A 72,089-nucleotide genomic window follows, 5' to 3' on the forward strand; every position below is an offset into this window, starting at 1 on the left:
AAAACTGTTGTGGCACATCTTACTAAATTAAATGATATAGCCACCCTGTTCACTAATGATGAGAGAACTCGTTACTTTTATATCCTTAAAATATTTCCGTTCTCATTAAAGGGTGATGCTAAGATATGGTTTAATTCTCTTGATCCTGGTTGTGTGCGTAGTCCCCAGGATATGATTTATTACTTCTCTGCTAAATATTTCCCTGCTCATAAGAAACAAGCTACTTTAAGGGATATATATAATTTTGTGCGAATTGAAGAAGAGAGTCTCCCACAAGCTTGGGGGAGGCTTCTCAAGTTATGTAATGCTTTGCCTGATCATCCTCTTAAGAAAAATGAAATACTTGATATCTTTTATAATGGACTAGCCGATGCTTCCAGAGATTACCTGGATAGTTGTGCTGGTTTTGTTTTCAGGGAAAGAACACAGGATGAAGCTGAAATTCTATTGAATAATATGTTGACAAATGAAAATAATTGGACACTTCCTGAGCCTATTCCTAAACCAACTCCGAAGAAGAGGGGTATTCTATTTCTCAGTCCTGAAGATATGCGAGAGGCAAAGAAATCTATGAAAGAAAAAGGTATTAAAGCTGAAGATGTTAAGAATTTACCTCCTATTGAAGAAATACATGGTCTTAATTTACCGCCTGTATGATCTTAATCCTTCACCTATTGAAGAAATACATGGTCTTGATAACCCGACACAGGTAGTAAAGGTAAATTCTCTCTATAGATATGATAAAGCTGAAATCCCATTTACTAAGTTTGCTAGCCCATGCTTAGATGAGTTTGATAAATTTATGGTTAAGCAAGAAGACTTCAATGTTTATTTTGGTAGACAATTGAAATACAATTCAAATATGCTTGAACACTTGGGTGATTATATGGCTAATGTCAAAGGTGAACTTAAAATTATTAGTAAACATGCTTCTATGGTTACCACTCAAGTAGAACAAGTACTTAAGGCTCAAAATGATTTGCTCAATGAATTGAATAGTAAGAATAATGATTATGTTGTTGGAGTGGCTACTAGAACTGGTACAATGACTCAGGAACCTCTGTATCCTGAAGGCCACCCTAAGAGAATTGAGCAAGATTCTCAGAGAAATAATATAGATGCACCTAGTCCTTCTAAAAGGAAGAAAAAGAAAAATGATAGGACTTTGCATGCTTCTAGTGAACCTATTGTTGATACACCTGAGAATCCAAATGATATTTCTATTTCTGATGCTGAAACACAATCTGGTAATGAACCTGAAACTAGTGATAATGTTAATGATAATGCTCATGTTGATGCTCAACCTAGCAATGCTAATGATATAGAAATTGAACCTGTTGTTGATCTTGATAACCCACAATCAAAGAATCAACGTTATGATAAGAAAGACTTTGTTGCTAGGAAACATGGTAAGGAAAGAGAGCCTTGGGTTCAGAAACCCATGCCTTGTCCTCCCAAACCATCCAAGAAAAAGGATGATGAGGATTTTGAGCGCTTTGCTGAAATGATTAGACCTATCTTTTTGCGTATGCGATTAACTGGTATGCTTAAAATGAATCCTTATGCTAAGTACATGAAAGAAATTGTTACTAATAAAAGAAAGATATCAGAAGCTGAAATTTCCACCATACTTTTAAGGGTGGAATACCAAAGAAACTTGGAGATCCAGGAGTACCCACTATACCATGCTCCATTAAAAGAAACTATGTTAAAACTGCTCCATGTGATCTTGGAGCCGGTGTTAGTGTTACGCCTCTCTCTTTATATCGTAGACTTGATTTGAATAAGTTGACACCTACTGAAATATCTTTGCAAATGTCTGATAAATCAACTGCTATACCTGTCGGTACTTGTGAGGATGTGCCTGTTGTAGTTGCAAAAGTTACTATTTTAACAGACTTTGTTATTCTTGATATTCCCGAGGACGATAGTATGTCTATTATTCTTGGAAGACCCTTTTTGAATACTGCAGGGGCTGTTATTGATTGCACTAAAGGCAATGTCACTTTTCATGTTAATGGTAACAAGCATACGGTACACTTTCCGAGGAAACAACCTCAAGTTCATAGTATCAACTCTATTGGAAAAATTTCATCGATTATATTTGGAGGTTTTGAATTTCCTCTTCCTACTGTCAAGAAGAAATATGATATTCTTATTATTGGGGATGTGCATATCCCCGTTGAGGTAACATAGTGTTATTCGAAATTTCTCCGGTTCCATATTATTCGGAATGAGTTCGTTAACAAGACTTGATCAACCTTGTTAGTGGATTCCTCTTGATGATCATGAGATGGATGAAACTAGAAGGCACAACCTTCTATACCCTCCTTTTACTTTCTGTTATTTATATTAAATAAAATAAAAATAGTATTTTTCTGTCTGTTATCTGATTATCCGTGCAATATAAAAATACCCCGAAAATAAAAGTTCTCCAAATGCCCTGAAATTTAAATATGATTTTTTCTAGAATATTTGGGAATATTTGGCACTGAGAACACAGCACGGGGGTCATCCACCTGGCCACGAGGGTGGAGGGCGCGCCCTACCCCCCTGGGCGCGCCCCCTGCCTCGTGGGCCCATGGTGGCCCTCCTCCACTTATTCATGCACCCACACACTTCTTCTTCCTCCCACAAACACGAATATCCAGTTCATACCCGAGTCCAAGCTCATTTTGCTGCCATTTTTTATCTCCTTGCTCAAAGCACCTCTCACAAAACTGCTTGGGGAGATTGTTCCTTGGTATGTGACTCCTCCATTGGTCCAATTAATTTTTGTTCTAGTGCTTTATTCATTGTAAATTTATGCTGCCTAGGTGACCATGTTCTTGAGCTTGCATGTCAAATTTATATGGTCAAAAGTAGTTTTGATGCATGATATAGGCTCTAGGCACTTGTAGGAGTAGTTGCTATCAATATTATTGAGCTTTGTTCACTTTTATTTTGAAGTTACTAAAAATTTCAGAATTTTTCAGAAAACAATGAAGAGATTTTTGAGGGGCTCATCGAGCCGAAGCTCGAAGGAAAAGGCACAGAAGCCCAAATATAATCTGCCTCGTACCGCAGAGGTTCGGTCGTGTGCATGGCCTTCCGATGATTTCTTGAGAGCAGCTGGGATTTATGAAGATTTTTATGAATTGGCTGAGAATGCAGGCCTCACCGTTTTCCTCCACGACCAACGCGACCAGTATCTCTTACTCACAAATATCTTTGTGCAAAACTTTCATTTCCATTCTAGGAGCTCACCACCTACGGTGGAGTTTTATTTATATGATGAGCATAAGGAGATGTCACTTTATGATTTTTGTCGGGTTTGTTTGGTACCTTTCGAGGGCACGACAGAGGAACCACATCGCAGCGATGTGGATGGGTTTATTGATACCATCACTGTATGGGAAACGAGGAAGGTTTCCGATGCACGAATCACTAGCATACATTTTTCCTGTTTTACGCTATTTTGCAATATTTGCTAGTCATTGCTTAATTGGTCACGGAAACTGTGGAAACCTTAGTGTTCCTGATATTATTATTTTGTTCCACGGTTTATTTAGTGATAACTTTGTTAGTATGGGCGGTATTATTGCTAAACGGTTAAGTCTGAACCATACCAAGGGGCCCATCTTTGGAGGCATCTATGCTTCACGCCTAGCTGCACATTTTAACATACCTATTAGGCATTATGAGAAGGAAGAAAAATTGCTGCCTCGTGTTTACTTAGATTATAAGAGTATGGTAGCGCATGATTTTATTGTTAAGAACAGGGAAGGGGAGCTTAAATACAATTTGTTCTTTGATAAACATCATCCTGAGACTATTACCCTGCCTGCTCCTTCCTTATTTGATTTATCTGCAGGCCAGTACCTTATTCCGTTAGAGGCTATTCACGCCTATCGGAACCCTACATCAGCCATAGAGCTAGAGTCGGAACCACAAGTTGATCCTCCACGACAGTCTAATTACCATTGGGATCCGGAAATGATTGCCAACCAGTGGCAGTCAGAGTCCTCTTCATCTTAGTACGACCCCAACTATTATTATGGATATCCACTAGGCCAACCGTGGCCGTAGACCAACTTAGGCCAAAAGCCTAAGCTTGGGGGAGTACGTATTTCTCACCGACATTATATTCATGCTCACACACTTATTGCTAGATGTCGGTGCTCATACTTTTTCATTGTATCATCCATGCTAGTTTATTTTCTTTTTATGCTTTCTTCTTGTGTGTTTAATAAACCTTAAGAAAAACCAAAAAAAAATAGTTGTAGCTTTTAATTAGTTTACTTTCCATGCTTGTAGTAGTAATTAAAAAGAAACCCCAAAAAGAATTCATGTTCTTCTTTTGCTTGTTGGGAACTTTCCCGTGTAAATAGTTTTATTTCTTTTCTTTTCTTTGGGGGTCGATAGGAGAAGACCATAATTAAATTGTTGAAGTAGCTCTTATATGCATTATTGTTGATCTGACAAAAGAGCCCATATTGCCTTGTCTTCTCCTGTTTATTGAATGCTCGCAGATTCCAGCTTAGTCCAATGCACATGCACTATTATTATTATCCACATCGTTCGGTTGTGCAAGTGAAAGGCAATTATGACGATATATGATGGACTGACTGAGATGAGAAAAGCTGGTATGAACTCGACCTCTCTTGTTTTTGTAAATATGATTAGTTCATCGTTCCTGATTCAGCCTATTATGAAAAAACATGTTTGCAATGACAACTAGAGATCATAGTTTCTTGTGCCATGCTTGATTAGCTAGGAGCTTATAATGGTTTACCTTGCGTGCCAACATGCTATTAAAATGGTTGTGATGTGGTATGATAGGGTGGTATCCTCCTCTGAATGATTAAGTGACTTGACTTGGCGCATGTTCACGCATGTAGTTGAAACAAAATCAACATAGCCTTCACGAGATTTATGTTCATGGTGGATTATATCCTACTCATGCTTGCATTCGGTGTTGATTAATTTTAATGCATGTTCATGGCTGTTGTCGCTCTCTAGCTGGTTGCTTCCCAGTCTTTTGCTAGCCTTCACCTGTACTAAGCGGGAATACTGCTTGTGCATCCAACTCCATAAACCCCAAAGTTATTCCATATGAGTCCACCATACCTGCCTATATACGGTATCTACCTGTCGTTCCAAGTAAATTTGTATGTGCCAAACTCTAAACCTTCAAATAAATATCCTATTTTGTATGCTCGAATAGCTCATGTATCAACTAGGGTTGTCCGTATCTTCCATATTAGGCGGGTTATTCTCAAGAGGAGTGGACTCCGCTCCTCACTCACGAGAAAAGTGGCTGGTCACCGGGATGCCCAGTCCCATGCTTTATGCAAACTAAATGAAAATAATTGCAAACAAAACTCCCCCTGGGGCTCTTGTTAGTTGGAGGCACTCGTTGTTTCGAGCAAGCCATGGATTGATGCTTGTTGGTGGAAGGGGGGGTATAAACTTTACCATTCTGTTTGGGAACCGCCTATAATGTGTGTAGCATGGAAGATATTGCCATCTCTTGGTTGTTATGTTGACAATCAAAGTATACCGCTCAAAATATTATTCATCTCTATTTCAAAACCGAGCTCTGGCACCTCTACAAATCCCTGCTTCCCTCTACGAAGGGCCTATCTATTTACTTTCATGTTGAGTCATCATCTTCTTATTAAAAAGCACCAGTTGGAGAGCACCGCTGTCATTTGCATTCATTACTGTTAGTTTACATTGAGTATGACTTGACTGGATCTCTTTTACCATGAATTACAATGTCTAATCAGTCCTTGATCTTTAAAGGTGCTCTGCATTTATGTTTTGCGGTCTCAGAAAGGGCTAGCGAGATACCATCTTGTTATATCATATTATGATTGTTTTGAGGAAGTGTTGTCATCCGAGATTTATTATTATTGCTCGCTAGTTGATCATGCCATTGATATGAGTAAATTTTTGAGACCTATGCGTTATTGTGAATATGGTTACTTCATAATCTTTGCTGAAAACTTGAATGTTGGCTTTACATATTTACAACAACAAGAGCAAACAGAGTTTGTAAAAGTTTTTCTTTTTCACTTTCAGTTTATCAACTGAATTGCTTGAGGACAAGCAAAGGTTTAAGCTTGGGGGAGTTGATACGTCTCCGTCGTATCTACTTTTCCAAACACTTTTGCCCTTGTTTTGGACTCTAACTTGCATGATTTGAATGAAACTAACCCGGACTCACACTGTTTTCAGCAGAATTGCTATGGTGTTATTTATGTGCAGAAACAAAAGTTCTCGGAATGACCTGAAACTTCACGGAACAACTTTTCAGAAATAATAAAAAATCCTTGCAAAAGATGAAGGCCAGGGGCCCACCACCTGTCCACAAGGGTGGGGGGCACGCCTGCCCCCCTAGGGCGCGCCCCCTACCTCGTGGGCCCCCTGGAGCTCCTCCGACCTCAACTCCAACTCTATATATTTGGTTTCGGGGAGAAAAAATAAGAGAGAAGGATTCATCGCGTTTTACGATACGGAGCCGCCGCCAAGCCCTAAAACCTCTCGGGAGGGCTGATCTGGAGTCCGTTTGGGGCTCCGGAGAGGGGAATCCGTCGCCATCGTCATCATCAACCTTCCTCCATCACCAATTTCATGATGCTCACCGCCGTGCGTGAGTAATTCCATCGTAGGCTTGCTGGACGGTAATGGGTTGGATGAGATTTATCATGTAATCGAGTTAGTTTTGTTAGGTTTGATCCCTAGTATCCACTATGTTCTGAGATTGATGTTGCTATGAGTTTGCTATGCTTAATGCTTGTCACTAGGGCCCGACTGCCATGATTTCAGATCTGAACCTATTATGTTTTCATCAATATATGAGAGTTCTTGATCCTATCTTGCAAGTCTATAGTCACCTATTATGTGTTATGATCCGTTAACCCCGAAGTGACAATAATCGGGATACTTACCGGTGATGATCGTAGTTTGAGGAGTTCATGTATTCACTATGTGTTAATGCTTTGGTCCGGCACTCTATTAAAAGGAGGCCTTAATATCCCTTAGTTTCCGCTAGGACCCTGCTGCCACGGGAGGGTAGGACAAAAGATGTCATGCAAGTTCTTTTCCATAAGCACGTATGACTATATTCGGAATACATGACTACATTACATTGATGAATTGGAGCTAGTTCTGTGTCACCCTAGGTTATGACTGTTACATGATGAACCGCATCCGGCATAATTCTCTATCACCGATCCATTGCCTACGAGCTTTCCATATATTGTTCTTCGCTTATTTACTATTCCGTTGCTATTGCTATCATCACTACAAAATACCAAAAACTTTACTTTTGCTATCATTACCTTTTGCTACCGTTACCACTACTATCATATTACTTTGCTACTAAACACTTTGCTGCAGATATTAAGTATCCAGGTGTGGTTGAATTGACAACTCAAATGCTAATACTTGAGAATATTCTTTGGCTCCCCTTGTGTCGAAACAATAAATTTGGGTTGAATACTCTACCCTCGAAAACTGTTGCGATCCCCTATACTTGTGGGTTATCAAGCCCAGATTCCGCAAAATGGCTTGAGGCCATGAAATCTGAGATGGGATCCATGTATGAGAACAAAGTGTGGAGTTTGGTTGACTTGCCCGATGATCGGCAGGCCATTGAAAATAAATGGATCTTCAAGAAGAAGACTGACGCTGACGGTAATGTTACTGTCTATAAAGCTCGACTTGTTGCAAAAGGTTTTTTGACAACTTCAAGGGCTTGACTACGATGAGATTTTCTCACCCGTAGCGATGCTTAAGTCTGTCCAAATCATGTTAGCAATTGTTGCATTTTATGATTATGAAATTTGGCAAATGGATGTCAAAACTGCAGTCCTGAATGGATTTCCGGAAGAAGAGTTATATATGATGCAGCCGGAAGGTTTTGTCGATCCAAAGGGAGCTACCAAAGTGTCCAAGCTCCAGCGATCCATTTATGGACTGGTGCAAGCCTCTCGGACTTGGAATAAACATTTTGATAGTGTGATCAAAGCATATGGTTTTATACATACTTTTGGAGAAGCCTGTATTTACAAGAAAGTGAGTGGGAGCTCTATAGCATTTCTGATATTATATGTGGATGACATATTACTGATTGGAAATGATATAGAATTTCTGGATAGCATAAAGGGATACTTGAATAAGAGTTTTTCAATGAAGGACCTCGGTGAAGCTGCTTATATATTGGACATCAAGATCTATAGAGATAGATCAATACGCTTAATTGGACTTTCACAAAGCACATACCTTGACAAAGTTTTGAAGAAGTTCAAAATGGATCAAGCAAAGAAAGGGTTCATGCCTGTGTTACAAGGTGTGAAGTTGAGTAAGACTCAATGCCCGACCACTTCAGAAGATAGAGAGAAGATGAAAGATGTTCCCTATGCTTCAGCCATAGGCTATATCATGTATGCAATGCTGTGTACCAGACCTGATGTGTGCCTTGCTATAAGTTTAGCAGGAAGGTAACAAAGTAATCCAGGAGTGGATCACTGGACAACGGTCAAGAACATCCTGAAATACCTGAAAAGGACTAAGGATATGTTTCTCGTTTATGGAGGTGACAAAGAGCTAGTCGTAAATGGTTACGTCGATGCAAGCTTTGACACTGATCCGGACGATTCTAAATCGCAAACCGGATACGTGTTTACATTGAACGGTGGAGTTGTCAGTTGGTGCAGTTCTAAACAAAGCGTTGTGGCGGGATCTACGTGTGAAGCGGAGTGCATAGCTGCTTCGGAAGCAGCAAATGAAGGAGTCTAGATGAAGGAGTTCATATCCGATCTAGGTGTCATACCTAGTGCATCGGGTCCAATGAAAATCTTTTGTGACAATACTGGTGCAATTGCCTTGGCAAAGGAATCCAGATTTCACAAGAGAACCAATCACATCAAGAGACGCTTCAACTCCATCCGGGATCAAGTCCAGGTGGGAGACATAGAGACTTGCAAGATACATACGGATCTGAATGTTGCAGACCCGTTGACTAAGCCTCTTCCACGAGCAAAACATGATCAGCACCAAGGCTCCACGGGTGTTAGAATCATTACTGTGTAATCTAGATTATTGACTCTAGTGCAAGTGGGAGACTGAAGGAAATATGCCCTAGAGGCAATAATAAAGTTATTATTTATTTTCTTATATCATGATAAATGTTTATTATTCATGCTAGAATTGTATTAATCGGAAACATGATACATGTGTGAATACATAAACAAACAGAGTGTCACTAGTATGCCTCTACTTGACTAGCTCGTTGATCAAAGATGGTTATGTTTCCTAGCCATAGACAAAGAGTTGTCATTTGATTAACGAGATCACATCATTAGGAGAATGATGTGATTGACTTGACCCATTCCATTAGCTTAGCACTTTATCGTTTAGTTTGTTGCTATTGCTTTCTTCATGACTTATACATGTTTCTATGACTATGAGATTATGCCACTCCCGTTTACCGGAGGAACACTTTGTGTGCTACCAAACGTCACAACGTAACTGGGTGATTATAAAGGTGTTGTATAGGTGTCTCCGAAGGTACTTGTTGGGTTGGCGTATTTCGAGATTAGGATTTGTCACTCCGATTGTCGCAGAGGTATCTCTGGGCCCACTCGGTAATATACATCACTTAAGCCTTGCAAGCATTGTAACTAATGAGTTAGTTGCGGGATGATGTGTTATGGAACGAGTAAAGATACTTGCTGGTAACGAGATTGAACTAGGTATTGAGATACCGACGATCGAATCTCGGGCAAGTAACATACCGATGACAAAAGGAACAACGTATGTTGTTATGTGGTTTGACCGATAAAGATCGTAGAATATGTAGGAGCCAATATGAGCATCTAGGTTCCGCTATTGGTTATTGACCGGAGACGTGTCTCGGTCATGTCTACATAGTTCTCGAACCCGTAGGGTCCGCACGCTTAAAGTTCGATGACGGTTATATTATGAGTTTATGTGTTTTGATGTACCGAAGGAATTTCAGAGTCCCGGATGTGATCACGGACACGACGAGGAGTCTCGAAATGGTCGAGACATAAAGATTGATATATTGGAAGCCTATATTTGGATATCGGAAATGTTCCGGGTGAAATCAGGATTTTACCGGAGTATCGGGGGTTACCGGAACCCCCCCCCCCCCGGGGGGGGGGGTTTAATGGGCCAAGATGGGCCTTAGTGGAGAAGAGGAGGGGCGGCCAGGGCAGGCCGCGCACCCCCTCTCCCTCTAGTCCGAATTGGACAAGGAGGGGGGCGCCCCCCTTTCCTTCCTCTCTCCCTCCTCCTTCCCCCTTCTCCTACTCCAACTAGGAAAGGAGGGAGTCCTACTCCCGGTGGGAGTAGGACACCTCCCTGGCGCGCCTCCTCCTGGCCGTCCGCCTCTCCCCCCTTGCTGCTTTATATACGGGGGCAGGGGGCACCTCTAGACACAACAATTGATCTCTTGGATCTCTTAGCCGTGTGCGGTGCCCCCCTCCACCATAGTCCACCTCGATAATATCATAGCGGTGCTTAGGCGAAGCCGTGCATCGGTAGAACATCATCATCGTCACCACGCCGTCGTGCTGATGGAACTCTCCCTCAAAGCTCGGCTGGATCGGAGTTTGAGGGACGTCATCGAGCTGAACGTGTGCTGAACTCGGAGGTGCCGTATGTTTGGTACTTGATCGGTCGGACCGTGAAGACGTATGACTACATCAACCGCGTTGTGCAAACGCTTCCGCTTTCGGTCTACGAGGGTACGTGGACAACACTCTCCCCTCTTGTTGCTATACATCACCATGATCCTGTGTGTGCGTAGGATTTTTTTTGAAATTACTACACTCCCCAACAGTTTATTATTCATGCTAGAATTGTATTAACCGGAAACATAATACATGTATGAATACATAGACAAACATAGTGTCACTAGTATGCCTCTACTTGACTAGCTCGTTGATCAAAGATGGTTATGTTTCCTAACCATATGCATGAGTTGTCACTTGATAAACAGGATCACATCATTAGAAGAATGATGTGATTGACTTGACCCATTCCGTTAGCTTAACACTTGATCGTTTTAGTTTACTGCTATTGCTTTCGTCATGACTTATACATGTTCCTATGACTATGAGATTATGAAACTCCCGATTACCGAAGGAACACTTTGTGTGCTACCAAACGTCACAACATAACTGGGTGATTATAAAGGTGCTCTACAGGTGTCTCCGATGGTACTTGTTGAGTTGGCATAGATCAAGATTAGGATTTGTCACTCCGATTGTCGGAGAGGTATCTCTGGGCCCTCTCAGTAATGCACATCACTATAAGCCTTGCAAGCAATGTGACTAATGAGTTAGTTGCGGGATGTTGCATTACGAAACAAGTAAAGAGACTTGCCGGTAACGAGATTGAACTAGGTATTGAGATACCGACGATCGAATCTCGGGCAAGTAACATACCGATGACAAAGGGAACAACGTATGTTGTTATGCGGTTTGACCGATAAACATCTTCGTAGAATATGTAGGAACCAATATGAGCATCCAGGTTCCGCTATTGGTTATTGACCGGAGACATGTCTCGGTCATGTCTACATAGTTCTCGAACCCGTATGGTCCGCACGCTTAAAGTTCTGTGACGATCGGTATTATGAGTTTTTGTGTTTTGATGCTCCGAAGGTAGTTCAGAGTCCCAGATATGATCACGGACATGACGAGGAGTCTCTAAATGGTCGAGACGTAAAGATCTATATATTGGATGACTATGTTCAGACACCGGAAGTGTTTCGGGAGGTTTCGGACATTTACCGGAGTACCGGGGGGTTACCGGAACCCCCTGGGGAGTATATTGGGCCTAATGGGCCTTGGTGGGAGAAGAGGAGGGGCGACCAAGGGCAGCCGCGCGCCCCTCCCCCTCTAGTCCAAATTGGACAAGGAGGGGGGGCGGCGCCCCCCTTTCCTTCTCTTCATCTCTCCCTTCCTTCTCCTCTCCTACTCCAACTAGGAAAAGAGGGAGTCCTACTCCCGGTGGGAGTAGGACTCCCCCCTTGGCGCGCCCTCCTCCTTGGCCGGCCGCCTCCCCCTAGCTCCTTTATATACAGGGGCAGGGCACCCCATAGACACAACAATTGTTATGTTGATCTCTTAGCCGTGTGCGGTGCCCCCCTCCACCATAATCCACCTCGGTTATATCGTAGCGGTGCTTAGGCGAAGCCCTGCGTCGGTAGCTTCATCAACATCGTCACCACGCCGTCGTGCTGACGAAACTCTTCCCCGAGCTCTACTGGATTGTGAGTTCGTGGGACGTCATCGAGCTGAACGTGTGCTGAACGCGGAGGTGTCATACGTTTGGTGCTGGTCGATCGTGAAGACGTACGACTACATCAACCGTGTTGTTATAACGCTTCCGCTTAACGGTCTATGAGGGTACGTGGACGACACTCTCCCCTCTCGTTGCTATGCATCACCATGATCTGCGTAGGATTTTTTTTGAAACTACTACGTTCCCCAACAATAATGAACTCTCATCTCCCTTCATTGCTTCAAGAATATATCACCAAAGACTCTTTCATGACCATATCAAATTCCACTATGAATGTCATCTTGGTCACCACATGCTCTTCTAAAACTCCATCGTAATGTCTTGAGAGGCATAATGAATTCTTCACTCTAGTTGCTTGCTTCAAGACTTGATCAACAGAAAAACCAACACATGAGCTTAACATGAACTTGTGTTGAAACCATAACTTGAATTCTTCTATTTGATTATTATCTCAAGCCCATCCTTACAAGCCCACAAATGTCAACCTTTGAGATCCTCTAACAAACTCCATCTTGAACATATAATGAGGACTTCTTCGAATGTTTTGATGGCATTCTTCCGACATAAATCCAACATGCTTCATGCATCACTATGGAACATTTCTTCATATAGGATTCAATGCACTTGATGCTCCATAGGAATTGTCCATGAATACCAAAGCTTAGAGCAAATATATCTTCATATATATGGGCTTCATCCTTGATTCCTTCTAATATCCTTGATGCACCTTCTATGGACAATACCTTCAAATATATCTCAATGAAAACATTAGTCCATAGAGATTGTCATTAATTACCAAAACCACACTTAGGGGTTACATGCCCTTTCAGTAAGCCTTGGAAAATGATCATAGATCACAAATACATGACTAGGAGGATAAATATCTTTGCTCCTAACTTGTCCCCCAAGGCCTCTGGATTCTGGAAAGGGATCAAATCCATTATCCAAACTCTGAAATTTGGTTACAGATGGAAGATTAAGTCGGGGAATACCGTAAGATTCTGGGAAGATACCTGGTTTGGCACTTCTCCTCTGGTTGTGCAATTCTGGCCTATTTACTCCATTTGTAATGAGCAAACCAAAAGTGTCAATGAGGTTTGGGATGGGCATCAGCTGAAACTTTCTTTTAGAAGAAACTTTGATGATAAGCTTATGGAGCAACGGTATCAATTAGTGGAGATGGCTAACAGTGTCGTTTTCATTGATGATATTAATGCTCTGGTTTGGCAACTAGAAAACAAAGGGACTTATTCTGCTAGCTCTCTTTATCATGTGATTAACTTTAGAGGGGTGCAACTAGTCTTCATTCTTTGTGTCTGGAAACTTAGGGTTCCCCCGAAAATTCATGTTTTTCTCTGGCTCTTTGCTAATAATAAGCTGACGACCGAAGACAACCTTAGAAAAAGGCAGATTATTAAACCTATGGATTGTGTTTTCTGCTCTGATGTTGAATCTAGTGCTCATTTATTCTTTGACTATGTAGTTGCTAAGCAGATTTGGCCCCTGGTGAAAGGGCATTTTGGGATCAAAATTGGGGCTGGTTTCAAATCAGTAGCCAAAATTTGGGTCTCAAATAAAAAAACTCTACTCTCAATACTGTCAGCTCTGTTGTGCTTTGGTGTCTTTGAAAATATAGGAACTCTATCATTTTCAATAACACCTTATGGATCTCCATCAAAGAGGTGTTGAGTCTGATCCTAAGAACTATCAAAAACTGGATTGTGCTATCCCCACACAAGTGTGTGGAGAGATTGGAGGCCTTCTCAACACATCTTGCAGACTTCGTTCGGCAACCTTTGACGATCAGTGGCTGACAAGGGGGGTGTCACATGAAACCCCCCCGGTGGACCCTTGGAACAAGCTGAGGATCTTTAACGATAGCGCCATCTTCACCTCTCCTTCCAAGAAGCGGGAGACCAGAGCAGCAACATTCTCCAGCCCAACACTGACCTTGACAACATGTTGGTCACCCCAGGCTACGGAGGCGCCCTCGTTGAAGACTCGCAAGGCCTTCCAGAACCTGATATGTGCCTAGAGTAGATAGTCGTTAGCCTCTTGGCTGGCGTCTTATGTATCATGTCTCCTGTTCTGCAGTATTTGCCTTGTGTAGGCAGTTTATTTCCTGTCCATTTGAACCGCGCCTCTTAGTGAGCTGATGTATGAACGACTTTGAGGTTTCATTCGAGCAATGGAACCAAGGAGGAGCCTCTCCGTTCTTTTAAAAAAATGATTTTGTTGTACTGGTCCGGCCTGCACATCTTCGGCCGCCTTTCCGAGAGCCTGGCTCGAAAGGCCCAGTCAACCTAACAGGGCCCATTTGGCATTCCGGTTTTCGTTTCTCTCCGCCGTAAACTCGTCCCTCCTCCCCCTGGCTCCTGACCTATCTCGTGCTCGGTCGGTCTTGACCTACCCGAAGCTCCAACCCGACCCAATAAAATCTCTCCTACACCCTGCCGCCGCCGTAGCTTAGCGCGCGTCGCCGCCCCCCGCCTCACGCCTCTCGCCTCTCGAACGCGTCGCGGCCGCCGCCGTCGCCGCTCCCGTTCTGCCCCGCCGCGCGCCGCTGCCCTGCCCCAGCCGTTTCCACCCCGTCCGCTACCTTGGACAGCGGTTTCCAAGGTACGAGCTCCTTAGCCATCCAGTGATTGGTTACCTCAACCCTAACCAATCAAACCCTTGCAAGTTTTGGCCTTGAGCCCCGGCACACTGCCATCTAGATCTGCAGCCAAGGCTGTTCGAGAGATTGGGCCGAAGCTAGTTGGGTCACTTTTTCAAAGTTCGTTTTTTCCCTCTGTCAAATCAACTGCCTGCCGTCTGCGGAGACGACCGATTCATAGAGGTACCCGACCTCGTGGATTTTAGGTAGCATCCCGTTGGGAAACATTTAGGGCAACTTACTGGCTGTAGTGAAAAGCCTGGTCAGCGCATGGGACGAGCCATTGTTTCGATTTGTTATCTCTTTTATGTTTATATCTTGTGCAAATTGGAGTGATGCAATCGCACACAAAGCCAGGCCTTGCCGGGATGTTTTATCAATAGCTCTAATTGGACCTAGTACGTCCATTATCTAGCTGACTAAAGTGCTCAGAAGAACATAAGCAGAAGCACCACCCCATGTGCGTGAACAAAGGCATGTGGAATATTGACCAAAATGTCGTCTATCCCGGTTGATTGGTTCCAATGTTCAAGATATTGGTAACTGGTACCATATCAGTCGGTTGCTGAGTGAGGATAAGTAGGCGAATTTTCCAGTTAATTGGCCGATAAATCAGTCAACCGGTCATTCGGTGACCCACCGAGTAGCAATTAACTGACCGAGATGCCGAATAATTGGCCGATATTTGGAACAATGATTGGTTATACTCATCAATAGCTTTTCATAGGCAAATTTTATATGGCATATCTGATTTCACAGTGGTCAAACCAAAAGTGGAATAGGGGTATGATGGAATGCATGAAACATACCAGAATATGTTGTAATAGTAAGTAATTGAATTGCTGTCTTTTAGTAGCCTGGGCACAAACATAACATGTTAACAGTCCTTAGTTACTAGTCTCTTAAACATGCATGCTTTGGTGTGTTTGAAATTTTGGATTTTATCAAACTTTTTGCAAGACTGATTTTTTTTTTTGCGAATTTCCTTTATGATGTAAATAGGTGAATAAGGAGCTTTGAAGTCTGTGTATGAACTAGACACAACCGATATCATGGGTGATAGTTCAAATTCAAATGTGCAGAAGGCTGAGGAACTCAAACTTAGGGCAAACGATGCCTTCAAGGGTAAGGATATATGTTATCTTCCTGTCGTATGTCTAGATTGTACACCACCATTTTATCGTCTCATTGTTGTCAATGGGGCCTTACAACTGTACTACCTCTGGTCCTTTTTACTCTGCGTATAAGTGTTCCCGTTTTTTGGACTAATTTGCAATGTTCAAAAAAGCGGAAAGTGTAAGCAAAGGATGGCACAACTTAGAGCAATGGCCGCAGCCAAAGTGCGTGTTTTTGTGAAATTGGCCGCAGCTAAAGTTCCCGAACAGACCCTAATAACAAGATAAATGGTATATTGCCATTATTGCGCAAGCAGCCAAGCATAAGTAGTTCAAAACAGCCAATTTAAAAAACGCTTAATCTACCACTAAGGGCAAAGCGAAACGTTTTGCGATCAAGCGCTGAGCGTCGCTTAGAAACACTTTCTTGAACACTGCTAATTTGCCCTTCGTTAGAGTAAGCTGCATGGATCGTGAGAGCAGGGTCATTATAAATGGAGATAAATGTGCATGCTGTGATTGGTTAGTCCTCTGTGATTGCCTATTTGGTCTCTTGGTTTCTCCCCCCACTAGCACAACATAAGGCGAATAGGAAGGAGAGCAGTTAATGCATGCATGCATGCATTCGGGTGCATGGGAGGCAGATGATGTGTGGTGGAATAGGAATGCGCTCAGAGAAAAAGGGATTGCGCAGAGTAATACGGAAAAATGGAAAAAACTTAGGCGAGGACTAAGAACCCCAACACTTAATTTAAGGACCCAACTTGTTGGGTTGCTTGTTGTATTTAATTTAATTTAATAGCTAGACCTGACACTAATTAATTAGTAAATGAAGTTGAGGCATATCCAGTTTTAGATGTGCTTTTGTGGCAATAAACTGAACTTGAATGACTATCTTTCACGGCATTATGCTAATATCCAAATGAGGCATACGGGGTCCCTTAGCGTTAGGATTTCCTTGATGATTGTTGTTGCCTAACTATTGCTATGTTTTCCCTCCAGCAAACAAGTTTTCTCAGGCTGTAGAGCTTTATGACCAGGCTATTGATCTGAATGGATCAAATGCGGTTTATTGGGCAAATCGTGCATTTGCACACACAAAGCTTGAGGAATATGGAAGTGCTGTCCAGGATGCTACAAAGGCTATTGAGATTGATCCTAAATATTCGAAAGTGAGTATCTATGAGACTATGACCTGGGCCTGCTGCTGGAAAAAAATTGTAGGTTCTCACCTTTTGCACAACTTGTGTCTGTAGGGTTATTATAGACGAGGTGCAGCATATCTTGCTATGGGAAAATTCAAGGAAGCCCTGAAAGATTTTCAACAGGTATATGTCATATTGTTTAATAAATCCACTTAATTATATGACTACTGGATATTGGTGTTCATTTGTGTATAGTCTGCTCCGATTACATTTACTTTTTAGACAATGAGATTCCATATTGGGATTTACTTTCCCTGCAACTAAATAATATATGCAATTGTATTTTCCTATTAGGTGAAAAGAATCTGTCCTAATGATCCAGATGCTACAAGAAAGTTGAAAGAGTGTGAGAAAGCTGTCCAAAAAATTCGTTTCGAAGAAGCAATTTCTGTAGGGGATACAGAAAGGCGCTCTATAGCAGATTCTCTTGATTATCATATAATAGGTACCTGTCTTTGAATTTCCATATTTTTTGGCACATCACTTCCTGCTCTATGTTAATGTGGCTACAAATGGGACACTAGCATTCTTTCCTTGTGCTATTAGTATGTTCTTTCATGATAAATCTATTTGCTTGTATTCATGAGCTCTTATATTGGTTTTAGAGTGCCTTCCATATTCAGCTCTTGGTTGCTTCTATTGTTTTATACTTTCATAGTCTTTTAATGCTTCGGCATATTATGCACACAATCTAAGTGAAGCAACAGATGCTGAGAGTAACAGTTCTTAGTGTGAAATGTAGTGTGCTGTGTTGGTATATTGCTAACATTACATGTTCTATTAGTGAAATTGAGCTTTCGTTATTAAAATAGCTGATAGGTATTTTTATCTCAGTTATAGTTGAGTTAAACAAACATTGTTGATATTACAGAAGTTGAACCACAATATACTGGAGCAAGAATTGATGGGGATACAATAACATTAGATTTCGTCAAGCAGATGCTGGAGGATTTCAAGACACAAAAATGTATACATAAAAGGTACAGTTTGTAATTGTCATGGCAATCATGATCCATTTTGTTTTCCTTCTACAAGTTTTCTTGGATATTTTTGATGAGCTATAAGTTGGCAACCTGGTATAGGTATGCACTACAGATTGTGTTACAAGCACGGGACTTGCTGCGAGCAGTGCCTTCCCTTGTCGATGTGAATGTTCCGAATGGTTGTCACTTTACGGTCTGCGGTGATGTTCACGGCCAGGTATTTGCCTTAACAAGTGAAGTGTTTCTCTGGACATAGCTGTCAATAACCATTTGGCGTATGCATTTTGAAATGCTTTAATCCTGTGAAGTGGTAACATAACCCTTTATATTCACACATATAGTTAGAATGAGGTCAAAATCACTAGCCTTAATGACATTCTAATTTTGATTGTGATTTCTTTTGTTGTTACCTATTGGGGAGCTTAACGCCCTGCTGTTCTATTTCTATTTACAGTACTTTGATCTGCTAAATATATTTGAGCTCAATGGGCTTCCCTCTGAAGACAACCCTTACCTCTTCAATGGAGACTTTGTGGACAGAGGATCGTTTTCACTTGAAGTCATACTTACTCTCTTTGCATTCAAGTGTCTCTATCCAACTGGTAATAATCTTCAATTATTATATTGTTCATGGTCATAAATTGAACTAGTCGGTTTGCTGTAGTATGTATTCTGCTACATCCTCCTGCCAGTTCAGCTTTAATTAAGTGGAACTATGAGTTAAGCGTGGCTAGAATGTTCTATAATCAGGTATGTATCTAGCAAGAGGAAACCATGAAAGCAAGAGCATGAACAAAATATACGGTTTTGAGGGAGAAGTGAAGTCCAAGTTGAGTGATACGTTTGTCGAGCTGTTTGCTGAAGTATTTTGTTGCTTACCTCTGGCTCATGTAATCAACAAGAAGGTCTTTGTAGTTCATGGGGGTCTGTTTAGTGTTGATGGAGTAAAGTTATCGGACATTAAGGCCATTGATCGTTTCTGTGAGCCTCCTGAAGAAGGTATTTCTCACTTCACTATTTACAGTTGTCCATTCTTGAGTGGATATATGATTTTTCCTTCATTCCTTTTTAATGAACTGCTTTTATAAACACCTGAGTTATGCAATGATTGCATTTTTCCTTGCTTCTCGCCTGAAGCTGGAAACATATCGACTCATCGTTGACATCAAAGATGTCAAAGTACCTTTTCATTATTCTGTTTTTTAGAAACTGAAAAAGAAGTCACCATTGCAACCTTGATTTTGTTCATTTTGTGCAAGATATGTCCATGGGATTACAACCATTGCATTTCTGATGGCTATGTGCTATCATTGTAGATTCTGTTGTGAATTCGTTCTGCAAAAACATTTACTTGTTAACAAAACTTGCTATGGAAGTAATATATATTGCATTTATGTGTGTGTATGTATATGCGTGCTTCAGCTATTTGGCAAACTAAACTCTTGCTTTGTTGTTGACAGGTTTGATGTGTGAAATTCTATGGAGTGACCCTCAGCCTCAGCCTGGGAGAGGTCCAAGCAAACGAGGTGTAGGGCTTTCCTTTGGTGGAGATGTGACAAAGAGGTTTTTAGAAGATAACAACCTTGGTAGGCCCCATAACAAATTGTCGTTCTTGTTGTTTTAACGTACCAGATACATTTAGTTTAAACTTGCTGGAGTATCTTTCTCGTTTCTATATAGCATTCTTTTCTTGCATGTTTTCTTCTAATATGGTTGATTGCCTGCTAGACCTTGTTGTCCGATCCCACGAAGTTAAGGATGAAGGGTATGAAACCATGCATGACGGAAAGCTTATTACTGTCTTCTCAGCTCCTAACTATTGCGACCAGGTATGCTAAATCACGGGAAAAAACTACACTGCTTGCATTCCTTGCAATTCTCTCTTGATATATAGTCCTGGGAAGCCATCTGTTTTCCATTTCATGTCTGTTCCTCATCATAGTATTGATGCTGACTGCATGATGCTGTTCTAAATTTCCGATGCAGATGGGCAACAAAGGTGCATTTATTCGGTTCAGTGCTCCAGATTTAAAGCCAGATATTGTTAGTTTCTCAGCAGTGGTATGTCCTCGTTGGCCTTTTGCATCTAAGCTTCTTGCAAAGTGCGTTAATTCTTGTTGAACTTGACTGGCACAGCATATAGTTTGAAAGTTGCAGATATCTATTTCAAGCACCTCCTAACTGCTTATGCCCTAGTCATTTATTTGATCAATCATGCTGAACTTTTCTCAACCCACATTTGGTTGATCACACTTCTATTATTGCAGTCACACCCTGATGTCAAGCCGATGGCCTACGCAAACAATTTCCTCCGGATGTTCCAATAGCACCAGGCGGGACCTGTCTGGCCAATTTTGATATGCAAAACTTTTCTGTGCCCAGCTCACTGCGTACCAAGTTCTCATCCAAGTCCTGCGTTGAGCAGCAAATATTTTGCTACAACAACTTTAGATGCTGCTGTTACCCCTCCTGCCCTTTGTTAAATTATTATTGGTTCTAGCACAGTGATTTAGGTGTCTGTAGTTGTACATTTGCTTTATCTTCCTGCCCTTGTCCCTGTGATTCCCTTCATATCTCTAGTACATCAGTCTCTGCTCAGCTTTCACCGTGCTGACACCCCAGGATTGATGCCTTTTCGCTCTCTATTACTTGTGTGGATTGTTGTACTACATTTCATACACAAAATGATTCCCTATGATTATTTTGTACTGAGGGCGAGCACAGGATTGTGCAATATAGTGTTGTGTCAACGCCACAATGCGGCCTTGTAACACTATTGTTTAGTTTGCCTGCCACTTCTATGTTACTTTTTCCCCTGGTGTGCATTTAGTGTCTGCATTGATTTTCAGCTCGTCAGTGAGGGATGATTGCGCAAACACTTCCTTTTTCCAAAAAGATGGAGATGTTTTCAAGCTGGTAATTTCCTATTTAGGAATTTTGAACGTTTGGCTGGACTTTTAAGAGTAATCTCACCATCTGCGTTCAAGTCTTTACAATTCGAAATAGGTTCTTAGTTATGATAACAAGGCATGGAAAAGTTTGTCCAGATTGATTGTATTGTTGATGCCAAATACTAATTTCATGGGCAAATGTGAAAGAAAGGAATATGAGTCTGGTTTATCAGGAAACCACCCATGAGCGCACGTACATTTTTCACCTCTGTAACATACTATAAACTCCGTTTGGAAATACTTGACGTGGTTTTAGTTAAAGTTACTTCAAATTTGAACTATAACCATGTGGAGTATTTACGTGGTTTTAGTTCAAGTTACTTCAAATTTGAACTATAACCATGTCGAGTATTTCGGAACGAAGGAAGTACATCCTCCTAATCATTTCTAACTGCCTTTCCAGGGAGCCGGATGAGGTTGTAGGTCCAGGCTCCCGCCACCGTCCCGCACACCGGGCCGACGATGTACACCCACACGCTGCCGAACTGGCAGGCGACGATCGCCGGCCCTAGGCTCCTCGCAGGGTTCATTGACGCCCCCGTAATCGGCCTGCGCATCCGCTCCGAAGAAGCAAGAAGCAGAATGCAACATCCACAGATCAGGTCAGGGGTAAGAAGATCAAGAATCTACAATTTCAGTTTATTTGCCATATATGATGCTTTGGATCGGCCTGTACCCGGCAAAGAGCACGTTCAGCACGACGGTGGCACCGACTGCGAGACCAGCCAGTTCACCAACCTGCAAGAGAAAGCGTCACTCAGTTCTTCATACTCCCTCTCAGACATTCCAGAGCTATCGCATATCAGCAAAAGTTCATCGTTTCCGATCGATCTCCAAGTGCTGGGCGGCGCGAAGCGGTGGTCTTACCGCTCTGTCGTCCGTGGCCACGCCTGAGACGACGAACATGAGGTAGAAGGAGATGATGAGCTCGAGCGCCACCGCCTGCGTGCTCGAACCGGACGGCGTCGTCCCGAGGAAGTGCCCGTGTGCGCCGCCGAACGTCAGCCGCAGCGTCAGGCTCGCCAGCGTGGATCCCAGCACCTGAGCCAGCACATAGGACGGTACCTGCAACACATCCACATTTTCAGTTTGTCAATACACTGAAAAAGTGGCATTTTCGGATAATCTACAGTGTTTCTGATCACATCATGTTTTTTCATCCCAACGAACATCCCTGTGTTGAAAGTACCTGCTTCCACGGGAAGCGCCGGCAGGTGGCGAAGGCGATGGTGACGGCGGGGTTGAAGTGCGCGCCGGAGACGTGGCCGACGGAGTAGACCATGACCATGACGACGAGCCCCCACACGACGCAGATCCCCGGGAACGTCACCGCGCCGCCCGTGCTCTGGTTCACCACCACGGAGCCGCACCCCGCCAAGATCATGAAGTAGGTTCCCAGAATTTCTGCAAGGATCTGTTCAAATCTGCGTAAAACGAGCACGACTCTTCCAGCAAAATTCGTTCTACGCAGTACAGAACTGCATACTGCAAGCACACATATAGGAGTATATACCTTCTGCATGAATTGGACGGAGATCATGTCACCGCCGTCGCATCTGCTGTTGTTATTAGTGCTGCCCCAATCCTCTGAGTTCTTAGACGTGGCCTCCTTTACGTCTTGCCCTTCTTCCATGGCTCCGGTGGCGCCTCCGTCGTCTCTCCTATGTTAGTGACACGCTGTGCTCTCCGTCGAGCACAGTGGCACCCTGCTTCTCCTTCCTGATCTCTACTTGATAGCGCCGAGATCGTTTGAGTGTAAGTATATCTCTTAAGGAATTAGGAATCATATCATCATATTCTTCTTGGACTGGTTACCTACTCTGCATGACTGGAGGTGGCTTGATGGAACTATCTGAATTAGGCGTGTGCAAAAACGTAACCAACTCAACTACGAAGGGCTAAACGTGATTTATGTAGTCTTCTTACAAATTTTTCACGCCTAACTGAATCCATCTTCAGTAAAAGAAAAAAAATATGTGGAGCCTATAGGCTATAGCGAACCACACAAAGCTAAAAATGTATAAAGATAAAAGCTTGCAACAATTGGTTGGTTCATGAATGAATCTTTGTGCATGTGCCATCCTAAAAATGTGTTTGCGACTATTGGTTTATTCGAACGGAAGACGAGCTATTTTCTAACGAAGATGCATCAAGAATTAAAATCCTTATCATTTTTTTTCAAGAAAAAAGAGGTTCATAAGAAGTATAAAGCACCACAAACATAATAAAAGTTACACGGAGGACCATGCACAGCCGAATGACCACACCGCCACTATAACAAGTTGTCAATGCTCTATTGTCGCCGTTATTCTACCAAAGCAGGCTTGACCTTGACGATGACAGTGGATAAGTCTTCATGCACAACATCCTAGAGCCACAAACATCGTCATTAAACCCTTGAAGCGCCTGGCATCAAATCTCGATGCCACACACACGGCGAGAAATCCTAACCTCGCCATCCCAAGGATACGACAGGAATCTATGCCAGAACACCACCGACTCCGTGCCGATGAGCGAACTCGAGGAGGATCACATCCCAAAAGATCAACTCAAAGTTGAAGCATCGTCATGCGTCCGAACGTCGTCCCCCCGCGAGAGAAAAACCATAACCTTAACTATTGGCTGAAATTGAGGCAGGGATCCCCCTCCCGCCACCGGCCACTTGAGTGGTCGGTAGAGGGGAGGTGGATTCACGGATTTGCCGGCGAAGCATAGAAGGGATGAGTGCCCTAGCCGCCGCAATCGCAAGAGGGAAAGTGAAACCCAAGAAATTAGTACTAAATCAAGCATCCTGACCATTGTTTGCCGGGTATTTATTTTGGATATCGAAAATACAACCGATTATTTTTTGTGGACTAGCAGTCTTGCACGTGTTATCCACGTTTGCACATTGTCACACATCGTGTGTCAATCAAATGGATAATGACCCAGCTTTAGCTGTTTTTTTAGCTCTATAAGAGCAACTCTAACGGCTTCTGTAAATCTCAAATAATTGAAGTTGGGGCAGAAAAAAAGCTCTTCAACAGCTCTTGTAAACCCATAAACTTTTTACGGATCCCCTAAAAACACCCCTTCATCCCACAAGTATACGGGAAGATTTGTCCTCTTTGTAAATTTTTGGCGGTTAAAAAACCGCCTAACACTTCATTGCTTCATCCCGTGCCGCCGCCGCCCTCGCACCGCCGCTCCGTGCCGCTACTATCGTGTCGTCGCATCGCCATACTGCCGGCCTCACGCCGCTGCCCTACGCCGTCGTGCCATCGGGCTACTGGATCATCGTGCCGCCATGCCACCACCTCCATGCCGAGCCACCGCCTCGCCGCGCTGCCACCACGCCAGGCCACTGCTACACCGCCGCCCCGCACCGCACCTCGCCGGTCACCGTCACACATGCCAATGACATACGGGCCCAGGCATTAGTTAGGTTTGTTTGACTAAAAAAAAGAAAAACATATTTTACGGAAAGAGGTTTACAAGATCTGAGAAAAGTTGTTGTCTAACAACTTCCCGTAAATTATATATTCATCCAGTAAAACCACTTTTATGGGAAGATTTTTACGGGAGCTATTGGAGTTGCTCTAACAAGAAAATTGATACAACATGTAGCTTAGAACACAAAATTCTAGTTGTTTGGCAGTCATATAAATGTGGGTTAGCAATTTAGAAAGAATTTTCTGTAAATAAAACTTATAAACAACTTCAATATCTATGTGCAGAGAACCACAAGTTCACAATATAAGTTTTGAAGTATTTTCCTCCTCATTCCCTCCGGTGAAAACCCTAGGAGCTACGGCGGCAGCGCTGATCTACCTCCTCCCTGGCGAGATCATGGGCCCTTTCTCCCTTCGTCCGCTACTTTTGGCGACATGAGTGAGCGGAAATCCTGTTACTTCGTACCAGTAGTGGTAGGGTGAGGTTTTTCGTTTAGATTTTGGTTCCTAGTCATCAGTGGTAAGGTGATGGTGCCACCTTCGGCATGGAATAAGTCCTTTCCTGCCTCGTTCTCATTCTGATGGTGGTTCTTGGCATCGTTGGTAGGCATGTGGAGGGTGGTGTGTCCCTTGATATGGTTCTCCGGGTTGTTTTTTTCTTCTGCGAGTTTGTTTCGGTGTGCTGTCCTGTGGAGCGGATGGCGTGGTTGTGCGTCTTGGTTCTCCGGATCTAGTTTCAACTAATGAAGGTTGGCCAGTTAGGGCTTCGTTGGGGAACGTGTGTGAATTGTGCTTTCCGGCCCGTCTAGACGACCATGTGGCGTTATTCGAGTCCTCTATGAAGTTTTCTTCCCTGGGGCGATGATTTGCTATGCAAATTGCGCACAACGGCATTTTCTGGTCTACATCAACGTTTTGCGGGCCAGTCTAGGTCTCCAATGCAATCGCTTTATTTACAGTTGCCTCGGAGAAAATTTGAGCTCGTGAATCGTACCAAGCATCGGTCTCAACTTGAAGCACCAATCCTAGCCACGAACTCCGCTAGCAAAACGACCAGGGATATTACCGTAGCACCCGTTGTTGGCACCCGCATTGGAGATGGCCTTAGAGGCCACATTATCACCTCATACCACACAAGACCCTAGCCGTCAGATCACATCAAATGGACGGTCCATAATCATGTGGTGCACCTTAAGTTTTCTCTTTTCTAAGTGTTGGCTACTCAAGGTCTCTATGGACCAAATTTTGTGGACTATCTATGACATTTTGTAGAACTTCAATCTATGGAGCCCCTTTGGATCAAAGCAAGAGGTTAGATCTCAAGAAAGTTTGACTTTCTATGCCTTATTAGGGTTGCTTTGTCTATGTACACATGGTATGGTTTTTATACGACTTTGTATTTGGTCTATGCTACATTCAATGGAGTACCACCTTTTGTTCATGGCGGTGTGTACACGGTTAAAACAGATGGCCAGGGAGGTTTTTACCCAACATGGATAGCGGTATAGGCTAAAAGCCCTAAAATCGAAAATGGCATAGAGTTTGAGCCTGGAGCCAAATCCCCAACCCCTCCATTTTAGGTTTCTGAAAGTAATATCAGCTGGATAAGCCTCTGACGGCTCCATATTGTTTTTTCTCCGGTTTCCTTTTAGAAATAGACTTTAATGTTGTCAGTCTATATTTTCACATTGTGTGTCTGTTCATGTTGGTTGTGTGCAACATAGTTACGCATAGACGAGGTGTACACTGCTACATTACGAGTTTATATACAAGCACCCTCTTTATCGGGGGAAAATAGGACGTCGTGTCTTGCAAGAACTTTAGCTTTCTCTCGACATATCGGAGTTTGCAAATACCTCTGTTTTGATTCCTTACTATAGTAGAATTCGGCAAGTCATAACATGCTGATCTCATCTTCTTCTTTTGCTTATTCCTACGTTTCAGAGGAGCCCTTGACTCGTACTCAATCTTTCGTAAATTGGCGCAAATTTAGGCTAACCAAAGCGCTTCCACACGATACATCCTAAAGCACGGTTCGCTGAAATACTCCGGCAAGTAGCGCTGCTCCCAGCAGCAGCAGGCGACTCTGCAGTCTGCGGTACAGATACGACAAGGCGCCGCGTGGTGTGGTGTGGTGTAGACTACGCGCTACGTACGGAGTAGATATTTTTCTTCTCCGCTGGTAAAGGTGAAGATCCTTCCGCATTGTCCGGCTTCTGGAGGGCAGGATTTGCGGACGGCACGCCCGCGTTTTTCTTTGACTTGGCGCAGCACGGCACGCTCAGTTAAACCGGAGAAAGCGACGGCAGTGCTGGCCAGCAGGCCTATTTGGTCAAGGCACAATCACGCCCGCCGGCCCCGGACAAGACACGGCCGCGACGCCGTCCGCCCCTCGACCAGAAACACCGTGTTGACCCCCGGCAGCGCGGACTTCGCAGCCACCGGCGTGCCGACTCCGTCCACCATGGCATACGAGAAAAGGGGGGCGGTCGAGCCGGGAAGAATGGGTAATTTTCGTGATTTCTGACATCAATGTACATTTGTCACAACAACAGCACAACGAGCTTACATTGCGGCCAAATCGAGGTCACCAGCTGCGGAGGCTACATATCAGCTGGTTCTGGCCGCCGAACCCTCCCTAGCTCTTGTAATCCGCACAAATAAATAACACAATTATCATCACCACAGCAAGTGAAAGCTATCTGAAGGAACCACACGCTTGGTCTCTCTTTCAGAAACTAATGGAACACCAAGAAGAAGAGGAAGAAATAAGCTACAACAAGAAAGAATCCCGCCCGAGTTAGGTTTCTGTTAGCATCAGCTCCTCGTCCTGGAGCTCCCGAGAGTGAGCTCCAGCTCGTCCGATCCGGAGTCCTCGTGGATCCTCTCGCCCTCCCACGCCCTCACCAGTCCGGCGGTGGCCTGCTGAGCGCCGCCGTTGGTGCTGCTTCCAAACGCGAACTCGTCGGAGACCACGTCCATCATGTGAACGTCCGGGTGCCGCGCCATGCCAGGGATCACCGGCGAGCACGTGCCGCTCTGCCCCGGCGTGCACATCCTTGATGAACCGCCGCCAGGGATGGCTTCTTTGAAGACGCTGAATGGGTTGGAGGACATGAGACTGAATGTGGGCGATGAAGGGCTCGTTGACGAGATCTGGATGCCGGCCAGCCATGCCGGGTCAGGAACCATTTGACGCCCGGGGCTTGGCGGGGTGGAGTTCACCACGCAAGGGCTGTTTGAACCATGCCACGGAGGCTGGATCACCGACTCGTCCCAGTCTGTCTTCATGCGAGGGGTGCGAGCAGTCGGTGAGCTCAGTGGAGGAGTCACCGGGGCGCTAATGGAGCCCCCGTGAATCAGCAGCGGCGGAAGATGCGGCCGCTTATTCGATGCCGTCGAATTGGAGAACGTTTGCAGCCAAGGTAGGATGGGGGTTGCATCAACGCCATTAACCATGTTGTTAGAATGCGGGAGGAAGGGCGAAGACGCGCCGCTGGGGAATGAAGAGGAGGTAGGGCTCGCATTGTATGATGCCCGCGGACTTGGCTGATATGAGGAACATGGGCTTGGTGACACGGAGCACCCAATCCCATCCATGCGTTCTGCAGGTCTGCATCCCTGTGAACAAATAACAAACACATTGTTAGTTTCTGCAGCAAAATTGCTACCTACTGAACAACATTTTAACGTACAAAAAACGAGCACATTGTTAGCATCAGAGGACTCTCTCCGACTGGCTGAAAGTAAACCAGATGCGGTATTTCTGCAGAATTGATACCTACTCAACAACATTTTATCACGGAGCAGGACACTATTTCACACCATGGCACGGGGAGAGCACTACATTGCAAGTAGTAATATGTATATATAGAGAAGTAATGTACGTATGATAGATAGATAACCATGGCACAAGTAATGTATGATAGCTCATGGTGCAAATATTAATGCGCTATCCTGACAAACACGGAGAGGCAGCAAGCCTCGTGGCTATTTGCCACAGTTCGACTCGCGTGTAGCAACGATCAGGCAAGCACAAGATGGTCAAACATCATGATGCCGACAGTGAATTGCACCATGCTAGACTGTGGGATTGCTTGGAAGACATGATGCAAAGGCATGAACACGCAGCAGGCAATAATTCAGGAGCATATAGAGTTGCTTCAGCGTGTTTCTCGCCCACAGATCTTACGAGCCGAACAGGAATCCTGATCCACGAAATGCTAGCATCGCGATAGGATTTGCAGGGGAGCAGCACGGCACCGATACAAGATGCTCAATTCGTCGCCGCGCTAGGAGAATCTAGCTTTTCTTTTTCCCCAGCGGCAGCAGTTCCCCGATGCCCCGAAATTCCACGAACGCGCCTGCCAGACCAGCCACCCACCCACCCCGCACTCCCGTCCGGCACACCCGTGCACGGACCAGACTGGCGTCTCCCACCACACCACCCTTTGCCCGTCGCCACCCACGTGCGACCCACCCCCAAAGAAATGGAGGAAAATTAAAATAGGAAAGGTACGACTGGACGCCACACGGTTCACACCGCGCCGCAGGCCGCCCAGGCACCAGCTGACCCTCGCCGTACCACGCCGAGATCCACCGCGCGCGCCGCCTCCGCCGCAAACCTGCTGCGCTCGACGAGCTTAGCTCGCTCGCTGGACTACGGCGCCGCTGGCCGGCCTCCCGTGGAGGAGCGAGGCAGAGGGATCGATCGACCGGTTGTGGTGGCGGAGATCCATCCGGCCTTGCGGTCGGGGGAGAGAGAGCGGGGAAGGCGTGGTGGTACGGACCTTGCGGTAGGTGGTGCCGTCGGGCTCGACGACCCAGCCGGCCTCGTTGCAGAGGGCCTTGAGGACCTCGTTGTTGTCGCAGTGCTTGGGCAGCTTGTACCCGCCGTGCGCCCGCAGGCCGGAGAATATCTTGGCGGCGATCGCGCGCCGCCGCCGCTCCCTCCGCTTGTTGTTCTCCCTCTCCCTCCACGTCGGCATCCTGCCGCCCGCTCCCCCCGCCGCCCCGAAGTCCGCCGCTCCTCCTCCTCCGCCTCCCCCCGTCGCCATGCCCTCCGCACCACGCAGCTCGACTCCGCTGCCGGCTGAGCTCGAGGAAAGGGGCCTTGCCGAGCTCGAAGGAAGAGGTCGCCCTCTCGAGTGGGCGAAGGAGCGAGAGCAGATCACACGGAAGGAGAGAGAGAGAGAGGGAGAGGGACAGAGAGGGGGAGAGGGTGGGTGGGGGAGCAGTGGCGTGAGCTTTGAAAAGCCCCGGCTCGCGACGCGGCCGCGACCACCCCTCGATTTCCCCCTATTTACGCGCCTGCCACCGGCGGGAAAGCGCGGTCGACGCGGCGGCGCGCGGAGGGGCAGGACGGTAACTGCGCGCCGCACCGCGGGGGGCAGGCAGAGGGGCAACCCACGAAGCGTGTTGCTCCGCGGCGGGGCCGGTCCACGTCAACGAGCGCTGCACGTGGGCGCCCACGGGCCGTGGGGCCCGCGGCCCGGGCCGTCGTGCGGACGGGCGGCCCGTGGGGGAGGAGGTGGGGCACGTGACGAGCCTGCTTTTCGGGGCCACGCGCTCGTTTCCTTTCTTTTCTTTCCCTTCGCTCGCACCGCCCGTTCCGGGGCTAAAATTGATTGAGATGTGGTTTATTTTGCGGCGTGTCTGTGCGTATTTTTGGACCCCGCCTCGGCGTGCGGGGGGAGGAAAGGAAAGTAGACGGACTCGGAGCGCGAGCGCGGCGCGGGTGTCTGCGATTGCGCGCGAACGGGGGGTGGGACGCACGGGGAGCACGGGTGGGGCTCGGAGGGGTCGAAACGTGGCGGCCGAGGCGCGGCGGGCATCTTTCTTTGCCCGCGTGCGTCGCAGGGGGAGGCGGGGACGGAACGGCGGCCTACTAGTTTGGAGTCAGACTATACATGATTTCTTTCATTAAGTTTAGGCTTTTGGTTCAAAAAATCGTTGAAATGCACTCCCTCCCTTCCTAAATACTCCATCGTTCCAAAATAAATGACCCAACTTTGTATTAAATTTAATACAAAGTTGGATCATCTATTTTGAAACGGAGGGAGTATAAGTCTTTTTAGAAATTTCAAATGAAATGCAATATATGGATGTATGTAAACATATTTTAGAGTGTAGATTCACTCATTTTACTTCGTATGTAGTCACTTGATGAAATTTCTAGAAAGACTTATATTTGAGAACGGAGGGAGTACTCACTAAACGGACACCGCAAAACAGTGCGGTCATTAGTTAGGGCGTCTCCAACGCTGACCAGTAAACGGGCATCGCAAATGTCTGTTCCGTCGCGCCCAGCCAAATGGACGGCGCATGGACCCACTCCCGCACGAAGGACACCCACTTGCTATGTCTCCGTGGCTGCAGGTGGTGGTGGCGTGGGTGCAGGCGGTGCCGGTGATGGTGGCGGGTAGACGTAGTCGCCGGCCGCCGACTGTTGGAGCGCCTCCTTGAGGTCAGGCCACCGGGTGTCTTCCTCGCGCTTCGAATCCTGGATAGCACGTTGGAACGCCTCCTCTGCCTCCCCATCATCCTTCCTCACCACCGGCGACGATGGTGGGGGACGGATGTTAATCTAGACGACGCTGCTACGGCGCACGTAGTGCTTGGTCGTGAACCAGACATCCTAGTTCAGGGAGTCTGGCACGTACATCGAGTCACGGTGTTGCTTCGGCATGAGGAGAGCACGCCGCTTGCGGATCTCCTCCGCACGCACCCGCTTGGACGGCGGCACGGCCGACACCAGAGTGCGGTGGGGGTCGAGGTGCCAGTCGTGCGGGAGGTTGACGTCAGGCCACGACAACGAGACTTGGTACTCCAGTGGTATGGCGCCCGGTGCACCGGGTATATACAGTAGGTCGTGTGGCCGTCGAGTCCCCCTCCTCCCATCCCTCGCGGCACCAATGTGAAGCTAGGCAGGCCTCACGATGAGCCAGCCTCATGGTCATGCTTTCCTTTGCTAAAGCACCCATGGCGATGGTGTGCCTAGGGTTTTGTTGTCGGCAACAGAGCACGCGTGGCCAGATGTGAACGGGGGTGGAAGGAGAAGTGGATGAGACCCCCAGCATGCTTGCCATTTAAAAGGACGTGGACTCTAGACGCTTCCAGTCGCCGTCGTGCGGGCCCGAGGTGGGTGGGTGGGTGGCATTGACTATGATGAAGGAAATATGCCCTAGATGCAATAATAAAGTTGTTATTTATATTTCCTTATATCATGATATATGTTTATTATTCATGCTAGAATTGTATTAAACGAAAATTTGATACGTGTGAGAATACATAGACAAAACAAAGTGTCCCTAGTATGCCTCTACTAGACTAGCTCGTTAATCAAAGATGGTTAAGTTTCCTGACCATAGACTTGTGTTGTCATTTGATGAACGGGATCACATCATTAGGAGAATGATGTGATGGACAAGACACATATGTTAGCTTAGCATAATGATCGTTAAGTTTTATTGCTATTGCTTTCTTCATGACTTATACATATTCCTCTGACTATGAGATTATGCAACTCCCGAATACCGGAGGAACACCTTGTGTGCTATCAAATGTTACAACGTAACTGGGTGATTATAAATATGCTCTACAGGTGTCTTTGAAGGTGTTTGTTGGGTTGGCATAGATAAAGATTAGGATTTGTCTCTTCGAGTATCGGAGAGGTATCTCTGGGCCCTCTCGATAATGCACATCACTATAAGCCTTGCAAGCAATGTGATTAATGAGTTAGTTGCGGGATGATGCATTACGGAACGCGTAAATAGACTTGCCGGTAACGAGATTGAACTAAGTATAAGGATACCGACGATCGAATCTCGGGCAAGTAACATACCGATGACAAAGGGAATGACGTATGTTGTTATTGTGGTTTGACTGATAAAGATCTTCGTAGAATATGTAGGAACCAATATGAGCATCCAGGTTCCGCTATTGGTTATTGACCGGAGATGTGTCTCGGTCATGTCTACATAGTTCTCGAACCCGTAGAGTCCGCACGCTTAACGTTTGATGACGATTTGTATTATGAGTTATGTGTTTTGGTGACCGAAGATTGTTCGGAGTCTCGGATAAGATCACGGACATGACGAGGAGTCTCGAAATAGTCGAGAGGTAAAGATTTATATATTGGACGATAGTATTTGGACATCGGAATGGTTTCGGGACGTTTCGACTATTTATCGAAGTACCGAGGGGTTACCGGAACCCCCCCCCCCCGGGGAAAGTAATGGGCCTACATGGGCCTGATACGTCTCCAACGTATCTATAATTTTTGATTGCTCCATGCTATATTATCTACTATTTTGGACATTATTGGGCTTTATTATCCACTTTTATATTATTTTTGGGACTAACCTATTAACCGGAGGCCCAACCCAGAATTGCTGTTTTTTTGCCTGTTTTAGGGTTTCGAAGAAAAGGAATATCGAATGAAACCTTCGGGAACGTGATTTTTAGGAAGATTATGATCCGGGAGACTTGGACCCTACGTCAAGAAAGAAACGGTGGCTTCGGGAACGTGATTTTTAGGAAGATTATGATCGGGGAGACTTGGACCCTACGTCAAGAAAGAAACGGTGGCCGTTTCTTTCTTGACGTAGGGTCCAAGTCTCCCGGATCATAATCTTCCTAAAAATCACGTCCCCGAAGGTTTCATTCCGTTTGGACTCCGTTTGATATTCCTTTTCTTCGAAACCCTAAAACAGGCAAAAAAACAGCAATTCTGGGTTGGGCCTCCGGTTAATAGGTTAGTCCCAAAAATAATATAAAAGTGGATAATAAAGCCCAATAATGTCCAAAACAGTAGATAATATAGCATGGAGCAATAAAAAATTATAGATACGTTGGAGACGTATCAAGCATCCCCAAGCTTAATTCCTGGTCGTCCTCGAGTAGGTAAATGATAAAAACAGAATTTTTGATGCGGAGTGCTACTTGGCATAATTTTAATGTAATTCTTCTTAATTGTGGTATGAATATTCAGGTCCGAAAGATTCAAGACAAAAGTTCATATTGACATAAAAATAATAATACTTCAAGCATACTAACAAAGCAATTATGTCTTCTCAAAATAACATGGCTAAAGAAAGTTATCCCTACAAAATCATATAGTCTGGCTATGCTCTATCTTCACCACACAAAATATTTAAATCATGCACAACCCCGATGACAAGCCAAGCAATTGTTTCATACTTTTGACATTCTCAAAACTTTTTCAATCTTCACGCAATACATGAGCGTGAGCCATGGATATAGCACTATAGGTGGAATAGAATGGTGGTTGTGGAGAAGACAAAAAGGGAGAAGATAGTCTCACATCAACTAGGCGTATCAACGGGCTATGGAGATGCCCATCAATAGATATCAATGTGAGTGAGTAGGGATTGCCATGCAACAGATGCACTAGAGCTATAAGTATATGAAAGCTCAAAAAGAAACTAAGTGGGTGTGCATCCAACTTGCTTGCTCATGAAGACCTGGGGCAATTTGAGGAAGCCCATCATTGGAATATACAAGCCAAGTTCTATAATGAAAAATTCCCACTAGTATATGAAAGTGATAACGTGAGAGACTCTCTACTATGAAGATCATGGTGCTACTTTGAAGCACAAGTGTGGTAAAAGGATAGTAACATTGTACCTTCTCTCTTTTTCTCTCATTTTTCCTTTTTTTTATTTGGGTCTTTTCTCTTTTTTATGGCCTCTTTTCTTTCTTTCTTTTTTATTTTTCGTCCGGAGTCTCATCCCGACTTATGGGGGAATCATAGTCTCCATCGTCATTTCCTCACTGGGACAATGCTCTAATAATGATGATCATCACACTTCTATTTTTCTTACAACTCAACAATTACAACTCGATACTTAGAACAAAATACGACTCTATATGAATGCCTCCGGCGGTGTTCCGGGATATGCAATGACTCATGAGTGACAAGTATGAAAGAATCACGAACGGTGGCTTTGCCACAAATACTATGTCAACTACATGATCATGCTAAGAAATATGACAATGATGGAGTGTGTCATAATAAACGGAACGGTGGAAAGTTGCATGGCAATATATCTCGGAATGGCTATGGAAATGCCAGAATAGGTAGGTATGGTGGCTGTTTTGAGGAAGGTATATGATGGGTGTATGATACCAGCGAAAGGTGCGCGGTATTAGAGAGGCTAGCAAAGGTGGAAGGTTGAGAGTGCGTATAATCCATGGACTCAACATTAGTCATAAAGAACTCATATACTTATTGCAAAAATCTACAAGTTATCAAAGCAAAGTATTACGCGCATGCTCCTAGGGGGGTAGATTGGTAGGAAAAGACCATCGCTCGTCCCCGACCGCCACTCATAAGGAAGACAATCAATAAATAAATCATGCTCCGACTTCATCACATAACGGTTCACCATACGTGCATGCTACGGGAATCACAAGTTTCAACACAAGTATTTCTTAAATTCACAACTACTCAACTAGCATGACTTTAATATCACTATCTTTATATCTCAAAACAATTATCAAGTATCAAACTTATCATAGTATTCAACACACTCATAAGAAAGTTTTATTATTAATCTTGCATACCAAGCATATTAGGATTTTAAGCAAATTACCATGCTATTAAGACTCTCAAAATAATCTAAGTGAAGCATGAGAGATCAATAGTTTCTATAAAACAAATCCACCACCGTGCTCTAAAAGATATAAGTGAAGTACTAGAGCAAAACTATATAACTTAAAAGATATAAGCGAAGCACATAGAGTATTCTAACAAATTCCAAATCATGTATGGCTCTCTCAAAAGGTGTGTACAGCAAGGATGATTGTGATAAACTAACAAGCAAAGACTCAAATAATACAGGACGCTCCAAGCAAAACACATATCATGTGGCGAATAAAAATATAGCTCCAAGTAAAGTTACCGATAGAAGTAGACGAAAGACGGGATGCCTTCCGGGGCATCCCCAAGCTTTGGCTTTTAGGTGTCCTTAGATTATCTTGGGGGTGCCATGGGCATCCCCAAGCTTAGGCTCTTGCCACTCCTTGTTCCATAATCCATCAAATCTTTACCCAAAACTTGAAAACTTCACAACACAAAACTTAAAGTAGAAAATCTCGTGAGCTCCGTTAGCAAAAGAAAATAAAAGACCACATCAAGGTACTGTAATGAACTCATTCTTTATTTATATGGGTGTTATACCTACTGTATTCCAACTTCTCTATGGTTTATAAACTATTTTACTAGCCATAGATTCATCAAAATAAGCAAACAACACACAAAAATAGAATCTATTAAAAACAGAACAGTCTGTAGTAATCTGTAGCTAGCGCAATATCTGGAACCCCAAAAATTCTAAAATAAATTGCTGAACGTGACGAATTTATCTATTAATCATCTTCAAAAAGAATTAACTAAATATCACTTTCCAAATAAGAATGACAGCAGTTCTCGTGAGCGCTAAAGTTTCTGTTTTTTACAGCAAGTTCAACAAGACTTTCCCCAAGTCTTCCCAACGGTTCTACTTGACACAAACACTGATTAAACACAAAAACACAACCAAAAACAGAGGCTAAATAATTTATTTATTACTAAGCAGCAGCAAAAAGCAAGGAATAAAAATAAAATTGGGTTGCCTCCCAACAAGCGCTATCGTTTAACGCCCCTAGCTAGGCATAACAAGCAAGAATAGATCTAGGTATTGCCATCTTTGGTAGGCAATCCATAAATGGCTCTCATAACAGATTCATAAGGTAATTTAATTTTCTTTGTAGGAAAGTGTTCCATGCCTTTCCTTAACGGAAATTGGAATCTAATATTTCCTTCCTTCATATCAATAATTGCACCAATCGTTCTAAGGAAAGGTCTACCAAGAATAATAGGACATGGAGGATTGCAATCTAGGTCAAGAACAATAAAATCTACGGGCACATAATTCCTATTTGCAACAATAAGAACATCATTAATTCTTCCCATAGGTTTCTTAATAGTGGAATCTGCAAGGTGCAAGTTTAGAGAGCAATCATCAAAATCACGGAAACCTAACAAATCATACAAAGTATTTGGAATCATGGAAACACTAGAACCCAAATCACATAAAGCATAGCATTCATGAGCTTTAATTTTAATTTTAATAGTTGGTTCCCACTCATCATAAAGTTTTCTAGGGATAGAAACTTCCAATTCAAGTTTTTTCTTCATAAGATTGCCTCAAGGCATCAACGATATGTTTAGTAAACGCTTTATTTTGACTATAAGCGTGAGGAGAATTTAGCACGGATTGTGAAAGTGCTAGTGATCGACTAGAGGGGGGGGTGAATAGGTGATTTTTATGAAAGTCTTCACAACATGGAAGTTTCGAAGACAAACGATAGAGATAAACCTATAACCATGCAGCGGAAGGTAGACTACACTAAGCAAGCCATAGTCAAGCATTCAATGAAATGAAAGCACAAAGATTAATAGCATCTAGGCAGTATAGATCAGGATGGAAGATAGTATGAAGCCAATCAGAACAAGCAGTCACACAGTGAAGACAAATAGATAGTGCAAACAGGCAATGACTTCACAAGGACCAATCTACAAATAAAGAGATGGGAAGGATAGAACCAGTGGCTCGTTGAAGACAATGATTTGTTGGACCAGTTCCAGTTGCTGTGACAACTGTACGTCTGGTTAGGGAGGCTGAGATTTAACTCAGAAGACCGCGTCTTCACCTTATTCCCCTTGAGCTAAGGACACCCAGTCCTCGCCCAATCACTCTGGTAAGTCTTCAAGGTAGACTTCCAAACCTTCACATACTTCGTTCACCGGCGATCCACAATGACTCTTGGATGCTCAGAACGTGACGCCTAACCGGCTAGAGGATACATAGTCCTCAAGTGTAATAAGTCTTCAGATCACACAGACAGGAAGACTTCAGTGATGCCTAACACTCTTTGGCTCTGGGTGTTTAGGGCTTTGTCCTCGCAAGGAATTCTCTCTCAGAGGCTTCGAGGTGGGTTGCTCTCAAACGACAAAAGCCGTATACTAACTCTGAGCAGCCAATCATTTATGGTTGTAGGGGTGGGCTATTTATAGCCACTAGGCAACACGACCTGATTTGTCCGAAATGACCCTGGGTCACTAAGGAACTGACACGTGTTCCAATGGTCAGATTTCAAACACACACGGCAACTTTACTTGGGCTACAAGCAAAGCTGACTTATCCAACTCTGGATAAGATTTGCTCTCATTGTCTTCGCTCGAAGACATAGGATTTTGGTTAAGCATCACTTCAGTCATTCTGACTAGTTCACTTGGACCCCACTTAACAGTACGGTGGTTCCTATGACTCAACAAAGAAGAAAACGAAACAACGAAACAACTAAGTCTTCGCGCTTCATAGTCACGCGATGTCTTTTCTTGTCATAGTCTTTAATGTGAATGTCTTCACATACCACCTTTGACTTCAATGTCTTCATACATTTTTAGGGGTCATCTCTGGTAGGAAAACCGAATCAATGAGGGACTTCTACCTGTGTTATCCTGCAATTCTCACAAACACATTAGTCCCTCAACCAGGTTTGCCGTCAATACTCCAAAACCAACTAGGGGTGGCACTAGATGCACTTACAATCTCCTCCTTTTTGGTGATTGATGACAAACTGGTTGAAGTTTTCAACAGGGAATAAAATATGTGAAATTGTAAAGGATAGGGTATTGTCTTCATAAGTGGCAAAGGCTCCCCCTGAAGATGTGCATATAAGTAATTTGCTTTTGGAATGCAAATGCACATGGCAGGTTGTACTTGTGGAGATCCTCTTCAACTCATGATAACAATTCATCATGCATGATTTGATATTACGAAGATAATGACATGCATAATGAAAAATGGACGTCTGCAAAATGACCTAAGCGCGGAATTTAACATCGCACATGCGGAATTTATCATCACATCACAGAATAGCAAATAAGTAGCAGACGACCATCGAGTTTAAGTGTTACAACTCAAGGAACCAAATGTATCAAAAAGTGATAGTTGTAAGCACTTGGCAAAAGTAGCAAAAAGTAAAGTGACCACCCATATGGACCCGCTTGAAGACTATCAACTCGTATGCTTCTCCCCCTTTTGTCAGTAATGACCAAAAAGGTTTGAAGACATAGAGCTTCTACTCATTCCCATGAGGTGCAGGCGAGGCAGCAGGGGCGTCGTTGAGGTCCGGTGGTGCAGAAGAGCTCGGTGCAGTGTCGACGCGCGCTGAAGTTGGAGGTGGTGAAGTGGCATCATCTTGGTCATCGATGACTCTGGCATTCACTGTCGCAGCTGAGGACAAATAGTCAGAGTCTTCAAGTGAGGGAGTCTGATGCAAGTGAGCATTCCTTGGAGGAGTTGAGTCAAACTCGAATCTTTCTGTGAAGCCATCGTCTTGCAGATCAGCTTCAGCACTAAGCAATGTCAAACTCTTCCAAGACCTCTGACAGGTTTCATGTGTAACAAAGGCATTCTTAGTGGCAAGATTGCGAATGCGATTGACGTCCACCAAGAGGCTTTGCATCTGACGCTTAAGCCAGTCATGATTCTTATCCTGTTTCTGATGTAGCGCAACGAGAAGCTCTCGGTCATTGAGAACACGAGATCGCTTCCGAGGCCTTTGGGCAATGCTGCTTCCAGTGGCGTCAGTTTGAGCGCGAGGGGCACGTGTGTTACCAGCCAAGGGATAAACACACGAGACTGCCTGAACTCCTTCAATGGGATGAGTGAAGCTTTGACGATCAGCATTGTGAAGATAAATGGGGTCCTTAGCAGGCTCTGGGTAATCAGCTTCAACAGACAGATCAACCTCTGGCAAGAATACAAGATGATTGCGCGCAGACGGCTGATAGTTGAAGGTAGAGTGCAGCTTGATAAGACGCATTACCCATGGAGCATAGAACTTCAGACCAAAAACGTCGGAGCCAGATGCAGCCAACTGCTTGATGAAGAAGTCTTGAGCATTGAAGTTGATGCCATTGAAGATATAGAAAACCAAAGTCTTCATTGCTCCTTCAAGCTTCGCTGCAGATGAATGTCCTTTGATAGGCCATAGAGTTTTTCTGATGATATGGTAAATGGTGCGAGGCAGATACTCTAGGTCTTCAACAAAGAATTCAGACGGGTATTCAGCGTCATGAGGCAAAGGCTTCATCATGCTCAGCATTTGGCTCATGTTGGGTTCTGGCTTCTGGAAAATGCTCTCCAAAGCATTCTGGTGTTGTTAACAGCCTGGTTCATAGTATTCTGTAAGTGCATCTAGTGCCACCCCTAGTTGGTTTTGGAGTATTGACGACAAACCTAGTTGAGGGACTAATGTGTTTGTGAGAATTGCAGGATAACACAGGTAGAAGTCCCTCATTGATTCGGTTTTCCTACCAGAGATGACCCCTAAAAATGTATGAAGACATTGAAGTCAAAGGTGGTATATGAAGATATTCACATTGAAGACTATGACAAGAGAAGACACCACATGAAGCCTATGGAGCTCGAAGACTTAGATCTTTCATAGTTCTCTTTCTTCTGTGTTGAGTCATAGGAACCACCGTACTGTTAAGTGGGGTCCAAGAGAACCAGTCAGAATGACTGAAGTGATGCTTAAACAAAACCTATGTCTTCGAGTGAAGACTTTGAGAGCGAATCTTGTCCAGAGTCGGGCAAGTCAGCTTTGCTTGAAGCCCAAGTAAAGTTGCCGTGTGAGTTTGAAATCTGACCGTTGGAACACGTGTCAGTTCCTTAGTGACCCAGGGTCATTTCGGACAAATCAGGTCGGGTTGCCAAGTGGCTATAAATAGCCCACCCCCTACAACCATAAACGGTTGGCTGCTCAGATTCAGAGTACGGCTTTTGTCGTTTGAGAGCAACCCACCTCAAAGCCTTTGAGAGAGAATTCCTTGCGAGGATAAAGCCCTAACCACCCAGAGCCAAAGAGAATTAGGCATCACTTAAGTCTTCTTGTCTGTGTGATCTGAAGACTTATTACACTTGAGGACTGTGCATCCTCCAGCCGATTAGGCGTCGCGTTCTGAGCATCCAAGAGACATTGTGGATTGCCGGTGAACGAAGTCTGTGAAGGTTTGGGAGTCTACCTTGAAGACTTACCAGAGTGATTGGGCGAGGTCTGTGTGACCTTAGCTCAAGGGGAATACGGTGAGGACTGGGTGTCCTGAGCTGCGTGTTCAGGACTGGGTGTCCGGGGCTGTGTGTCCTAAGGTTTAAATACCTAGCCGCCCTAACCAGACGTACAGTTGTCACAGCAACTGGAACTGGTCCAACAAATCATTGTCTTCAGCGAGTCACTGGTTTCATCTTCCCTTCCCTTTACTTACTGTTACTCCTTGTGAAGTCATTGTATGTTCGCACTATCTTTTGTCTTCACTAAGTGACTGCGTGTTCTGTGTGGCTTCACAATATCTTCCTACCTGATCCTTACTACATTGCTGCTATTAGTCATTGTGCTTTCACTCTATTGAATACTTGACTATGACTTGCCTAGTGTAGTCTACCTTTCGCTGCAGGGTAATAGGTTTATTTCTATCGTTTGTCTTCATAACTTCCATGTTTTGAAGACTTTCATAAAAATCGCCTATTCACCCCCCCTCTAGTCGATATAATGCACTTTCAATTGGTATCAGAGCAAGGTGCTCCCTTGTTCTGTGTGATTCGGTTTAACCACCTGGAGTTTTAGCTATGTCGACTGCAGGGATAATTAAAGTCTCTGCTGCGTGCCCCGTCTTTGATGGAACTGAATATCCCTACTGGAAGAATAAGATGCGCATGCATCTTGAAGCCATTGATGTCGACCTATGGTATGTCGTCAAGAACGGCGTTCCCAAGGCTGGAGAAGGTGTCACTGCTGCTGATGTCAAGAAGTTCGTTCAACTGGACTCTACTGCCAAGAATATCATCTGTGGTCATCTGACCAAAGGACAGTATGGCCGTGTGAGTGCTTTGGAAACATCTAAGCTGGTCTGGGACTGGCTCTCCAAGGTCAATGAAGGCGTCTCAACCCAGAGAGATCAGAGAATCAGTGTCCTTCGCAACCTCTTCAACCGCTTCAAGCGAAATGACAATGAGAATGTCCAGCTCACATTTGACCGACTCACTGACATCACAAATGAGCTTCAAGCCCTCGGTGCTACTGAGATCACCAAACATGAAGTCGTCAAGACACTACTGAGATCACTTGATAGTTCGTTTGACACTCTAGCCCTGATGATTCAAGAACGTCCTGATTTCAAGACACTCGATCCGTCTGACATACTTGAGAGGCTCAACACACATGAGTTTCAGCTTTCTGAGAAAAGAGATATCTACGGTCCAAACTATGGGCGAACTCGTGCCTTGAAGGTAAAAGTTGTCTCCTCATCTGAAGAAGAATCTGACATCAGTTCGGATGATCCTGAAGACATTGGAAGGGAACTTGCTATGCTTGTGAAGAAGTTCCAAAAATTCACCAAGAAGAAAGGTTTCAGAAAGTCTTCCCGATCAAGCTCAAGGAATGATGAAGCTTCTGCTCACGACTACAAGAAGAAAACATGTCACAAGTGCAAGAAACCTGGCCACTTGATCTCTGAGTGTCCATAGTGGGACAATGAGAACAAAAAGAAGAAGAAGAGCAAGGTGAAAGCACAAGTGCTCCCTAGGTGGTTTTGATAATTGATGACAACATATCTCTTGTTGGACTAACATTTCGATCTAGCATGTTTCAGATAAGTTCAACAATGGAGTGGCATGGACTAAAGGTTGTGGGAACTCCTTCAAGATGCTAAGGACAAAGGATTGGCTAAAGCTTCAAGCTCAAGACTCCTCATTTTACATTTTAGTGATCCAAGATCACATTGAGTCTTTAGGAAAAGCCAATACTATCAAGGAGGGATGAGGTGTTGCTTAATGAGCCTCTTGCTTCATGTGCTTAGTGATATGCTCCAAAACCCTCAGCTACTTTCCCACTTCCACATATGACCTAAACCCTAAGCCAAACTCGGTCCTACCGATTCTTCCTATCCGGCGCCACCGAGTTTCACTTGTCATAAGCCACTGCCAAACCCTAATCAGTTCGGTCTCACCGATGGGATCTCGGTCTCACCGAGATGGGCTTGCAAACTCTCTGTTACCCATTGCAATATTCTCGGTCCCACCGAGATATGCAATCGGTTCCACCGAGTTTGCTTGGCCAAATCTCAGTTTCACTTATTACCCAAATCGGTCCCATCGAGTTTGAGTAATCGGTCAAACTGAGTTTTGGATTTACCCTAACCCTAGCACATCGGTCCCACCGAGTTGATCCAGTCGGTCCCACCGAAATCTCTAACGGTCACTAGGTTTACCTTTTCGGTCCGACTGAGTTTGTTGATTCGGTCCCACCGAGATTGGAAAACTGTGTGTAATAGTTGGATTTTGTGTGGAGGCTATATATACCCCTCCACCTCCTCTTCATTCGATGAGAGAGCCATCAGAACGCATACACCATTCCAACTCATATGTTCTGAGAGAGAACCACCTACTCATGTGTTGAGACCAAGATATTCCATTCCTACCATATGAATCTTGATCTCTAGCCTTCCCCAAGTTGCTTTCCACTCAAATCTTCTTTCCACAAAATCCAAATCCTATGAGAGAGAGTTGAGTGTTGGGGAGACTATCATTTGAAGCACAAGAGTAAGGAGTTCATTACCTACACACCATTTGTTACTTCTTGGAGAGTGGTGTCTCCTAGATTGGCTAGGTGTCACTTGGGAGCCTCCGACAAGATTGTGGATTTGAACCAAGGAGTTTGTAAGGGCAAGGAGATCGCCTACTTCGTGAAGATCTACCGCTAGTGAGGCAAGTCCTGTGTGGGCGATGGCCATGGTGGGATAGACAAGGTTGCTTCTTCGTGGACCCTTTGTGGGTGGTTGCTTCTTCGTGGACCCTTCGTGGATGGAGCCCTGTGTGGACTCGCGCAACCGTTACCCTTTGTGGGTGGAGCCCTCCGTGGACTCTCGCAACCGTTACCCTTTGTGGGTTGAAGTCTTCATCAACGTGGATGTAGGATAGCACCACCTATCCGAACCACGGGAAAAACATCTGTGTCTCCAATTGTGTTTGATTTCTCCAAACCCTTCCCTTTACATTCTTGCAAGTTGCATGCTTTACATTCCGCTGCTCATATACTCTTTGCATGCTTGCTTGATATGTATTGTGTGTGTTGAAATTGTGCCTAAACTCCACTTAAACCGAAAAAGCTTAAAAATTGCAACTTTAGCATTAAGTGTCTAATCACCCCCCTCTAGACACATCTACTTCTAGATCCTACAAGTGGTATCAGAGCTTTGGTCTCCATTGCCTTGGTTTAATCACCATTGGAGGAAGATGGATGTGTCTACATTAGGGAGTCTTAGACATAGAGTGCCTATTCTTGATGGAGAGTATTTTCATGAATGGAAAAATGAGATGCTTGTAATCTTCAATCAATATCATTTGAACAAGTATATTGCTAGCCCTTGTGCATCTCATATTGATCCTTTGCATCCTACCCTAGATGAAGATATTGACATGATTCGCAATCTTAGAACTATTGAGCTCATCATTAGAGGATTGCCCAAAAATTTGATTGCTAGTTTGCCTACTCAAAATTGTGCCTATACTATATGGAAATTTCTTGAGGAACGATTTCCTGATCATTCCTTAAAAACTTTGGATGAAATTCTCCATAAATCTATTGCCTTGAGTAAGATGAACTCTAGTGATCCTAGTTTTGGTAAATGTCTATTTGAACTTACCAATCTTAAGCATGCTAAAGGAGATGTTGGAATCATTAATGATATCATATTCAAAGCTATAAGAATTCATAAAAGTGACCACTTTGATGATCATTTATCTAATGAATTACCCTCTCTAGGAAATGATGAGTCACAAGATCATGATGAACATGAATATTATGATGATGATGATAGTGACTTCGATCTTGATAATGCAATGAGACATTTTGGTCTTATGGCAAATCTTCGGGGATATGAATCAGGAGGAAAGGAATGGGTTCTTGATAGTGGATGTACTGATCATATGACCGGAGATGAAGAGATGTTTCGTGAGCTTGCTGAAAATGACGGCCCTCGAAAATATGTCACCCTTGGTGATAATTCAAAGGGTAAAGTGGTTGGCCTTGGTAAGGTGGCCATCTCACATGATAGCTCCATTCAAAATGTCATGCTTGTTGAATATCTTGGCTACAACTTACTTTCAGTATCTAGACTTGCTGATTTCGGTTTGAATGTCCTATTTACTGAGGTAGATTGCCAAGTATTTCGTCGAGACAATCATAAAATGGTCTTTACCGGTATGCGTAGAGGTGATCTTTACATTGTCGATTTCTCTAAAAAGGCACAACCTAAAACTTGCTTTCTTGCTAAATCCTCAAAAGGTTGGTTGTGGCATAGACGACTAGGTCACGTTGGCATGAGAAACCTTGACAAGCTTATTAAAAGAAATCATATCCTTGGAGTCAACTTTGTCATATTTGATAAGGATAGACTTTGCAGTGCTTGTCAAGCAGGTAAACAGGTTGGAGGAAGACATCCCGTGAAGAACATCATGACCACAAGGAGGCCACTCGAGCTACTTCACATGGATCTTTTTGGTCCCAACGCCTACAAGAATCTCGGTGGAAATTCTTTTGGTCTAGTTATAGTTGATGATTTTTCAAGATTTACGTGGGTGTTCTTTCTTAATGACAAGTCGCAGGTCCAGAAGATCTTCAGAAACTTCGCTAGGAAGGCCCAAAATCAGTTTGATGTGAAGATCAAGAAGGTTCGGAGTGACAATGGAACGGAGTTCAAGAATGCAAATGTGGACACCTTTCTTGACGAAGAAGGGATTTCACACGAGTTCTCGGCTACATACACACCTCAACAAAATGGAGTTGTTGAGAGGAAGAACCGGACGCTCATCGAAATGGCAAGAACGATGCTTGATGAATACAAGACGCCAAAGCACTTTTTGGCAGAAGCGGTTGAGACAGCTTGTCACGCAACAAATCGCTTATATCTTCACAAGCTACTCGGCAAGACGGCATACGAGCTTCTCACCGGTAACAAACCCCAAGTTGGATACTTTCGAGTATTCGGCTCAAAGTGCTACATTCTTGATAAGCTTCATCGTTCAAAGTTTGCTCCTAAATCTCATGAAGGTTTTCTACTTGGTTATGGCTCAAACTCTCACACTTACCGTGTCTACAACAATTTCACCCGAAAGGTTGAAGAGACGGTAGATGTGAAGTTTGATGAATCTAATGGCTCGCAAGTAGAGCAATTGCCAATTGATGTAGGAGACAAAGACCCTTCAAAAGCAATTCAAGACTTGTCCATTGGCAAAATTCGTCCAACGGGGGTGAAGGAGAGTACTTCATCCGTCCAAGTGGAAGCTTCTACTTCACGACAAGGTGAACCAAGAATCGACACGGAAGCATCCACAAGTGGGACACACCAATATGAAGAAAACGAGGAAATACGTCAAGACGAACATCAACAACCTCCTTCTCCACCACGACAAGAGAACGACGACGTCAACAATGAAGAAGGCCAAGAAGAAGAACAAGATGAAGAAGATGTTCAACGAAGACCCAAGCAAAAGCTCTCACGAGTTCGAGCAAGAATTGCCAAAGATCATCCCGTCGAGCAAATCCTCAATGATATACAAACCGGGAGAATCACTCGCTCAAAAACTCGTTTAGCTAACTTTTGTGAAAACTATTCATTCATCTCTAGCATTGAACCTATGAAGGTTGAAGAAGCATTGGAAGATCCGGATTGGATAAACGCTATGCATGAAGAGCTACATAATTTTGAGAGAAACCAAGTTTGGACATTGGTCGAGAAGCCCGACAACAACCACAACATCATTGGTACCAAATGGGTGTTTCGCAACAAGCAAGATGAAGATGGACAAGTGGTTCGCAACAAAGCACGTCTCGTCGCCCAAGGGTACACACAAGTCGAAGGTATGGACTATGGTGAGACGTATGCTCCCGTTGCTAGACTTGAGTCCATTCGCATCTTACTTGCCTATGCTAATCACCATAATATCACCTTGTACCAAATGGACATTAAAAGTGCTTTTCTAAATGGTGAAATAGAGGAGGAAGTTTATGTCAAACAACCTCCCGGCTTTATCAACCCTAAGAAACCAAATCATGTTTACAAACTTCACAAAGCTCTTTATGGTCTTAAACAAGCTCCTAGAGCATGGTATAAATGCTTGACCAAGTTCCTTACTACAATTGGTTTTGAAATTGGTAAAATTGATTCTACTCTTTTTACTAAAAGGGTTAATGGAGAACTATTTGTATGCCAAATTTATGTTGATGATATCATATTTGGTTCAACTAACCCTCTCTTTAGTGAAAAGTTTGGAAAGCTAATGTCAGAGAAGTTTGAGATGTCTATGATGAGTGAACTCAAATTCTTTCTCGGGTTGCAAATCAAGCAAACTAAGGAAGGTACATTTGTCTCTCAAACAAAGTACACCAAGGACTTATTCAAGAAGTTCAATATGCAAGAATGCAAAGGTATGTCTACACCCATGCCTACTAGTGGACATAATGATTTAACCAAAGATGGTGAACCGGTTGATCAAAAGGTTTATCGCTCTATGATTGGTTCATTGTTATACCTATGTGCTTCACGTCCCGATATTATGCTAAGTGTGTGCATGTGTGCACGATATCAAGCTGCTCCTAAAGATTGTCATCTTAAGGCTGTGAAAAGGATAGTGAGATATTTAATCCATACACCAAATTTTGGCATTTGGTATCCTAAGAGGTCTTCTTTTGATCTTGTTGGCTATTCCGACTCGGATTATGCCGGAGACAAGGTTGATAGAAAGTCCACTTCGGGTACTTGTCAATTTCTTGGTAGATCTCTTGTGTCTTGGTCTTCCAAGAAACAAAACTCGGTATCCTTATCCACCGCCGAAGCGGAATACATCACCGCTGGTTCATGTTGTGCTCAATTACTTTGGATGACCCAAACTCTTAAAGATTATGGGATTTATGTGAAACATGTTCCACTGCTTTGTGACAATGAAAGTGCTATCAAAATTGGTCATAATCCTGTACAACATTCTCGAACTAAGCATATTGAAGTTCGTCATCATTTCATTCGAGATCATGTTGCTAAGGGTGACATTAATCTTAAGCACGTTCGCACCGATAAGCAATTAGCGGATATATTTACTAAACCACTTGATGAGAAAGTGTTTTTGCAGGTTGAGAGGAGAATTGAACATCATTGATGCTTCGAACTTGGAGTAGAAACTCCATTGGATACATGCAAGACATGAGCTTATGACTAATCCATGATATATCTCTTATGATAACTATCTTATGTCTTGGATATGTTTGCACCTTGCATGTTGTCTAACCCATGTAGGTGCTTGGTTGAATCTAATTCCATGAGATTGCGACTCACTCACATCTTGAGCAATCTCTACATCACCAAGACTCTACACAATGGTGGTTGAAGACAAGGAAGCACAAAACCATTCAAACATATCCTTTGACAAATTCTATGTTGAGCTTCATGATTGTCATTTTTGGATACACAAGTGCTCTTCCTTGCAAGAACTAACCCATGTAGGTAGATGAACTCAAACTCCAAGTGGTGCTCCCAACTCTTGATGAGCTACATCAACCTTGAGCACCCACACAAGTTCAACTACATGAGCAAGAACCACACCACCACCCAAGGTATGTTATTCCATCTTAGAGAAGCTTTACTCCAAGACATGAGTCAAAGCAACTCAACAAGATGTGAATACATCAAGATGCTTAAACGAAAAATGGTAACCCCATTTTGAGCTTAAACGATGAGTATGACCTATGATCAAGTGTTCCCACTTGACTCCTAAGTCAATATACTCTAACATAGGTGACTATGTCACCGCCCAACTCTAGATGAAGTTCTCTTGTGTTCTTTTCTGTGTTATTGCATTTGTCTCATGCATGTTTAGTTTCCTTCTTTTTTTTTTCAAAAAAAAACAAAAAAACTTCATCTAGATCTTTCAGTTTCTTCTCTTTTCTCTTTGTTTTTGTTCTGCATTTTCTGCATTTAATTCCTTGCAAATCCTTCAGGTAATTCATTGCAAATCTTTGTGAGATCCTACATGTCTAGTGAGCTGAGGTGACAAGTGTTTTTCTCTGTGTAAACTCGGTTTCACCGACTTGCAATTTTCGGTCCAACCGAATCTTTTCGGTACCACCGAAATATGCCACTCGGTGCCACCAACTTTGCAATCAGAAAAACAGTTTGCCACTTGTTCTATATTTCTTCTGATCCAGCTCTACTCAATGAATCTTGTCCTCTACAAGCATCACAGTTTTATCCATTGCTTTGTGCTGAGTCTCAAGGACCAAACCTATACGACGGATTCCAGAAAGCCCTTCTTGGAAATTGATGTCAAAGGGGGAGAGAGAGATCACATCAAGAGAGAGAAAAAGTCTCAAGGACCAAACCTACAAGTTAAGGGGGAGAGAGAGACTTCCAGGGGAGAGAATACTCAAGGATCCCAGATGCTTGATGCTTGATGTTCAAGAGGAGAGATGTCACATGTCTTTTTAGGGGGAAAGACATGTTCATTTGTATCTTTCAGCTCTGATTTGCTGTTCCTTATCTTCTCCCAATATCCCATGTAAGATTCAGGGGGAGCAAGACACCTAAGGGAAAGAAATCAGTCAAATTCATTGCATATCTTTATTCTTGGGGACATGTTGAATTCAATGTGGTACCTTGTACTCACTCTCTACATGTCATCCCAGTCTTGGTATTCTTGTGGTTTCTTTTGTTTGCTCTGGCTAGTGGATGTACCTGTGTTATCTAACCTTGTTTGTGCAGGTTCATTCCATCCTAAGCCAACTCAAGACCACAAGGTAAGTATATGCATCAAAATCATGAGTATGAGGAGTTCTTTCTTATGTACATACTGTTTGCAAGAAGGACTCATGAGCATGAAGGTACTTTCCTTGATAATCTTTTGCTCTGATGCATATGGCCAAGATGCATGTAACACATTGCCTACTCTATCATGGTTATGCTCTCACATGCCTCTATATTTCATATTTACATGAGTGCATACATGTAGGGGGAGCCTATGCTTGTTACATGTCCTTCCAAAGCTTTACTTGCTGTTCTTTATATCTTTATCTAAAGCTTTGATGTATGTTGCCATCAATTACCAAAAAGGGGGAGATTGAAAGCACAAGTGCTCTCTAGGTGGTTTTGATAATTGATGACAACATATCTCTTGTTGGACTAACATTTCGATCTAGCATGTTTCAGATAAGTTCAACAATGGAGTGGCATGGACTAAAGGTTGTGGGAACTCCTTCAAGATGCTAAGGACAAAGGATTGGCTAAAGCTTCAAGCTCAAGACTCCTCATTTTACATTTTAGTGATCCAAGATCACATTGAGTCTTTAGGAAAAGCCAATACTATCAAGGAGGGATGAGGTGTTGCTTAATGAGCCTCTTGCTTCATGTGCTTAGTGATATGCTCCAAAACCCTCAGCTACTTTCCCACTTCCACATATGACCTAAACCCTAAGCCAAACTCGGTCCTACCGATTCTTCCTATCCGGCGCCACCGAGTTTCACTTGTCATAAGCCACTGTCAAACCCTAATCAGTTCGGTCTCACCGATGGGATCTCGGTCTCACCGAGATGGGCTTGCAAACTCTCTGTTACCCATTGCAATATTCTCGGTCCCACCGAGATATGCAATCGGTTCCACCGAGTTTGCTTGGCCAAATCTCAGTTTCACTTATTACCCAAATCGGTCCCACCGAGTTTGAGTAATCGGTCAAACCGAGTTTTGGATTTACCCTAACCCTAGCACATCGGTCCCACCGAGTTGATCCAGTCGGTCCCACCGAAATCTCTAACGGCCACTAGGTTTACCTTTTCGGTCCGACCGAGTTTGTTGATTCGGTCCCACCGAGATTGGAAAACTGTGTGTAACGGTTGGATTTTGTGTGGAGGCTATATATACCCCTCCACCTCCTCTTCATTCGATGAGAGAGCCATCAGAATGCATACACCATTCCAACTCATATGTTCTGAGAGAGAACCACCTACTCATTTGTTGAGACCAAGATATTCCATTCCTACCATATGAATCTTGATCTCTAGCCTTCCCCAAGTTGCTTTCCACTCAAATCTTCTTTCCACAAAATCCAAATCCTATGAGAGAGAGTTGAGTGTTGGGGAGACTATCATTTGAAGCACAAGAGCAAGGAGGTCATTACCTACACACCATTTGTTACTTCTTGGAGAGTGGTGTCTCCTAGATTGGCTAGGTGTCACTTGGGAGCCTCCGACAAGATTGTGGAGTTGAACCAAGGAGTTTGTAAGGGCAAGGAGATGGCCTACTTCGTGAAGATCTACCGCTAGTGAGGCAAGTCCTGTGTGGGCGATGGCCATGGTGGGATAGACAAGGTTGCTTCTTCGTGGACCCTTTGTGGGTGGTTGATTCTTCGTGGACCCTTCGTGGGTGGAGCCCTGTGTGGACTCGCGCAACCGTTACCCTTTGTGGGTGGAGCCCTCCGTGGACTCTCGCAACCATTACCCTTTGTGGGTTGAAGTCTCCATCAACGTGGATGTAGGATAGCACCACCTATCCGAACCACGGGAAAAACATCCGTGTCTCCAATTGCGTTTGATTTCTCCAAACCCTTCCTTTACATTCTTGCAAGTTGCATACTTTACATTCCGCTGCTCATATACTCTTTGCATGCTTGCTTGATATGTATTGTGTGTGTTGAAATTGTGCCTAAACTCCACTTAAACCGAAAAAGCTTAAAAATTGCAACTTTAGCATTAAGTGTCTAATCACCCCCCTCTAGACACATCTACTTCTAGATCCTACACAAGGAATATGACTCTGACGACAAGAAGAAGAAGAAATACTCAAAGTCTTCTTTCAAGTCTTCCTCAAAGTCTTCATCACACAAGAAGAGCTCATCTGGCAAGGCACATGCGTTTGTTGGCAAGGAAATGGATTCAGAGGAGGAGTCCGCTTCTGAGGAGGCGGAGGTGGAGTCTGAGGAGGAGTCTGATTCAGGCGTCGCAAGTCCGGCTACAGCATACGTTGCCAAGTCCATCTTCAACACTGAAGACAATGACTTCATCACCGACACCGATGCAAATGACAAGGACTACTCCGCTTCTACCTACTGCTTCATGGCACACGGTGCCAAGGTAAACACACCCACTACTCACTATCAAACATCTAGTGACGATGACTCTGATTGTGGTTCAAAACCCAGCTACAAAACACTTGCTAAAATTGCAACTGAACAACAGAAAGCTATGGAACATATTCAAAAACTGTTAGACAGAAGCGATGATCTGTTAGGTGCTGAAATGACTCGATCTGAATCCTTAATTGAAGACATAAAAAATCTTCATGTTAAGTTTGAGGAACTTGAAAGTCGTCATGAAACTCTCTCAACAACTCATGAAAAGCTTTCCTATGATTATCTTCAAAGGAAGCAAGATCTTGAGAAATTGAGAGCAGCTCATGAAGATCTTCAAAAGGAAAACGAGTCACTTCACGCCAAACAGATCAGTTCCGCTCAGGAAGGATTTGAACCACCATGTCTTAAATGCATTAAGCGTGATAATGCTACTTCTGTTGCTGAATGTTCTACTGCTACTACTGTTGCAATATCTTCAACTGTTGATGTGGTAACTAACCCCTCTACTGAGGATACCACTGCTATTGCTGATGAGAATGCTAGGTTGAAGACATTGCTTGAAACAGGGATGTACAAAAGTCTTAAAGGGCATCAAACACTATGTGATGTCCTCAAAAAGCATATTCTGAACCGAAACCCGAGGAAAGAGGGTGTTGGGTTCGTAAGGAAAATGAATGCTGGTGGCTCTTACTGGAAACCTGAGCAGTACCCCAAAACCACGTGGGTTGCTGCAAAGGAACCTTCAGCAGATCCATCCAATCTATCTGGCTTCACTTGTGCTAACCCCATTATCATTGATGAATCCCTTGATGCAAACTATAAACTGTTTAAGAATCAGAATGGTGAAGTGTTTGCCAGGTACATTGGTACTAACTGCAGGAATGGACCGCCTATGAAGAAGATCTGGGTTCCGAAAAGGTGTCTGGAGAATCTTCCTGTGAATGTCATCATGACACCTCACGTGAAGAAGACAAACCTCAGACCAAAGGCTTCATACGGTCCAAAGGCTTCATACAGACAGAGGACTCACCTGAGTCACACTAACGCAAATGTTTTGCAGGGAAACCATACTCAGGCATATGAATATGAGAGTGGTTCATCAAACCGCCATGTTCATAAGACCAAGAACTATTCTGCTTATTCTTATGATTACTATTGTCCGCCTACAAGACTGTTTGCTAGGGCTCCAAAGCCAAAGTTCTCAGATGCTGCACTTAGACTTATTGCTTCTAAGCCACCCTTGAAGATGTGGGTGGCTAAGAAAGCTTAACTCTCTTTTGCAGGAAAAGGTCTCCAGCAGAAAACCAAAATCATGTGACGCTATTGCTGGGGACCTTAAACAACTTGTAGGGCGCAAGATCAAATGCCCGAATGGTCTTACTATGTACTTCATTCCTGAATCACTTGCTACTCTCCCTATTAGTCCTAATCTAGATCTAAGCTTTCATAACCCACTGGTTCGTCAAATGTTTTTGCTTCACAATGCTCTTCGTGAAGCCTATCCCCCTAACTGCACTGTAGGGTACGACACCAGTGTCTTCAGAATGGATTATTGATAGTGGGTGTACAAATCACATGACTGGCAAAAGAAGCCTTCTTATGGACTCAACCTTACATCCATCCGACAAGAGCCACATCATATTTGCTGACACAGGTAAAAGTAAGGTATTGGGTCTAGGTAGAGTTGCAATCTCAAGGGATCAACACATGGATAAAGTCATGCTTGTTGAATCCCTTGGCTTCAACTTAATGTCTGTCTCAATGCTTTGCGATTTAAACATGATCGTAATATTTGGAAAATATCGTTGCCTTGTTCTAATGGAATCTGACAAGTCTCTAGTATTTGAAGGGTATCGAAAAGATGATTTGTACGTGGTAGATTTCTCAGCAGGACCACAGCTTGCCGTATGTCTTCTAGCAAAAGCTTCAGAATGCTGGCTCTGGCATCGGAGGCTTGGGCATGCTGTCATGAGGAACCTCCACACCGAGGCAAAGAAGAAGCATGTCATAGGCATCGAGGGCGTCAAGTTCAAGAAAGATCACTTATGCGGTGCCTGTGAGGCAGGAAAGATGACGAGGGCCAAACATCCCTCGAAGACAATCATGACCACTACTTGACCCTTCGAACTGCTTCACATGGATCTTTTCGGTCCCACTCATTACTCAACTCTTACTACTACTGCTTGTCTCTATGGCTTTTTCATTGTTGATGATTATTCTAGATATACTTGGGTGCACATAATCCTTTACAAGACTGAAGTGCAGGATGTCTTCAGACGCTTCGCCAATCGAGCAATGAACAACTATGGCGCCAAGATAAAGCATATCAGAAGTGACAATGGCACTGAATTCAAGAACATTGGCCTTGATACATATCTTGATACCTTGGGCATCACACATGAATTCTCAGCCCCGTACATGCCACAGCAGAATGGGGTCGTTGAACGCAAGAACAGAACACTCATTGAGATGGCCAGAACGATGCTAGATGAATACAAGACTCCAAGAAAATTCTGGCCTGAAGCCATTGATACTGCATGCCATACAATCAATCGTGTTTATCTTCACAAGCTTCTGAACAAGACATCTTATGAGCTCCTTACTGGCAAGAAGCCAAATGTCAGTTACTTCAGAGTATTTGGCGCCAGGTGCTGGATCAAGGACCCACATCACACCTCAAAGTTTGCACCAAAAGCACATGAGGGTTTTATGCTTGGATATGGAAAGGATTCGCACTCCTACAGAGTCTTCAATCTCTTTCATTACAAAGTGGTTGAAACAGTGGATGTGCGGTTCGATGAGACCAACGGTGCACAAAGAGAGCAACTGCCAAATGTGCTAGATGAAGTTCCATCCAGTGAATCAATCAAGCTAATGGGAACTGGAGAAATTATACCTTCTGAAGCTCATCCTGAAGAAGAACTTGTCATCTCAGCACCTGATCAACATGAAACAATGCTCAGCCTGAAGACATTCCTTCTAACAACGACAATGATCAGCAAGAGCAAAATCTTTGCCCTGTACATCCTCGCATTGCCAATGAAGTGCAAATTGAAAGAATAATTGATAGCATCAATGCACCCGGTCCACTCACTCGTTCAAGGGCAACTCAGCTAGCAAATTTCTGTGGGCACTTCGCATTCGTCTCAATAACAGAACCCAAGAAAGTTGAAGAAGCCTTCATGGAATCTGAATGGATTCAAGCTATGCAAGACGAGCTTCAACAGTTTGAGCTGAATAATGTATGGGAACTGGTCAAGCATCCCGATCCTCGGAAGCACAACATAATAGGCACCAAATGGATATACCGCAACAAGCAAGATGAGCATGGTCAAGTTGTCAGAAACAAAGCTCGTCTCGTTGCTCAAGGATATACTCAAGTGGAAGGCATTGACTTCGATGAAACATTTGCTCCTGTGGCTAGACTTGAAGCCATACGCATACTGCTGGCCTATGCAAATTATCACAACATACTTCTTTATCAAATGGATGTGAAGAGCGCCTTCCTCAATGGCAAGATTGAAGAAGAAGTGTATGTTGCACAACCTCCTGGCTTTGAAGATCCAAAACATCCTGACATGGTATACAAGCTCAACAAGGCACTGTATGGCCTCAAACAAGCCCCTCGGGCCTGGTATGACACACTCAAATACTTCCTGAAGAGCAAAGGCTTCATACCTGGTTCTCTCGACCCCACTCTCTTCACGAAGACATATGATGGTGAACTGTTTGTGTGCCAAATATATGTGGATGACATTATCTTCGGCTGCACCAATCAGAAGTACAGTGAAGAGTTTGGATATATGATGCAAGAGCAATATCAAATGTCTATGATGAGAGAGCTGAAGTTCTTTCTCGGTCTTCAAATACGACAGCAACGCAACGGCATCTTCATATCTCAAGAGAAGTATCTCAAAGATTGCCTGAAGAAGTTCGGTATGCAAGACTGCAAAGGCTTCACGACGCCAATGCCAGCCAAGCATCATCTGGGTCCTGACGACAATGGTAAAGAGTTCGATCAAAAGGTATACCGCTCCATGATTGGTTCTTTACTTTATCTATGTGCATCTAGGCCAGATATTATGCTTAGTGTTTGCATGTGTGCTCGATTTCAAGCGGCACCAAAGGAGTCGCATCACTTAGCTGTGAAGCGAATTCTTCGATATTTGGCTCACACCCCAACTCTAGGATTATGGTATCCAAAGGGCTCAGAGTTTGATCTGGTTGGATTCTCGGATGCTGATTATGCTGGTGACAAAGTTGATCGCAAGTCTACATCAGGCACATGTCACTTTCTGGGACGATCACTTGTATGTTGGTCTTCAAAGAAGCAGAACTGTGTATCTCTCTCCACTGCTGAATCTGAATACATTGCTGCTGGATCTTGCTGCGCTCAGCTTCTGTGGATGAAGCAAACGCTCAAAGACTATGGCATTCATCTGAAGCAAGTGCCACTCTACTGCGACAACGAAAGCGCCATCAAGATTGCCAACAACCCAGTTCGGCACTCGAAGACAAAGCACATTGAAATTCGTCATCACTTTCTCAGAGATCATGTTGTGAAGGAAGATATTGATATCATACACGTCAACACTGAAGAGCAATTGGCAGATATCTTCACCAAGCCCTTGGATGAGAAGAGATTTTGCAAGTTACGGTGTGAGCTAAATATCCTGGAATCCTCAAATGTCCTGTGATCAGGCACACATCCTAACCCTTATGCATATTGATGACTTAGATGTGCAACACACGAAGTAAAGTATATCTTCAATCAATGAAGACATACATTCTAAGTGTGAATACATTAATGTGGAATTTGACTTCGGAGCGCCACGATAATTGTGCGCCGTGTCTGGGTCTAATACTTCCTATACGGTGGGTAACGCCACCACCAAATGTTCTATTTTGAAGTGTTTCACTCATGGCGTTACCTTGCTATGTCTTCACATTTGGTTTGGCTTCAATCTCAACATGTCTTCATGATTATCTTCACTATGTTGATTATATACATATACTAGTGTTCTGTCCTCTACATCATTCACTTATAGCTATGTCTTCTTGTTGAATCTTTTGAACTAAGTGAATGTGATCGGACCCTAACCTCTCTATGCTATCTATCTCAAACTCTATCTCTCCAAATCATATGCATTCTATTGAAACTGTCGAATGTCTTCTCTGCGTCCTTGTCAGCAGAAGATACAAAGACAAACCTTAAGTCCACCTTCAATGCTCATTCCTCCACATGAAACCCGGAGAAGTAGGAACGACCACCCGACAATCCAGGCGTGCGTGGGACGTGGAACAAACCCCAAAATTCTGCATGATGGCCACGTGTTCCTCAGATGCGAATCGCCAGGGGCACCTGTGTAATAGCGCAGTGCCGCCCCTATACCTATAAATACACACTTCACGGCGGTCATTATCTCTTCTTCCATTCTCGCACGAACCCTAGCGCCACCGCTAGCCCTCAACGACGTCGGCGATGAAGCGCTTCGCTGCCGCAACCTCTCCGACGCCGTCTTCACGCCGACCGCGGACATCGTCCTCTCCGCCGTCGCCGTAGGTGTCCTCCGTCGCCAAGTTAGGGCACGGAAGATCGAACTGCTTGGCCTCATCTTCCACTCCGTCTAGCAGGTCTTAGTGTGGTAAATAAAACTTCCTTTTTACGACACCGTTGATCCTATGGCTTTGTCACTCTCTACCACAAGCAGTTTCTATTCACACAAGTTAGATCTCTCTCATACTGCATCTCATAACATGCCTAGTATATTCACTTATGCTTCACAAAGTAGTTAGATTCCTCACTTGTATTGATCTCTGGATTCGTACAAATCTGGAACCAACTCCTTATCTATGAGTGAATGTCTTCGCATGATGAGGTCAATGTCTTCTAAACTGATTTATATTCAAAATATTCTGAGAATGCATATGACCTCTTCCCCTTCCCTCGCACCTTAATGCTATCACAAGTACATGTCCGTGGGAGAATCCCTTGGTTCTCATAGTCTGCATTCATTTGCAGAATTCTTACAGCATCATATAAATTCTCCCAAAGCAAGTTCCTGTTTGTCCAGCAAGCGAAAATCTTTGAAGCCTTTGAACGTGTTGAAGCCTTTCAGTTTAAAGTTCATGGCTTCAGAGAAATCAGCAAGGAAGGGTGGCAGAAAGCATCGTGGAGAAACATCTAGAGATCTGCCAGATGACCTCTCAGAACTGTACAAGACAGATCCTGAAGAGGATTACAATCAGCGCAAGACCCGAATCCAATGGATTCGAAGATATTGGGCAGAACAATGGTTCAAATACCGATTTGTAACCCAGGAATATGCTGAGAAAAATGCCATCAAGAGACCGTGGGGAGACATCCTATACAAGAATATTCAACCCAGGTCCAGAGATGAAGCCACTGAACAAGGCTTCTATCCCTGCATGGTCCGTGGGCCACAGCCTGTTGATGCACACCCATCGTCACTACTATGGTGTCGTGATGACATTCTGTTCAAGCGCAACTTCCAGTTTGCCCAGAAATCAGCGAAGCAAAACAAGAAGACATTGGGACTAGACTTCAACCCTGGTCCCTCAGCTCCAAGGGCTGATGGCACACGAGATGCAGAACCCAATGTCGTCGGTCCTTTCTACAACCTTGAAGGTCTCATCACCCATATCTTGGTTCAAGGGACTGCAGTGAATGAGCCTGCAGCTGACGCTGAATCAGATGAAGCACCTGCAGCGCCGAAGCCAAAGAAGTTAAAGAAGCCTAAAGCTTCAAAGCCTGCCCTTCACCAAAAATCTCACGGGCGAAGCCACTGGCAACTGCACCTCCTGAAGACAGTGTGCAGTCCGAAGATTTATCACGCATCTCCAAGCCCCAGAAGGTCAAGATGCCTCTGCCACACACCGGCCAAGAGCTAACAACTGCTGCCATTCTGCGCAATGATGCCATTGATCTGTCAAGTGATGAAGATCTTGCAGATGACGCTCTTGAGCAGCTCATCAAGAGCAACGAAGAAGCAGAAATCTTCAATGATCTGCCTCTCTTTGATGTAACAATCATCCACAACTTCATTGATGAATGGTTTGACACGCCAAACATCAGCTTCGACGATCTCCAACTACCCATTGGTCTCAGTGTCGCCTTCCATGGCATCATTGCTTCAGAGTTAGCTATCGCCCAGCGCATTGTTGAACTGAAGCAGAAGATTGACTTTGAGAAATCTCAGTTCAAGAAGCATATGGCCAAGCTCAGCGTGCAAGACGTGAAGAATTTCAAGATTATGCTGCACGAGCTCAAGGAAGCCTTTCTAAAGAAACGTGCAGAAGCTCAGGGTTCTCGTGAGCGCATGAAGGTCCTGGCTGATAGGTGTGTGCAAGCCTACAATGAGGCTGAGAAGCGCAATGCCCTTGGGCGTCCTGGCATCGACCCCAGGATGGCTTCCAAGAAGCAGAAGAAGCCCGCTATGGCTGAACCTGAAGCACCAAGTGAGGCAGATCCCATTGTCTTCCCAACTAGCATGACTGGCCCGAAGCCAAAGGTCAGGTCAACCGCTTCAGAACTGAAGAAGACCAGGACTGCTGAGGCTGAAGCAAGGAAGAGAAAACATCCTGAAGCCTCTGCTACTGCCCCCGCCAAGAAGAAAAGAATGACCAAGAAGGAACGGGCTGCTCCCACAGAGCCCTTGATTGTTGAACCCATTTCCATGGTTCACCCCGACGCCGATCCACAAGAACGTCAACTGACTGTCCATGAGCCTGCTTTCACAGAGGCTCATGAAGCTGAAGACTTTCCAGCAGCTGATCCCATCGCTGCTGAAGACATTGGTCATCATGACCATGTTGAAGATGATGCAACCCTTCCTCAGCTAGAACACCAACAGGTATCATCGCCTATGCTAACGCACAGCGAACTCATCAGCATTGGTCGTCCACTGACACCAATTGCACAGGATGCTTCATGGGCGGATCACCCACAAGAGAATGAAGACCTTGAGGCCCAGCCAACAGCAACTCCACAGGCATCACCCGCATTGCGCAGGCTTCGCAAAGGTCCAAGGCCTCAAGTCTCTGCTAAAGACAATCCGGCTGCATCAGCCGCGAAAGAAGAAGTCCCACAAGTTGCCACTCCCCTGTCCCACCAAGAAGCAGTTCTCGAGGAAAACGTGATCGTGACCGATCCTCCTGCTCGTCAAGTGAAGGATGAACATCTTGAGGCTGCCACCACCAACACCACTGAATCCACTGACGCTGTCATGGCTGAAGCTAATGTGGAGCCCTCACCAACAAAAGCACCAGAAGTCAGCGAAGCCACTGATCCCGCCACTTCTGTTCCTGAGTCTGCTGCCGGTCCCCAGTTCGACTATCATGTTGAGCACAGGCCTCAGGTACAGAAGCCAATCCCAAGATTGCCAAGGTTCCCAGGTCCTGCATCAGCACCTGGCTCCTTCAATATCAATGGCTTCAGAGCAGACAACACATTCTTCAACAGCTCCAGGAACCCCTACTCCAGGGAAAGAATATCATCTGATCGGTTCTGGAGTTATCCGCAGTGAAGCTATTACTCATGCGTTCTTTACAACCAAGGTCGCATCCTCCCACACAAGCGCCTTGACATTGAAGCAATAGCTGGTCTGCCCTGTCTGGAAGAAGCTCTGGATTGCTTCAAAGAGGTTGGACTGCTGCCGTTCGTCACTGACCAAGAGCATTGGAATGAAGAGTTCCTGCTCCAATTCTATGCCACACTTCACATCCGCGGGTATAGCAGAGATCTGAAGACTTGGGTCCTGGAGTGGATGACAGGAAACGTTCATCACGAAGCCAAAGCCTTTGACATCATTGAGCTCACTGGTTTGCCCACTCCTGGCGATCTCTACGAGCATGGCTGTCAGCTTCATAGTGAAGCTATTGAGAGCATCTTTCAGAAGACTGAACCTAATATGAGTCAGATGCTCAGTATGATGAAGCCATTGCCCCAAGATGCTGCTTATCCCACGGAGTTCTTCATTGAAGACCTTGAGTATCTGCCAAGAACCATTTATCACATCATAAGGCGAACTCTCTGGCCAATCAAAGGACATTCTCCCCATGCCAAGCTGGAAGGTGCAATGAAGACTTTGGTCTTCTACATTCTTCATGGAAAATGCTTCAATACACAGGATTTCTTCATTCGCCAACTTGCTGCATCTGGCTCTGATCTGCTTGGTTTGAAGTTCTACGCCCCTTGGGTGATGCGGCTGATCAAACTTCACTCCGCTATCTCATATCAGCCCTCGGCCCGCAACCATCGGATCTTTTTGCCTGATGTGGATATGTCTATTGAAGCCATCTATCCTAAGCCTGCCAAGGAACCTCTCAGTCTTCAGAATGCAGAGCATCAAAGTTTCACTCAGAACGTTGAAGGCGTGGAAGCCGTAACTCGTGTGTATCCCTTGGCTGGCACTACACGTGCACCGCATCCTGCTCTCACTGAAGCCACTGACAGTACAACTGCTCCACGACCCAAGAAGCGCACTCGTGTTCTCAACGACCGAGAGCTTCTTATGGCTCTTCATCAGAAATAGGATGGGCATCATGACTGGCTGAAGCGTCAGATGCAAAGCCTCTTGCTGGATGTTAATCGCATTCGCAATCTTGCCACCAAGAATGCTTTTGTTGCCCATGAAACCTCTCACCGCACATGGAAAGGGCTAACGCTGATGTGTTCTGAAGATGATCTTCAAGAGGATGGCTTCACTGAGCGATTCAAGTTTGACTCCACACCTCCTCGAAGGGCAGTGCTGCGACGAACTCCATCCCTTGAAGACTCTGAGTTCTCTTCCTCTACTGCAACTGTGAATGCCAGAGTAATCGAGGATGAAGACGATGCTACTTCACCGCCACCTCCTTCAGCACGCTTCGACTCTGCTCCAAGCTCTTCAGCACCGCCAAACACCACCAACGACCCTGCTGCTTCACCTACTCCTCATGGGAACGAGTAGATGCTCTATGTCTTCAAACCTTTTTGGTCCTTCCTGACAAAAGGGGGAGAAGCATATGAGGTTGATAGTCTTCAAACGGGTCCATATGGGCGGGTGCTTTATATTTTGCTTCGTGCTTACAACTCTTGTTTTGCTACATTTGGTTCTTTGAGTTGTAACACTTAAACTCGATGGTCGTCTGCCACTTATCTGCCACCTTGTGTTGCGATGATAAATTCCGCATGTGTGACGATAAATTCCGCACTTAGATCATTCTGCAGACGTCCATTTTCCATTATGCATGTCATTATCTTCATATACTTTCACATGCATAGTGAATTGTCATCATAAGTTGAAGTGGATCTCCACAAGTACAACCTGCCATGTGCATTTGCATTCCAAAAGCAAATTACTTATATGCACATCTTCAGGGGGAGCCCTTGCAACTTATGAAGACAATTCCTTATCCTTTACAATTTCACAGATTATATTCCCCGTTGAAAACTTCAACTAGTTTGTCATCAATCACCAAAAAGGGGGAGATTGTAAGTGCATCTAGTGCCACCCCTAGTTGGTTTTGGAGTATTGACGACAAACCTAGTTGAGGGACTAATGTGTTTGTGAGAATTGCAGGATAACACAGGTAGAAGTCCCTCATTGATTCGGTTTTCCTACCAGAGATGACCCCTAAAAATGTATGAAGACATTGAAGTCAAAGGTGGTATATGAAGATATTCACATTGAAGACTATGACAAGAGAAGACACCACATGAAGCCTATGGAGCTCGAAGACTTAGATCTTTCGTAGTTCTCTTTCTTCTGTGTTGAGTCATAGGAACCACCGTACTGTTAAGTGGGGTCCAAGAGAACCAGTCAGAATGACTGAAGTGATGCTTAAACAAAACCTATGTCTTCGAGTGAAGACTTTGAGAGCGAATCTTGTCCAGAGTCGGGCAAGTCAGCTTTGCTTGAAGCCCAAGTAAAGTTGCCGTGTGAGTTTGAAATCTGACCGTTGGAACACGTGTCAGTTCCTTAGTGACCCAGGGTCATTTCGGACAAATTAGGTCAGGTTGCCAAGTGGCTATAAATAGCCCACCCCCTACAACCATAAACGGTTGGCTGCTCAGATTCAGAGTACGGCTTTTGTCGTTTGAGAGCAACCCACCTCGAAGCCTTTGAGAGAGAATTCCTTGCGAGGATAAAGCCCTAACCACCCAGAGCCAAAGAGAATTAGGCATCACTTAAGTCTTCTTGTCTGTGTGATCTGAAGACTTATTACACTTGAGGACTGTGCATCCTCCAGCCGGTTAGGCGTCGCGTTCTGAGCATCCAAGAGACATTGTGGATTGCCGGTGAACGAAGTCTGTGAAGGTTTGGGAGTCTACCTTGAAGACTTACCAGAGTGATTGGGCGAGGTCTGTGTGACCTTAGCTCAAGGGGAATACGGTGAGGACTGGGTGTCCTGAGCTGCGTGTTCAGGACTGGGTGTCCGGGACTGTGTGTCCTAAGGTTTAAATACCTAGCCGCCCTAACCAGACGTACAGTTGTCACAGCAACTGGAACTGGTCCAACAAATCATTGTCTTTAGCGAGTCACTGGTTTCATCTTCCTTTCCCTTTACTTACTGTTACTCCTTGTGAAGTCATTGTATGTTCGCACTATCTTTTGTCTTCACTGAGTGACTGCGTGTTCTGTGTGGCTTCACAATATCTTCCTACCTGATCCTTACTACATTGCTGCTATTAGTCATTGTGCTTTCACTCTATTGAATACTTGACTATGGCTTGCCTAGTGTAGTCTACCTTCCGCTGCAGGGTAATAGGTTTATTTCTATCGTTTGTCTTCATAACTTCCACGTTTTGAAGACTTTCATAAAAATCGCCTATTCACCCCCCCTCTAGTCGATATAACGCACTTTCATATTCACCAGGAGTGGGAAGGCCTGTGAGCTCAATGATATCAAGAGCTTTGGCTTCATGATGGACATTGCCTGTCATCCACTCAAGGACCCAAGTCTTTGGATCCCTGTTGTAGCCTCGAATGTGAAGAGTTGCATAGAACTGTAACAAAAGCTCTTCATTCCAGTGTTCCTTGTCTGTGACAAACTGCAGGAGTCCAGCGTCTCTGAAGCAATCCAATGCTTCTTCTAGACAGGGCAGGCTAGCTATAGCTTCAGCGTCGAGACGCATATGTGGAAATATGCACCCTTGATTATATAAGACACATGAATAGTAGCTGCACTGCTGATAGCTCCAGAACCGATCCAATGAAATGCGAGGTTTGGAGTAAGGGTTCTTGGCGCTGTTGAAGAAGGTGTTATGTGCCACGAAGCCATTCACATTGAAGACCCCACAAGAGGTTGCAGTGCCTGGGAATCTTGGATGTCTTGGCTTGGGCTTCTGGACTTGAGGCCTGTGCTCGACATGATAGTCAAATTATGGACCCATAGCAGGTGGAGGAACCAGAATGGGCCATCGGACCATAACAGGCTGACCATGATCAAATGCCAGCTCAACAGTATGAGGTTTTGGAGGGGGTACAGGAGCATTGGCATTGTCATTGACATGGGCTGCAAGTGGCACAATAGCTTCAGGAGGAATGATTACATCTGGTGCAGCATTGGCTTCAGGGGCCACATTGGCTTCAGGTGCTTGCACTTTTGGCACCACATTAGCTTTAGGCGCCACATTAGCTTCAGCCATGACAACGTCATTGGCTTCAGTGTTGATGTTGGTGGCTGCCTCGGTATGGGTAACCTCCACTTCAGGAGCTGGAGGGTCGGACGCATTCTCCTCGAGAACGACTTCAGGAATTGTTGGTGGTGTAGCAACTCTATCTTCATCACATGGTTCTTCTTCATCGGCTGATGCAGCCAGAATATCTTCAGTCGTTTTGGCTTCAGACTCAAAAACGTTCACTGTTGGAGTGACTTGGGGCCTTGATCCTTTGCGAAGCCTGCGTAACGCTGGCGACGCCTATGGAGATGGAGTTGGCTGGGCCTCAAAGTCATCGTCATCTTGTACTTGTGTTTGGGGAGAACTTGGGGTGTCTTGTTGTTGTGGGTGGTCAGCCCACGATGCATCCTGAGTAGTTGGCGTCAGAGGACGACCAATGCTGATGAGCTCACTGTGCGTGAGCACAGGCGATGATACCAAATTTTGCTTGATCTGAGGAAGGACTTCATCATCTTCAATATTGTTGTGAGGACCAATGTCTTCAGCTGCGGTGGGGTCAACAGCTGGATTGTCTTCAGCTTCAGGAGCCTCTGTGGAAGCAGGCTCATGAACTATCAACTGGCGCTCTCGATGTTCAGACACAGGACGAGCCACTGAGATTGGCTCGACATCAAGGGGCTCTGTGGGAGCAGACCGGTCTCTCTTCTTGGTTTTCCGTTTCTTGGTTGGGGGAGCATCATCAGTGGTGGCTTTGGTCTTGCGCTTTCTGGCTTCGGCTTCAGCCGCCCTTGTTTTCTTCAGTTCTGAAGCCATTGTGGGGACCTTAGGCTTCGAGCCTGTCACACTGGTTGGGAAGACAATGTGATGTTCTTCCTGCCTTGATGCTTCGGGTTCTACCACAGCTGGCTTCTTCTTCTTCTTCTTCTTGGCAGCCATTCGTGGGTCGATGCCTGGTCGCCCCAAGGCCTTGCGCTTTTCAGCTTCATTGTATCCCTGAACACATTTGGCAGCAAGATCCTTCATGCGCTCACGAGAACCTTTTGCTTCTTCGCGTTTCTTGTGGAATGCTTCCTTGAGCTCATGCATCATGACCTTGAAATTTTGAATGTCTTCAACATTGAGCTTGGCCATGTGCTTCTTGAACTGAGCCTTTTCATAATCGATCTTATGCTTCGGCTCAACAATTTTCTAAGCTAGAGCCAGCTCAGGAGCAATGGCTCCGTGGAAGGCGACGCTGAGGCCAATGGGAAGCTGAAGATCATCAAAGCTGACATTTGGGCTGTCAAACCACTCATCAATGAACTTGTTTAAGATTTCCACATCAAAGAGAGGAAGGTCATTGAAGATTTCTGCCTCTTGCTTGCTCTTGATCAACTGCTCAAGAGCGTCATTGCCAAGATCGTCATCGCTGGACAGATCAATGGCGTCATTCTCGTTTCTCAAGACAGCAGCAGGAGTCAGTGCTTGACCAGTGGGTTGCATGGGATTTTTCACTTTGGCAGGCTTGGAGATGCGTGAGAGATCTTCAGACTGCACACTGGCTTCAGGAGGTGGAGTGGCCAGAGGCTTCGCCCGTGAAACCTTTGGTGCAGATGAGGGCTTTGAAGCCTTTGGTGCTGAAGAGGGCTTTGAAGCCTTGGATTTCATTTGCTTCACAGGCTTCGGTGGTGCAGGCGCTTCGTCAGAATCAGCGTCGTCTGCAGGTTGATCCACGTCCGCCCCTTGAACCATTATGTGAGTAATGAGACCTTCTAAGTTGTAGAAGGGCCCAACAAGATTGGGTTCAGCTTCACGTGTGCCGTCAGCTCGTGGTGCAGAGGGGCCTGGGTTGAAGTCTAATCCCAAAGACTTCTTGTTTTCCTTGGCCGAGTTCTTTGCAAACTAATAGTTGTGCTTGAAGAGATTATCTTCTCGACACCATAACAGAGAGGATGGGTCGGCATTAGCAGGCTGGGGTCCACGAAGCATGCAGGGGTTGAAGCCTTGAGCAATAGTTTCGGACTGTGATTTGGGCTGAAGACCTTTGTATATAATATCTCCCCAGAGGCCCTTGATGGCACTCTTCTCAGCATATTCTTCTGTGACAAATCTGTACTTGAACCATTCCTCTGCCCAATGTCTTCGAATCCATTGGATTTGGTTCTTGCGTTCTCCATAGGTCTCTTCTGGATCTGACTTGTATAGCTCATAGAGATCCGGTGGCAGGTCCTTAGCAGTGTTTCCACGGCGCTGTCTGCTGCCCTTCCTGACTGATTTCTCTGTTGCCATGAAGTTTAGACTGAAAGGCTTCAACATTGTCAAAGTCTTCCGTCTACTGGTCAGACAAGAACTGGCTTCAGGAGAGTTTATATGATGCTGTAAGAACTCTGCAAATGAATGCAGACTATGAGAACCAAGGGATTCTCCCACGGACATGTACCTGTGACATCATTAAAGGTGCAAGGGAAGGGGAAGAGGTCATATGCATTCTCAGAAGATTTTGAAGATAAATCAGTTTAGAAGACATTGACCTCATAGTGCGAAGACATTCACTCATATGTAGAGAGTGGGTTCCAGATTTGTACGAATCCACGAATAAGTACAAGTGAGGAATCTAACTACTTTGTGAAGCATAAGTGAACATACTAGGCATGCTATGAGATGCAGAATGAGATAGATCCAACTTGTGGGAACAGAAACCACTTGTGGTTGTAAAGGATGAATCTATCGGATCAAAAAGACTGTAAAAGAGGTTTTATTTACCACACGAGGAACTTCTAGACGGAGTGGGAGAGGAGGACGAGCAGTTCGATCTTCCGTGCCCTAACTTGGCGACGGAGGACACCTATGGCGACGGCGGAGAAGACGATGTCCGTGGCCGGCGTGAGGACGACGTCGGTGAGGTCGCGGCAGCTAAGCGCTTCGTCGCCGGCATCGTCGAGGGCTAGCGGTTGCGCTAGGGTTTGTGCGAGAGTGGAAGAAGAGATAATGACTAGGGTGAGGCATGTATTTATAGAGATAGGGACGACACATCGTTATTACGCAGGTGCCCCTGGCGGTTCACATCTGAAGGACACGTGGTGATCATGCAACACATTGGAGGTTGTTCCACGTTCCCACGCACGCCTGGATTGTCGGGTGGTCGTTCCCATTTCTCCAGGTTTCAGGCAATAGGATTGAGCATTTAAAAATGGATTTAATGTTTGTCTCTGTATCTCCTGCTGACAAGGATACAACGAAGACATTCGACAGTTTCAATAGAATGCATATGATTTGGATAGATAGACTTGAGACAGGAGCATAGAAAGGTTAGGGTCCGATCACATTCACTTAGTTCAAAAGATTCAATGTGAAGACATAGCTATAAGTGAATGTTGTAGAGGACAGAAACTAAATCAGTACATTGAAGATAAACATGAGGCCATGTTAACATTGAAGACAAACAAAATGCGAAGACTTTGCAAATGTAACGCCATGAGAAAAACACTTTTAAGGGAAGGATTTGGTGGTGGCGTTACCCACCGTATAGGAAGTATTAGACCCAGACATGGTGCACAATTATCGTGGTGCTCCGAAGTCAAATTCCACGTTAATGTATTCACACTCAGAACGTAAGTCTTCATTGATTGAAGACATTGAGGGAGTCCTGGATTAGGGGGTGTCCGGATAGCCGGACTATACCTTCGGCCGAACTCCTGGACTATGAAGATACAAGATTGAAGACTTCGTCCCGTGTCCGGAAGGGACTTTCCTTGGCGTGGAAGGCAAGCTTGGCGATACGGATATGTAGATCTCCTACCACTGTAACCGACTCTGTGTAACCCTAGCCCTCTCCGGTGTCTATATAAATCGGAGGGTTTTAGTCCATAGGACCAACAACAATCATACCATAGGCTAGCTTCTAGGGTTTAGCCTCCTTGATCTCGTGGTAGATCTACTCTTGTACTACCCATATCATCAATATTAATCAAGCAGGACGTAGGGTTTTACCTCCATCAAGAGGGCCCGAACCTGGGTAAAACATCGTGTCCCCTGCCTCCTGTTATCATCCGCCTTAGACGCACAGTTCGGGACCCCCTACCCGAGATCCGCTGGTTTTGACACCGACATTGGTGCTTTCATTGAGAGTTCCTCTGTGTCGTCACTTTTAGGCCTGATGGCTTCTCCGATCATCAACAGTGATGCGATCCATGGTGAGACTTTTCTCCCCGGACAGATCTTCGTATTTGGCGGCTTTGCACCGCGGGTCAATTCGCTTGGCCATCTGGAGCAGATCGAAAGCTGCGCCCCTGGCCGTCAGGTCAGATTTGGAAGTTTAAACTACACAGCGGACCTCCGCGGAGACTTGATCTTCGACGGATTCGAGCCGCAGCCGAGCGCGCCGCACTGTCACGATGGGCATGATCTAGCTCTGCCGCCGAACAGTGCCCTGGAGGCCGCACCCGCATCAGCTCCGACCCTTAATTCGGAGCCAACTGCGCCAATCGAGGATGGGTGGTTGGACACCGCCTCGGGGGCTGCAATCTCTACGACGATCGAGCCGAACACCAGCCCTATTCTCTACGAAGCCCGTGACTCCAAGGAGCCGGACTCCTCTCCAGACTTCGAGCCCTCCGCGCCCCTACCGATCGAACCCGATTGGGCGCTGATCATGGAGTTCACCGCCGCGGACATCTTTCAGCACTCGCCCTTCGGCGATATTCTGAATCCACTAAAGTCTCTCTCTTTATCAGGAGAGCCCTGGCCGGACTATGGTCAACAAGGTTGGGATGCAGATGATGAAGAAATTCAAAGCCCATCCACCACCCACTTCGTAGCCACTATCGATAATTTAAACAACGTGCTCGACTTCGACTCCGAAGACATCGACGGTATGGACGACGATGTAGGAGATGAACATGAACCAACGCCTATAAGGCACTGGACAGCCACCTCATCTCATGATGTATACATGGTGGACACACCCAAAGGAAGCGACGACGAGGAACACAGGGATGCAACGAGGGATCATTCACTCGAAAAGCAATCAAAGCGGCGATGTAAGCGCCGCTCCAAGCCCCGCCTCGACAGAGACAACAACCATACAGACCCAGCCATAGAGCAGGACGAGCCGACGGACGACGAACATGCCTTCGAGCAACCGTCTGAACAAGGCAACTTGGATAAACAAACCGAACACCCCTTCCCCGGCGAAAACAACAGTCTGGACGACCTTACGCCGGATAGGCTCATGGAGCAGAAGAACCTCCACAAAGGACTCGTCGCCACTGCGCGTAGCCTGAAAAAGCAGAAGCGGAAGCTCAAAACTGCGGAAGATGCACTCAGATGGAGCAAAGTACGCAACACCGCAGACAAATATGGCGGCAGCCGCCGCACAAAAAGCTATCCAAAGCGAAAGCTACTGCCTGAATTTGACGAGGAGGCCTTAGAGCTCCCGTAGTGAAAAAATAGGAAAGCCACCCGGTCGGATAGACGACCGCATGGCCAGCATGGAGCGGCAAGCGGCGCTGCACACAAGCCGGCTCACGATCCACCAAAGGATCCGCATCAAAAAGATGGCCCAGCCAGATCTATCTACGAGCCAAGAAAGCAAGCTCTAGTAAGCAATGCAACACAACAAATATCCGAACATCACGGCACACCCAAATACAGGGGTGCCGCACACCCCCTATGTTTCACCGATGAGGTGCTGGACCATGAATTTCCACCGGGATTCAAGCCCGTAAACATAGAGGTGTACGACGGAACAACAGACCCTAGTGTCTGGATCAAGGATTATATCCTCCACATACACATGGCCAGAGGAGATGACCTCCACGCCATAAAATACTTACCCCTCAAGCTTAAAGGGCCAGCCCGGCATTGGCTCAAAAGCCTTCCCGAAAACACCATTGGAAGTCGGGAAGAGCTCGAGGATGCTTTCCGGGCAAATTTTCAAGGGACCTGTGTCTGCCCTTCGGATGCAGACGATCTCAGTCACATAACTCAACAGCCCGGAGAGTCAGCCCGGAAATTCTGGAACAGATTTCTTACTAAAAAGAATCAGATAGTCGACTGTCCGGACGCTGAAGCCCTAGCAGCTTTTAAGCATAACGTTCGAGATGAATGGCTCGCCAGACACCTCGGCCAAGAAAAGCCAAGAACAATGGCCGCATTAACAAGCCTCATGACCCGCTTTTGCGCAGGAGAGGATAGCTGGTTGGCAAGATGTAGCACCAGCGACCCAAGTACATCCGAAGTTAGGGATGGAAACGGAAAACCCCGACGCAGCAAGGACCAGCGTCGGAATAAGGGAAACAGCCCAAAGAGCATGGCGGTCAACGCCAGATTCAAAAGCTCGCGGCAGAATCAGAGAAAGCTGCCCCTCAAGGATAACAGGGACGAGCTATCCAACTTAAACAAAATCTTGGACAAGATATGTCAAATACACAGTACTCCCGGGAAGCCTGCGAACCATACCCATAGAGATTGTTGGGTTTTCAAGCAATCCGGCAAACTCAACGCCGAACACAAGGGGCTCGACACACCAAGTGAGGACGATGACGAACCCCACAAGCAGAGCACCAGGAAACAAAAGGATTTCCCACAAGAAGTCAAAATAGTAAACTTACTTCACGTGACGAACAAAATGGCACCAATAGAGATACGCGCCATACGGCCTATCCCAAAGGAGTCTCGCCAATGGTTGTTAAAACCAATCACCTTCGACCATCAGGATTACTCTAGAAGTATCCGGAATGCAGGCTGGACTGCCTTGGTATTAGATCCAATAATCGGCGGACTCCACTTTACAAATGTCCTGATGGACGGCGACAGTGGTCTAAACCTGTTATACCAGGACACAATCCGCAACATGGGTGAGGGAGTCCTGGATTAGGGGGTGTCCGGATGGCCGGACTATATCCTTTGGCCGGACTATTGGCCTATGAAGATACAAGATTGAAGACTCTGTCCCGTGTCCAGAAGGGACTTTCCTTGGCGTGGAAGGCAAGCTTGGCGATATGGATATGTAGATCTCCTACCATTGTAACCGACTCAATGTAACCCTAACCCCATCCGATGTCTATATAAACCGGAGGGTTTTAGTCCGTAGGACAACATAGACAACAACAATCATACCATAGGCTAGCTTCTAGGGTTTAGCCTCTCCGATCTCGTGGTAGATCTACTCTTGTACTACCCATATCATCAATATTAATCAAGCAGGATATAGGGTTTTACCTCCATCGAGAGGGCCCGAACCTGGGTAAAACTTCGTGTCCCTTGCCTCCTGTTACCATCCGGCCTAGACGCACAGTTCGGGACCCACTACCCGAGATCCGCCGGTTTTGACACCGACATTGGTGCTTTCATTGAGAGTTCCTTTGTGTCGTCGTCATCAGGAAGGATGCCTCGCCCCGTCTTTAAAGACGGCACCGTTGCTAAGGGAGCTTTGGTTGTCGGCCAAACCCTCCGGCTAGGTGGTTTTCTTATGACCGCCCGTTCGGCTTCTGCGCCGACGATGACCTCTCGGGCCATCAAAAACAATCATCATGTCAGCTCGGAACTCGCCGAGCAGTTAGATCCAATGGAGCTCT

General features: G+C 45.0%; 3 protein-coding genes across 4 annotated transcripts; 1 reads left to right on the top strand and 2 right to left on the bottom strand.

The window, feature by feature from the left end:
* The first annotated feature begins 14,696 nt into the window (after window positions 1-14,696).
* Window positions 14,697-21,066, top strand: PP5.2 (protein phosphatase 5.2). The gene is made up of 13 exons (XM_087546561.1): window positions 14,697-14,943; window positions 15,983-16,105; window positions 17,098-17,267; window positions 17,352-17,423; window positions 17,595-17,745; window positions 18,172-18,280; window positions 18,383-18,500; window positions 18,738-18,885; window positions 19,034-19,282; window positions 19,744-19,869; window positions 20,012-20,112; window positions 20,270-20,344; window positions 20,551-21,066. The coding sequence occupies exons 2-13, from the start codon at window positions 16,033-16,035 to the stop codon at window positions 20,608-20,610; spliced, it is 1,452 nt and encodes a 483-aa protein (XP_087402687.1). The 5' UTR covers window positions 14,697-14,943; window positions 15,983-16,032; the 3' UTR covers window positions 20,611-21,066.
* A 143-nt stretch (window positions 21,067-21,209) lies between these two features.
* On the bottom strand, window positions 21,210-23,087 carry LOC147978842 (aquaporin NIP1-2-like). 2 transcript variants are annotated; one of them, XM_087546563.1, is made up of 5 exons: window positions 22,748-23,080; window positions 22,424-22,648; window positions 22,102-22,299; window positions 21,911-21,972; window positions 21,210-21,783 (listed from the first exon to the last, which is right to left on the bottom strand). In XM_087546563.1, exons 1-5 carry the CDS (start codon window positions 22,865-22,867, stop codon window positions 21,612-21,614), a joined length of 777 nt encoding a protein of 258 aa, XP_087402689.1. In that variant the 5' UTR covers window positions 22,868-23,080; the 3' UTR covers window positions 21,210-21,611. The 2 variants fall into 2 exon arrangements, with proteins under 2 accessions (XP_087402689.1, XP_087402688.1); XM_087546562.1 differs by having other exon boundaries at window positions 22,424-23,087.
* A 4,239-nt stretch (window positions 23,088-27,326) lies between these two features.
* Window positions 27,327-29,898, bottom strand: BEH4 (BES1/BZR1 homolog 4). The gene is made up of 2 exons (XM_087546564.1): window positions 29,456-29,898; window positions 27,327-28,286 (listed from the first exon to the last, which is right to left on the bottom strand). The coding sequence occupies exons 1-2, from the start codon at window positions 29,720-29,722 to the stop codon at window positions 27,483-27,485; spliced, it is 1,071 nt and encodes a 356-aa protein (XP_087402690.1). The 5' UTR covers window positions 29,723-29,898; the 3' UTR covers window positions 27,327-27,482.
* Window positions 29,899-72,089: the final 42,191 nt, after the last annotated feature.

The sequence above is a fragment of the Triticum urartu genome, chromosome 3A, assembly GCF_056163025.1.
Source record: "Triticum urartu cultivar PI428250 chromosome 3A, HENAU_Tu73, whole genome shotgun sequence".
Lineage (NCBI taxonomy): Eukaryota > Viridiplantae > Streptophyta > Magnoliopsida > Poales > Poaceae > Triticum > Triticum urartu.

Bases quoted from the DNA above. Each gene is read 5' to 3' on its own strand.
- PP5.2 (XM_087546561.1), top strand. From the start codon at position 16,033: ATGGGTGATAGTTCAAATTCAAATGTGCAGAAGGCTGAGGAACTCAAA. The intron at 18,886-19,033 runs GTAATAATCTTC...TTCTATAATCAG, and splicing joins CAAGTGTCTCTATCCAACTG to GTATGTATCTAGCAAGAGGA. The intron at 19,870-20,011 runs GTAGGCCCCATA...ATTGCCTGCTAG, and splicing joins TTTAGAAGATAACAACCTTG to ACCTTGTTGTCCGATCCCAC.
- LOC147978842 (XM_087546562.1), bottom strand. From the start codon at position 22,867: ATGGAAGAAGGGCAAGACGTAAAGGAGGCCACGTCTAAGAACTCAGAG. The intron at 21,973-22,101 runs GTAAGACCACCG...TTTCTCTTGCAG, and splicing joins TGGCCACGGACGACAGAGCG to GTTGGTGAACTGGCTGGTCT. The intron at 21,784-21,910 runs GTACAGGCCGAT...GCGGATGCGCAG, and splicing joins CTGAACGTGCTCTTTGCCGG to GCCGATTACGGGGGCGTCAA.
- BEH4 (XM_087546564.1), bottom strand. From the start codon at position 29,722: ATGGCGACGGGGGGAGGCGGAGGAGGAGGAGCGGCGGACTTCGGGGCG. The intron at 28,287-29,455 runs GTCCGTACCACC...ATTTGTTCACAG, and splicing joins ACGGCACCACCTACCGCAAG to GGATGCAGACCTGCAGAACG.